The following is a 72,089-nucleotide window of genomic DNA, read 5'->3' as shown; positions in this document are numbered from 1 at the left end:
AGACAATCTCTGAAGACACTATTCATCATGTTCATGAAAGTAGTTGGTGCATTTGTCAGTCCAAAGGGTAAGACTATAAACTCATAACAGTCATATCTTGTTCTGAATGTTGTCTCAGATATGTCTTCCTCCTAAATTTGAAGTTGGTGGTATCTAGATCGTAAATCAATCTTAGAGAATATAGTTTATCTCTTCATTTGATTGAAAAGTTCATCAATCCTTGGGAGAGGGTACCAATTCTTTATGGTCACCTTATTTAGAATGTGGTAATGAATACACAATCTTAAGGTACCATCCTTCTTCTTGACAAAGATTATAGGAGCTCTCCATGATGCTACACTAGGGTGAATGAAACCTTTATCCAAGAGTTCCTATAGCTGAGTATTCAACTCATACATTTATGAGGTAGTCATATGATAGGAAACCTTTGCTTGAGGTTCTTCTCCTAGTACAAGATCTATGAAGAAATCAAACTCCCTTTTAGGGGGTAGTTTGGGCAAGTCATCTAGAAACACATCTTTGAACTCCTATAGAATAGGGTGATCCTCTAATCAAGGTGGAGTCTCTTTCAAGCTCTTAACATGGGCAATGTATAACTGACATCTTTTTTTCTTGGCACTCTTCAATTGCATTATTGAAATTTTCCTCAACTCCAATGGTCGTTTGACCCTCTCTAGTGTTACTAAACATCTGATGTCATCGAGACATCTAATCACCTTATCCTAACTATCTACCAAGGCCTTATGCTCACTTAACCAGTTGATGCCTAGGATGACATCATATGAGCCCAAAAGTGCCATATACAAGTTGACCTCTGTTTGGAAGCTAGGGAGTTCCAACTCACTGCAAAAAAAAACATTGCTCTACCTTGTGTTTAGCCCTATTACCATACTTTATAGTCCAATTTTTAGCCATAAAACCAGCCATAACAAGTATCTTAGTTACTATCTTAGGATCTACAAAACATTCAGTAGCACTAGTATCTATAAGGATAGAAACAGGGTGACCAAAAAGTGTACCAGTTATCTAAATAGGAGTGGCCTGGTAATCTTCCTGTCAATGATCAACTGTAGCATGAATGTGGTGTTGTGGAGGAAAGTCCATCTTATCTACTCATTGTGGGAATTTAGAAGCATAATGGTTACTTCCACATATGAAACAACCTTCCCTAGGTGCTCTTCTATCTTAATTTCTATTCTGATCTCTTCGGTTGTTTCCATTTCTTCCACCTCCATTTCTAAGATTTTGGTTGTTATTGTACTAGTTCTACTTGTTCCTATTGAAGTTCTCTTGTCCTTTACCTTTCATGATTCTAATTTGTTGCTTCTTTCCATTCCCCTTTTGCCTATCATCCTAAAAACCCTTGTTATCCTGATATGACCTATTATCCTATAACTTCCTTTTATACTTTTGGTTGGAGGTTTTATATGATGCAACATCTTTTAACCTCTATTCCTACTTAAGGGTCTTGCACAATGCAAAGTCCATAGTCTCTGGCTCTTGCATCTTGACCTCACTATAGATCTCTAGTTGCAAGCTCATTACAAACTTTTGAGTTATAAAAAGTTCATCATGCTCATACTAAGGAACATACTTTATCAAATGACAAAATCATTCATGATACTATGTAACATTTATATTCCCCTGCACTAGTTTGTAGAAATTTATTTTTTTCTTGTCATAGTACAATTGAGATAACCATCCTTTGCAAAAAAGCTACAAGAATTCTTCCAATGTTAGCTCCCCATGCTGGAGTTTCTTTTTAGCCATGACATTTTTCTACCAAGCAGCTACTTCACCCATTAGTTGATAGGTAGCCCAAACTGCTCTAGATTTCCTTGTGTAGTTTCACACTAGGAAGTACTTCTCCATGCTAGTAATCCATGGCTATGCATCTTCCCCAGAAGCTCTACCATGAAGCATTGGTGGAGTCACCCTCTTGGGATCTTTTCTCAAGTCAGCAGCTATCTGAATGCTATCAAAATTAAGGAGAGCACTTCGATGGTTAATTTTTTCCTTGTACTCCATTTCAGATCTCCTAAGAGCCTCAGCTAACTATTCATCCTCACATTTCTTCCTCAATTCCTCTTCTTGCTTACGTAGGGCTTTGGAGCACTGAGCTTCATCATGCTTCCTTGCCTCTTTTCAGTGTTTCTACCTCGAGTCCCTTGCTCTAGGTTATCCTTCCTCTTACCTTGTTGCTACAAAAAAGCACCCTGTTGGGTCAACAATGCCACTATATGATCTAACCTCTCATTAGGTTCCTTAGCCCATGCACTATTGTTGGACCCAACTTTTTGTTTAGATCTTGTGGCCATGATACTAATTCAAACACCTATCAAACATAGGCACAATTAGCATAGTAGCCCAAGGGCCTATGTTTAAACCATGCTCTGATACCATGTGTATGAACCATATCCTAACTAACTTTTCCACATCATTAATATACAAAAATTGTGAAAGAGAACCAATCACAACAGTGTGGAATAGTCAAACTATAATACTAACAACAATTAGATTACACACATAATAAAATAGGAGATTTTGGTGAACAATTCCATTATTATGCATCTCATGATGAAGCAAGTATCATTAACTAGACTACTGATCCAACATACAATAATTTAACATTTTTTAAGATTGTTGATCCAACTTACAACAATTACATATTCACTCATAATTTTCTAGTTATTTACATTAGTTTATCTTTACATAACCAATTTCATATTTTAGTACATCTCAATGATGAATAATACAATTAGACTGAGATGTCATTTCTCATTGTATGGTGTGTTCTTTAGCATATCTTGTCTCCAAAGTTGTAGGATGTCTCCCACGTACTACCTGAGATGGAAGTGTGGCCCAAGTGCTTTAACATCACCAACCATGGAGTGAAGTACTCCCTCGAGATTCTTCTTGACACAAAGAATTCATCAACCGTTGCACAAGAAGACTAGCTTCCCCGAACAAGATGGATCAGATGGATCCGGTGCGACCGTGGAACACAGTACATTGCAACTATGTGCCTAGCAGCCTAATCATAGAATGTAGCAGGGAATAAAAAAAAACTACACATCTACACATATGTAGTAAAACCAAATAAGCATAACCATATACATATATGCAATATCTAGAAAGCAAATGGCTTGGCCAAGCACTTTAAAACCCAGATTTACCTCTAGAAAAAATGAGAACACCATGATTCCATTCTTATAGAACTGGAAAAATAGAGAAACTAAGCATGAAGTATCCATCTATGTGTCCCATAATTGCTACATTACACCCAACCATGAGGAAAAAAAATGCACTCTTAAATGCTAACTACAACAGGTGTTTCAACTAAATCTAATTTAATGTACATGTTCATTCTCTCTTTAAGGAACATTCAAATAATGAAAGTGCTGGAATGAATTATTGTAGAATTTGTAGGAATTCTATTTCCATATAGCTTGATCAAATATATCAATATTGAATTCAAACTTCACACAACCAATAGTAATATAACTAATACTCATGTATCAAGAAATGGAAATAGTAGTAATGTGCTAAAATATTAAGGTACACTTGAGTTTTACAAATGAAATTATACTACTATTAGTAGTGACATTGTAAGCTAAAATAAATTAGACAGCAATAGTTGCCAAGTAATTATATTACTACTGATTATTATAGTTCAACATATAAGAATAACACTTTTTTGGCCTATTATTGCCTTATTAAAAGAAGACGATCATAAACATAAGAGTCAAGTTCCTATTTAAGACATTGCCAACAAGTATTGTACACACAAACCATATAGCTGTAAATATCAAATTAAGGAAAAATACCACCCTTAATCTTAATATTTCTTGAAAAATTGGCAACAAAACTTTTAAATAAATTGTAAATATTTGGATGACAGTTAACATGCTGGCTTGTGTGTTATATGTAAAATGACTTTAGTGTGCTAAGGATAACCTAGTCACTACTAGGTATAGGTTATTTCTACCTTAGTAGTTCTCTTTAATCCTATGTTGTCCTTTCAAATAAAAATCATTGTTTACAATATGAAAAGGAACTACATTTATCTGTATTTAAAGAAGAGTTTGTCTTATGAAGGAAACAATTTCAATCAGCAAAGAGCAGAAAACATACAGGTTAAACAAATCAACATAAATGGTTCTCCTAACCCAAGATGTTCTGGCAATAGACTCAATAATTACAAGAAGTTTCATATGTTGTTTCTGGGGTTCAAACAAAAGTTCCAAGATGTAATGTACCAGAACAACTAAATAGATCAAGAATCATGATTAAAACCAGTTAAATCCTTAATTGAATTTCAGTTTTTAGTTTGTTTGTCTAGATGCAGTCTCAAAAGTTCAAAGCCTACACTCATTTCTTTTCTACTCTACTTTAACCCTTTTCAATAGCGTGTATATCCTTGAGGGGTTTTTTCTTTACAAATAAGAATTGTTAGGGAAAAAATTTGCAACAACGAAGATTTTCATTGAAGATAGTGGAATTTTTATTGAAACGATAGTGGGATTTAAAGCTAAGCTAGAATGCTTCTTTAAAGTTTTGTCCAGATTTGAATGGTGAAATTTAAAATAGACTTATATTTTCTATGAGTCATCATGTAGAAGATTTTTTGGCTTATGAATAATTGTGTTTGTTTTCTAGATATATTTATGTAACCTACATTCCCTTATTTCATAAATTTGTAAATGTACAGATAATATGAGGATAGTGGTCAGAAAACTCATTGAATCAAAGGAACATGTATACAATACTAATAAGAATACCATCCCCTCACTTTACTAAGCCCTATTCAATTCAACCCAACACTCAATTAGGAGGAACAAGAAATGAAAAGGTCTCTAGAACCTAGTCAATGTTGAGAACATGTGTCTCAACCTTGCAATCTTCTTTTGGAAAATTTCAGAATTTGTTTGTGGAAGTTTTCCACTTGTTTATACATTGGAAATTGGTTAATGAGTTGTCAAAAATGAGTCTTGTCCATAGTAGAATATAGGTAGGTCATTTTTAGAGCCTTGATGACTCATTTTATGACTTTTATGGGGGTCTAGACTAAGAGACAAAATTGTGGACGGGATTACTATTTAAATCTAGTTGTTTTTCCATATTGGAAATGTAAATGTCAAAAATGGGTAACATGTGGCATCATAGTTTTGCCCAGGGTTTTGTAAAACCACAAGTGGTTTCTAGGTTGTAAAATCACTATAAAAGAAGGGCTTGGGGAGGTGTTTGTGTAATTGAGTTTAGTTTGCAAGACTCATGCTAGAAGGAGTCTCTCCAAGTTTGAGTTGTGGTGATGTGCTCCTGTAAGAACTTGCAGTGCAAGTGTATTGTAATCATCTCTATTTGATAATACATCGTGCAAGTTTTGGAGGGTGGGGTTTTTCTCCTAGAATGGTTTCCCCATGGTAATCATTGTGTTATATGTTTTTTGTTATTTTGATTATGTTATTATGCATTTCTTGAGATCTCTGCAATAGTTAGATGAATTTTTATAATTTTCCTCTCAAAGATTAGTGTAGGAAGTGATTTTTCACACCTTTGTCTCCTTCAAAGTAGTGTCAGAGCCTGGCCAGTTTTGGTTCTATTTGTTGGTTATAGGATTTTTTGAGCTAATCAAGGTTTGAGTGGGAGCTTGTGTAGAGTATTTCATTTCTGTGTTGTGGGATTGAAAAGACTGCAAGCATGTTAGGGAGAATTGATGTTGAAAAGTTTTTTGGCACAAACTTTGAGATGTGGAAGCTGAAGATGGAAGATCTATTAATTGATCAGGATCTATGGGATGCGATTGATGTGAACAAGCTAAGGCCCACAGATTTGACATTAGCTGTACAATATGATGTGACCAACATAAAAGCTAAAGGTCTCATTAGATTATGTCTCCCAAACTTGATTATAATTAATGTCCATGAAGAACCTACTGTGAAGAAGCTTTGAAAAAGGCTAAGTGAGATCTATCAAGCGAAATCACTTGTGAATAAGATTTTCTTGAGGAAGAAATTATATTCCTTGAGAATGGAAGAAGGTGGATGAATTTCAAAGCATTTGGAAAGCTTTAGTATGTTGGTGGCTCAGTTGACCTCAATAAAGGTGCCAATGGATGAAGAAGAAAGGTGTCAAATCTTGCTATGTTTGTTTCTAAATTCATGGGATAGTCTTGTGATGGCTATAGGGAGCACTTCAGTTGTCTTTAAGATGGAAGATGTTGTTGGTTCTCTACATTCTGAAGAGATGAGAAGGAAGGTCTCTCTGAATGACAAAGAGGCTTTAAGTGTCTGCAGAAGACCAAAAGAAAGAGGCAAGAACAAAAAGTAACATGGCCATTCTAAGTGCAAAAATAAAGGGAGATCAAAATCTCCTAGTAAGTCCAAGGAAATCTATTGGAATTGTGGCAAACTTGGACACTTTCAAAAGGATTGTAGAGAGGAGAAGAAAAAGAAGAAGAAGAAGAAGAAGCAAGATTCTGATTCTGAGTCTAAGAAGGAAGATGGAGATGCTTTCATCATAGCCTTGGCCACTCATGCAGGTGAAAATGCATGGTTAATAGACTCAGGTGCATCTTTCCACATGACTCCTAATAGAAATTGGTTTAGTAAGTATGAAAATTTCGATGGTGGTAAGGTGTATTCGAGTGATAATTCAGTACTTGATATTATTGGTCATGGAAGTATTCATGTGAAATTTTTTGATGGTAGAATTAGAAGATTTGATGGTGTCTTTCATATCCCTAGACTAGCAGGGATTTTTTTTATCTATTAGTAAGCTAAAAGATGCAGGTGTGCATGTACAATTTTCTAAAGTAGGTGTAAAAATGGTGAGAAGTGCTATGGTAATAGTGAGAGGAAGTAGATTGGGTACATTGTACTAGCTTGATGCACACATAGTTGAGTGCAATAGTACTTCTAATAAGATTGTATAAAGGACTACTAAGTTGAAGAAGGAGAAGATTTCTCTTTCAATAGATGGTCAAGGTTTTTGGGTACCCAAGGGTGCTCTTTCGACTGAATCAAAGTTATGGGACCAGAGAAGACCATGTTATGGCACCAGAGACTTGGCCACATACGTGAGAAGGGCCTATGGACCTTGAAAAATAAGAACCTTGTTGATGGGTTAAATGACTGCAATCTTGAGTTTGATTTTCGTGAGCATTGTATCTATGGTAAACAAAAACACATTCAATTTTACTCAAGTTCTCATAAGTCTTCATGTATTTTGGATCTAATCCATTCGGATGTATTTGGTCAAGTTGATGTTCCATCTATTGGTAGATCAGTTTATTATGTTTCTTTCATTGATGATTTCAGTAGAAGAACATGGGTTTATTTCCTTAGGAGTAAAGCTGAAGTTTTCAGTCATTTCAAATAATTTAAAGCAATGTTTGAATTTCATACTAGAAAGAAAATAAAATTTTTGAGAATTGATAATGGTGGTGAATTTTTCTCCAATTATTTTGATGCATTTTGCAGAGATTGTGGTATTAAAAGAGAGAAGACAACTCTATATTCTCCACAATAGAATGGAGTTGCATAAAGAATGAACAAGACCCTGATGGAGAATGTTAGGAGTATGTTGAGTGGTGCTAGACTAAAATAAAAGTTCTAGGTTGAAGCTATAGCCACTGCCCACTACCTGATAAACAAGTCTCCTACATCAGCTCTTGTTGATAAGACACTAATGGAAGCATGGTTAGGCCACAAACCTTCACATAGGCATCTAAGAGTATATGGTTGTGAGGCATATGCTCATGTGCCAAAGGAGAAGCGAACAAAATTGGACAACAAAGTTGTCAAATGTATCTTCATCATATATAGTTATGGTGTAAAAGGATACAAGATTTGGGATCCTATTGCACAAGAGGTATTTTATTCCAGAAGTGTTATTTTTAGAGAAACTAAGCCTTCTTCTATTATATTGCAGCAAGAATAGATTGAAGAAAAGAAAGATGTGATTCAAGTTCCTGCTACACCTAAGAAAGTTGAATCGAGGCACTTAGAAAGATAAGACGTTGAAGAGAGCTGTACGAGTTCTAAATCATTAGAGGAAGAGGGAGAAGCTAATCATGAACTTGCACTAGATCATATTTGAAGATCTACTTGACAAAGGAAACCACCTGAAAGGTATGGGTATTCTCCTGATGATTGGAGGTGCATATTTGCATTGAATGCTAACATTAATGAACCAAGATGTACAAGAGGCTCTTGGTATGAATGATTTAGAGTCCTAGAAAATAGCCATGGATGAAGAAATAGCAGCTCTTAAGAGGAATCAAACATGGGACCTTGTACCTTTTCTTGAAGGACAGAAGCCTGTTGGTTGTAAATGGGTGTTCAAAAGAAAGATGGGTTTAGATGGAAGCATTGAGAAGTATAAAGCACGTTTGGTTGCAAAAGGTTACTCTCAAGTTGAGCGAGTAGATTATGGTGAGATTTTTTCTCTTGTAGCCAAAATGACATCCATTAGATTTTTACTTTCTATTGTAGCAACTTATGATCTAAAAACTACTTTCCTTCATGGAGATTTCGAGGAAGAAATTTACATGTCACAGCCAAAGCACTATGTGGTGAAAGGTAAAGGTTATTTGGTCTATAAATTGAAGAAATCCTTGTATGGTTTAAAACAAAGTCCTAGGATGTGGTATCAAAAGTTTGATACATATGTGTTGAGTTTGGGATTTGTGTGATCTAAATTTGATCATTGTATATATTTCAAATTTGATGGTGATGGTTTCCTAGTTATTGCCTTGTATGTTGATGATATGTTGTTTATTGGCAAAGGAAAAGGTTTGATTGCAGAGTTAAAATCTCAACTCTTGATAAAGTTTGAAATGAAAGATATTGGTGCAGCTAGGTACTTTCTAGGAATGGAGATTATAAGAGATAGATAGAACAGAAAGATTTGGCTAGGCTAGAGTAAGTATGTTGATACTATTTTGAAAAGGTTTAATATGTAGGATTCAAGACCGTTGAGTGTTCCTATTACTATGGGAACAAATCTCTCTAGCTCACAATGTCCTACATCCCCATTGGAGATGGAAGAGATGAGTCAAGTACCATATCAGAGTGCTTTTGGAAGTTTGATCTATGCTATGGTCTATACAAGACCAAACATTGCCCAAGTAGTGGGAGTACTTTCCCATTATATGTCTAATCCAAGAAAAGCACATTGGGATGTAGTAAAAAGAGTTTTTAGATACTTATGGGGTACCTTAGAGTACTTAATATGTTTTCATGGAATAGGAAATGAGCATTCATTGGATATTTGAGGCTATGTGGATTCAGACTGGACCGGTGATGTTGATAGAAGAAGATCCACCAGTGCATATGTGTTTACATTATTTGGTGGTGCGATCAGTTGGATGAGTAAGTGACAAGCTATGGTTAATTTGTCCACTACTGAGGCAAAGTATATGGTAGCTACTCATGCCTACAAAGAAGTCATCTGGCTAAAGAGATTGTGTTTAGATATAGAGTTCAAACAAGGCACAGTGACAATTTATAGTGATAGCCAGAGTGCAATCTGCAAAGAACCTAACATTTCATGCGATGACCAAGAAAATTGATGTAAAATATCATTTTGTGAGAGATATGGTTGAGGATAGCAAGGTGAAGCTGGAAAAGGTAGATACTTTAGTGAATGTTGTTGATGCATTAACTAAGCCCGTGAGCACAGAGAAATTCAGATGGTGTTTAGAGTCCATGGGCCTCTCAGCCCATAGCAATTAATTCCATGATATTTTTGGATCCCTTGACTCTTGTAAGGTGTTAGACAAGTGGGAGAATGCTAAGAAAATGTGTCTCAACCTTGCAATCTTCTTTTGAAAAATTCTAGAATTTGTTTGTGGAAGTTTTTCATTGTTTATACATTTGAAATTGGTTAATGAGTTGTGAAAAATGAGTCTTGTCCATAGTAGAATATAGGTAAGTCATTTTTAGAGCCTTAATGACTCAATTTGTGACTTTTATGGGGGTCTAGACTAAGAGACAAAATTGTGGACGGGATTACTATTTTAAACTGGTTATTTTTCCATATTGGAAATGTAAATGTCAAAAATGGGTAACATGTGGTATGGTATTTTTGCCCATGGTTTTGTAAAACCAAAAATTGTTTCTAGGTTGTAGAATAACTATAAAAGGAGGGCTTGGGGAGGTGTTTGTGTAATTGAGTTCAGTTTGCAAGACTCATGCTAGAAGGAGTCTCTCCAAGTTTGAGTTGTGGTGATGCGCTCCTATAAGAACTTGCATTGCAAGTGTATTGTAATCATGTTGGTTTGATAATGCATTGTGCGAGTTTTGGAGGGTGGGGTTTTTCTCCCATAAGGGTTTCCCCATAGTAATCACTATGTTATGTGTTCTTTTTTATTTTGATTATGTTATTATGCATTTCTTGATATCACTACAATAGTTAGTTGAATTTGCATAATTGTCCTCTCAAAGATTAGCATAGGAAGTGATTCCACTCACCTTTTCTTCCTCATAGTTAAATGTAGGTTGTTGCTATCAAGAACCCTCCTCTGCTCGTACTTCCTCCTAGTTGTCACCATCATTTCCCTTCTTCACCAAGTCCAACCATGTATAAAGGAGTGGGATTTAATATGGTCTTTGTCTTATGGAATGGAAACAGAGAGAGATTTGATGGCAAGTACCCATAGGCTATACAAACTTTTTGCCTAAAAACAAAACCCTTGCGGCTTTCTCCATTCTACCCCCTCCTCTTCTTGCCAAAAACCCCTTCTTAAAAACAACACATAAAAGCATTTTTGCAACTGACCATTATGAACATGATGCTTTCCCCTTTTCATTATGTTTTTATTTTGCTATTGCTAATTTCTTTTTTTTGAAAGGAAATTAAACATACATTATTAAGAACACATATATATGAATTTATTTTTTAATAACAAACACTTCTACTTCTACCCTTCATGAATCATCATTAGTGAATAAATTTAAATTTACTTCTTACTTCTATTCGGAAATCAAAATTAGACTTTTATTCAAATTTCTTAATAAAACATCAAAACACCATGTTAACAATTTGTAATATTTATATTAACATCTTATCTAAATATCTTACATTAAACCAATTGAGAGAACAATTTCATTTTGAACTTCAAGTTTAATTTGTAATAAAATCACAAATAAATAATATGGATTTCTAAATGGTGTGTGTGTGGTAGCACAGACATCCAATACATCCCCTTCCGAGAGGCTAACCCTCTCAACCTCAACAACACTTCCATCATGATGATCCCTGCATCCACTCAAATAGTCGCAACCAAAAATGAGTCAATATCCATTATAATCAAAACATCACATCTTAATTACATCATCATTAAGAAATAACATTAACATAATCACATTATAAAATGATGACATTTAAAAAACTTCAATGACATTATCATCATAACGTATTATCTCATGTATATCCATAGTAAAATAAATCATTTCATTTTGGTAAATCTAAAATATTAACTTTCATTTATCTTAATTAAGTTTAATCCATTTTGACCAAGTCAACATTTTCACATAAGCAAGAAAAGAAATGATTCTAGGGCGAGATGTGACAGTCTTTGACATTAAAAATTTGCATAATCAATGTATGACCTATTTTACTACATAAAAGGAGAAATATTATTTAACCATTAACAAACAAGAGCTCTATGGAGCTACTGGAGCTCCTTCATTTTTCTTTATGGTTAAAGAAACATTATCAAACTATTACAATTATGGAGTTGACTTTGATAACATAATTTTTTTTTTTTTTTTTTTTTTTTTTATTATAAGCAAGAGGTCGAGGCAATATATTAATTATAAAAAGTGTACAACCCAACTCGCGAGTCCCTGAAAGGAAGGAGTTGGGTGAAGGTCCCTCAATTTTGCCTAAATTTAGTACATATAACCTTTATTCCACATTCAAAGGTTGGGTATGTGCAGAATCATGGTGTGCCAAAAAGTGGCGATCTGAAAAATATGTAGTTCTGAAATGCCTCAAAGAATTTCAAAATCTATTCCAACTTTTTTCCCACCCATCCTGATACTAAATGAAAACAATTAATACCTTTATAATTCCTACTATATCTTTCGATACCAACCTTATATGGTCATCTTTAAAACATCCCGAAAATGTATTTTTTGCATGTTCTTATGTGTTTTTTACTTCAAGCATGTAGCTGATGACTTTTTTAAAACCAAAATTTGATGTAATGAAAAAGGTTTCTTAAGAATGTTCTTATCTTTTCATAAATGTAAGGTTTGTCAAATTACGAATTCAGTAGGTAATTATTACTTATTTTCTAATGGAGTTAGCTGCAAAGTGTTGATTGACATACTGGTTGAAAAATAGTTATAACTTTCAAACCATATAAGATTTGTGAAATCCAAAAGATGCATCACATTCTATGCTTCAACTAGTATAAGAAAGAAAAAAAAAACTTAATTTTGATTTTTTTTGAACTAGTTAAGGTGGTCAGACAGGAGAGTTTTTTAATTCTGAAAATAGTATAGTAGAAAATTCATAATTAATTATTTATTTGGAATAAAAATTCCCAAAAATATGCATCACATCTAGGCATGAGTCTAATTTTTATATCTAAAATTATATTTAAAAATATTATCATTTCATTATGATTAAGGTGGTCAGACATACACCTACTTTTTATTTTCGCCCTAAAATTTTTGTAGTACTGCATTAAAATTCAAACTTTTGACCAATCAAATATTTTTTTCCCCAAATAAGGCCTTGTATTTTAGAAACTAGATTCAATTTTCTACAGATTATTTTCTTATAACTTTTTGATATAAAGTCTAGAACCACTTTAAAATTATGTGTCAAGTTGACATAACCCTGATTTGCTAGTTTTTCACTGCCACTTAAGACCATAGTTTGGTACACCATGATCCTGCACATACCCGGTTATAATTTTCCATATTCTCGAAAGAGATTTGCTCCTATGTCGTAAATTACCAAAAAAAACACAAAACCACCTACCAAAATAGATAACTACATATTTATTTTTTAGGAGTTAGAAAGACTTAAATAAATATATAATTGAAAATATAAAAGCATGAAACTGTGGGAGGTCATCAACTAGAGATTAAGGAGTAGAAACCCATAAGACTTAAAGGAGTATTTAGATAGAAGAGAAAGACGTAGAATCTAATAAACATCAACACACAAAGAGCTAATTAATATCATGACATAATACCATCTTAAATACTTCTAGAAACCAAATAGGGTGATATATCTAAGAATATGATCAAATAGGGAGTAAGAAATGCAAGAAAGAGGATGAGCACAAAAACTAAAGGTATCTCCCTATTCCTAATTAAAAGACAACTTTTACTTACCACCTAGTTTGAGCCTTCTAGTTAATAATTAATACAAAGGATGAAGCACTTATTAAATATTCATTGCTAGACACACATTAATCCCAATATTAGCTAACTCATCTCCTCCTTATTACCTTCTTGATAGATATGACTGAAAATAATTATGTCAAAATATTTGTAAGGTTATAAAGATATATCCAATTTAGCATAGATATTCTCCATTTAGGAAGGGAACCTCTTTTAAGGGCATTAATTATAATTGTGAAATACACCTTAACTTTGAAAAGTTTAATATTTAAGAATTTACACAAATGAAGGCCCTCCATAGAGCATAAATCTATGCAAAATTATTAGTAGCTCCACCTATGTATTTATCCAAGGTATCTAGTTCAATCCCTTGACTCTCATGAGTGCAAGACCCTATATCTTCTTGTCTTAGATTTTCTCTCAATGGCTCATAAATATTGAGCTTGAAAAGCCATCCTTTGAAGCCTATCAAATCTATTCTAATCTCTTTAATTTTACCTATAGTCCCTCCATCACAAAGAAAGGGAGGAATTTTCAATCCAATCCATCTATCTCTCATCAATTCATCCCAATAATTAATCTTAGTCTATTTGGGGATATACTTAAGCAGTCCTCTATTATTTAATTCAATGATAGACTTCAATCTTATTCTTTATTTGGTCAGTAGGCATCTACTTATCCTAGAAGATTCTATGTTTCCTTTCCTTCCTTTATTCCCGTAGAATTATGGAAGGAGATGTAATCCAAAGGCTATGATATAACTGTCAGTACTCAATAGAGGCCAAGAAGTCAACATAGTCTTTATTGAATTAGGAAAGCTAACATAATTCCCAATGCAAACATAGCCAATACGAAGATGAGCTTGAGAAGGGGAAATTAAGAAAGAGTTCTTTAGCAGTTTCCTCCTCAGATTCACAAAATGGGCATTTGCTAGGCTCATAAATCCAAAACTTCTTAAGCTTTTCAATAGTAAGAGCCCTATGATGAAGGATAGTCCATGATATAAATATTTCCTTGGGAAAACTTATCCCAGCACAAATAAAGAGGGAAAGGAGATGTAGAGAAACCTTGAAGAGATTCAAGATATGAATAGCCCATTTTTTAGTTGTACTCCATTTTTTATCTCTTCCCAAATGCCATTGTCCTCCTCTCCCTTAAAAGAGATCACTCTAGATCTTACAATTAACTAAAGAAGACTTTTATCTATTAAGGGATTATCATCATCATCATCAAGACTCTCCACATCTAATGCATTCCATCTTCTTCAAAAATCACATAGTCCTTCAACTTTCTTTCTTGTCTTTCTACAAAATAAGATTAGGAGTTTACAAGGGAATGATAAAGAGTATGGGGCTTATAGACACACAAAAAATATTCCCAAACTAAAGCCTCCTTACCATCCCATAGATTCCACAAGAGCTTATTAAAAGGAATCTTTTGGTATTTCAAGAGAAAATTCCAAAATTTTCAGCCTCTAAGAAGGTTGACCTCTCTAAAGATATTGAGTAGATTGGATGATGAAAGGTATTTTTGGGAAAGAATCATAACTCTTTTGAGGTTAGGGAACCTAAAAATCCTCCATAACAACATTGCTCCAAAGGCCATTCCTTGATATCTAGTAATTTTTATACCATCTCAATCTAAACTCTTAAAGCTTCAGATTTGGTCGTTGGAATGAAGAGTAAAATTATCCTGATCAACATTACCCTTTCAAAAAATGGTTCTAAAAAGAACTTCAATTTCATCAAAATTTCTATTTGGGAGATCCATATGTTAAATTAGTAAATATGATGTGTTGACAAAATAGTAGAAACTATAGTCTCCCTACTTGCTAAGGAAAGACACGTACCTTTCCATCCATCCATTTTTATTTTTAGTTTTTCTACTAGGGGATCCCAAATTTTAGAGACATTGTAACTAGAATTGAGAGGGAAACCCAAGTATCTGCAAGGAGAAATACCATTTTTATTTAGTTTAAAATGGCACAAATTTGTGTTTCCAAATTCCAAGAACTGTTGAAGAAGAAGATCCAAGATTTATCTCTATTAATCTCTTGACCTAATGCCTTCATATAGTTACCCAAAATATCCTTCCACACATAGGCCTCTTTGGCCCATCCTTCTTCAGATAGCATCGTATCATCTACAAAATGTTGATGCATAGATGTTTCACCCCCATTGTATATTAGGATACCTTTGATGGGTCCTAGAATTCTTTCTAACACATTGACCATTAAAATAAATAGAAAAGGAGAAATAGGGTCTCCCTATCTAAGTCCACAAGAAATACTAAAAAACTCCTACCACGGTGCTATTTATTATAGAATAGATTTTTTCAGTAGATATAAGTTAAAAGATTAACTCTATCCATTTTTAAGGGAAACCATAAGATTGAAGATATTTCCATTAAAAATTCTAGTCTACCCTATCATATACTTTCACAATAGATGAGCATACTAGGAAACTTATTATTCTAAACTAGATGAATAGAATCATCAGCTATAATGAAGCCACCATATAACTATATTTCTAGGACAAAACATGTTTGTTCCTCACTTATAAGATCAGACAATATCTTTTGGATTTTACTAGAATTTTTTTTAGTAAAGATCTTGTAGAGAGTATCACATAAAGATATGGGTGTGAAATAATTGAAAGATGATGCCTTTTCCCTTTTTCAATTATGGGCTATAAAATTATTATAGACTTCTCTATGTAGTTTTTTGAAGTTCCTCACTCCTTCCAAGGCTTTCATTACAACCTCTCCTATGAAGTCCTACCATTTATGAAAGAAAAATGTTGCAAAATAATTAGGACCTTGAGACTTGTCTAGATTCATATTTTTGAGAACTTCTTCAACCTCTGGTTTGGCAATCTTCTGTAACAAGATTTTGTTTTGTTCTATGAAGACTAATCTTGGGATTTTATATAGAACACTCCTCTAAGTTTTTAGACTATAATTTAGACCATTATTATAAATACCTTCAAAGTAAGAAATGGCTGAACTAAGTTCATTTCCTTAGTCAGGTTCTTTAGATTCCAATCCATTCCTTTAATGGAAGTAATTTGGTTAATAGCTCTTCTTTCTTTAGAGCTATTATAAAAATATTTTATTTCATTATCCCTTTATTCTAACCATATTTCTATCAACTTTTGTTTTCTGAAAAGTTCTTCTTTAGCCAAAACCTCCTCATATCATTGTTAGAGTAATTAGATATTTCCTAATTAACTCTAGTCACCTAAGTTAAACTTTAGGCATCTTATAATTAATTCTTTTATTAATTATTATGATGCAACCTAGGTTACACCTTTTTAGGGTTTCGGTCTCCTTTATAAGGATTATCTCTATTTGTAATAATTCATTTAGTTTTCATTATAAAAATATTTTTTTTTCCCATCAAGAATGTCTCATCTATGGATTTTGCAATTCCTATCTCCATAGCTTTTTTGCCTCTCTTTTCTGTGATAGGTTTTTTCATGTAGGTGATTCTTGGGAGCTATGTGGTTGATTGTTCATCAACTTCAACATGGTATTAGAGCTCTAGATCTTCATGCCTGTGTTCTATTATTGATAGATTTGACATTGATTTTCATTTCTGAGCTTTCAACAGTTATTTCATTTGATTTGGGGGGTCATTTTTATTTTTTGGTGCAATTTGAGCCCAAATGGACATAAATGTTGAGCTTAGAGCATTCAAAAACCCCAATTTCCATATAAGATATGTCCAATTTAGACACTGTTTAAATTTGAGGCAATTTTTTTTTTGCATCGAGAGCCTAGTGTGAATCTCATGCCTATACATGTAGTTCCTTTTGAGTGGATTATGTTTTGAAAATAGCCTATAAATCCAAAGTCAACATCATTATGAGTGGTATTTTTTAATGCTTTTCTTTTTCTGATTAGTGGTTTTCTCCATTACATGATTTTTTTTGGCTCATTTTTTTGTAATGGAGGTGGTATTTGATTTTTTTTTACCCAGGTTGTACTGGAAACACTAAAGCTCTAATACCATGATAAAAATACCATGAAGAGAAGAAACCAGAAGAGGGGAGAAGCCATGGAGAAACCCAAAAATGGGCTCTATTGACACAGGCCCACTCTATTAACTTGTAGAGAAATACATAGTTAATGCTATCTTGACTATGACATCTAATTAGCTACAATATTAATGAGATTAGTTGAGATGGATGGCTGAGTTAGTTTGTTGGTGTTTGGATGGCTGCATGTGGAAAATGAGTGGTCTATGCTGACCACCGACCACTGAACATTCTGGAAACAACTACCTGTATGGACAATAATCAATTTATCCTAACATCCCCCCCAAAAATTAATTATCAAAATATTTTAGAATCCATCCATATTATAGAAACCATGGGTCCTAGCATAAAGCCTTATTAGGTACCCATTTACAATTATGTCAAATGCTTTTACTCATATAATTTCCCCTATTATAATCACTCTAAGTTTTGTACAGATTACCCATAATTGGATCCAATATCAAAGTGGTTTTAAGTTCACCACAAACTTCAAGCACTCAAGTGGCTTTGGATTACCACAAACCAAGCACTCACTAGTTCTAATGACCATGAATCATCAGTACAGGGAAAATATCATCACTCTGGGCCTTTCTCTTTTGTACCTACATCAAACTAATTATTGAGTCCATATAAAAAGAAATCCATCTACCAAGATACATGGGTACCTAGCTACTGTACTCACCAGTTCTATAGGAATCCTTTTCACATACATGGTTTGTCAATATGTCAAACCAAAAAACTTTGGGGTGTTAGGCACAACTGATAACGCACCCCATACATTCACATAGCCCATCAAAAATCATTACTAATTCAATTTTAATCACTTAGTTGGGGGATATCAATGGAACAAACTTCTATTACATTGACTAATATCAACAACATCATAGCCTTCACAAACATTTTTTGACACATGATCCTAGCAGTTTTATCCAATCAATGCACACACAGACCTTTGCATCATCATAGACCTTAGAATTCTTTTGAATCATGACAACCAACTCACCACCAATACAACCTACTTTCACTTACTACAACCACAACTAATTTCAATAACTATTCTATAACATCAAATGCACGTACTTAAAACACAAAGAAATAATAAAAATTTCCATGATCAACATCTTCCATGCCATGTGTATGCATTCTCTATCACTCCCACTTGCACAGAGATGCTCCACATGCTTCTAATCTATGAATGACAGTGTCACACAACACTAACTCAAACACACTTCAACTTTGGCTTCCTTCTTTTCATGGCTTCTCTCATTTTTGTAACAAGCCTTCAATCTCTCATTTTATTCTTTTCACCCAACTCAAAGTGCACATTTCTAAGCCCAAATTGCTTAGATTCCTTGACAGCTCATGGTGAATGAAGAACACAATAGTAATCTAATGCACAATATGATGTACTGCTGCATAAACAATTGCTAATTACTTAAAACTTTGTAGCTTTTTCAGCTTACTTAACAAATTAACATTCACTAATCTTTATTCCATCTTTGTAATGGGCAGCCTTTTCACAACTGCAGTCTTCTCACCAAAGAATAGCAATCCTCCACACTTCTCAATCACAATCTTTCAGCCATAGCACTTCAGACTCTTGGATCATTGACCATAAACTCTAATACCATATTGGAAACACTAAAGCTCTGATACCATAATAAAAATACCATGAAGAGAAGAAACCATAAGAGAGGAGAAGCCATGGAGAAACCCCAAAAGGGGCTCTATTGACAAAGGCCCACTCTATTAATTTATAGAGAAATACATAGTTAATGCTATCTTGACTATGGCATATAATTAGCTACAACATTAATGAGACTAGTTGAGATGGACAGCTGAGTTAGTTGGTTGGTGTTTGGATGGCTACATGTGAAAAATGAGTGGTCTGTGCTGACCACCGACCACTGAACATTCTGGAAACAACTAGCTGTATGGACAACAATTAATTTATCCTAACAGGTTGACGAAATTATGTTCTGTGTAAGGAAAGTTCATTTTTCAAGCCAAGGTTGTTGTTCTCCACCGCCACTATAGTCACACACTGGTCAATACATTTTTTGATTAGAGAAGGGCCTCCTCCTGCCACTATCCTTGGCCGCATGTGGATTTGCATGTGATGCGCAATTGTTACAGCTTGGAGCTAGCTGACTTCTTTATGTGGTGGAGACACATTTTATTGGGTTATTCATATGTTTCCACGCCCTCCCCTGAAACCTTGAGTAGATTCCAGGTGCTCTCTTATTGGGATCATTAGTGTTCTATGCATGCATCTTGGTTGGTTTGATCAGTGGGACTGCCAAACTTCAGATGTGTACCATTGGTGGTGGACTTGGCACTCTATCTTTCCCAGATCTTTGGCATTGAAATTTGGTGGTCTTCCTTTCCAAACAATAGTTTTTTCAATTAGAAGTCTTCACGCTCTAGATAACCCCACTTTGATTGGGTCTTCATGCGGTTTATAAGCAACTTTACGGGCCTAAACTTGCCCTTCCCAAGCCATGAAAAAGAGGGTTTGGCTCGGTACTGCAGAGGAAGTAGTCGAGGTGGGATTGGAGTATGAGGGTGATACAGCAGCAGCTATGGATGGGGTCCCATGGATCCTGGCTTTTGACTGCACCATTACTAAAGTCTTTCAAGGACCACGTGTTTTTGGCCCAGAGCTGATGCATCAAATCCAAGCTGTCTCTGCTCCCACTGGCAGTCTCCATGTAGTTTTCAACAAATTTTTTAATAGTTTTGCGCTCCATGTTCTAAAACCCATCGGGCGTGGAACCGAATTCTAGCTGAAAGTGGCAAGGGTTTTGTAAAAGTGTTTCCTGTCCAATATCCAGGCGAGCTAAAATTCATACTTTTAGGTGGTGAAGATTGTGGTAGCTAGGAGAGATCATTGTTTGGATGTTTTTCATTAAAGGTGACAGTTTGGCAATTTCATAGATCTCCAACAATTTCCATCAACTTGTCATGGCAGCTGCTACTTGCTATTTCCAGAATCTGTGCACTCATTCCTCCCTTTTTTTGGCCTTTCTTTTGGTTCTGGTGGTTTTCTAGATTTGTGGGGCATTTTGCATGTTTTTTTTTGCAATAAATTGTGTGATTGTTTGGGTTAGAGGTGCTCAACCAATCATTGTTTACTGTTGGGCTCTTTTAAAATTATTGTCTTCCAACTGTCACGTACCCACCCACCATGAAAATTTCCAATGGGGTCCCTTGCTTGGATTGGAAAGTTTTATACATACATGGTAGATTTGATTGAGGGGCATTTTTAGACATGTGCTATATTGACCACCAATTTTAATTCGGCACCAGCCCTTTGTCCAGCATTGTGTTTCTAGTGGTTGGATATTTTCTCTAATAGGGGTCATTTTTATGGCTTTTTTTTGCCTTGACGGCCATTTGACCGTCAACTTTGGGCTCATCCTTTGCTGAAGTTAGAACTATGTCAGCACCGCATCACTACTTCTTTTCACCTCCTTGGCCTTTGTTTGGACCTATCTTTAGTTTTTTGCTCATATCTCAGGCATATGGACTCTATTTTTTGCAAACGATATATCACAGGAAAGTTGGTTTTGAGCCCATCATAGTGGTATAGATAATTTTCAGTTTTGATGTTGTTTTGATAGCTTTTTCTGCTGTCAAAGTTAGGGGTACAATTTTGCACTCTGGGAGGCATATCTTGAGCATCTGATCTCCAATTTGAAAATTCTTTATATCATTGGAAAGCTCTTTCCAAGATCCTTCCTGTGATACTAGTTATTTTTCTAGATTCTACTCCAAGTACATTCTATTTAGTCTTTTGTATTTTTGTATTCTGGTGGATAACTTGGTTGTTTCAGGTCTGCGGATCCATTTTTTTGCTTCAAATGATTCGTCATGACTTGTACTATCTTTTGTATTATTCATATGGCTTTTCTAATCTTTGTAGACATCATTTGTATGCATTGTTGCAAACGCACCAAGATAAAGCGCCATACTACATCTATATTTTTCATTTCAATTGTTTCCCTCCTTTTGCCTTCTGATTTGAGTAGTGTCATCTAAGGACACTCATATAGATTACTATATTCTTGGGATTCATTATATCTTATGTCTTATTGTACATGCATTATTCTGATAAAGTTCCATGGGGTGTTGATGTTTAGCCTTTGTTTGCCATCTTCCTTTATCCAGTGAGTGTCCCTTCCATGACATTAGCTTCATGACTTGTCTAAGATTGATCACCTCAGTATACAAATATGTACTCTTTTGTGCATCTTGATCATGGTTCCTTGACTTGCAAATCTTTTGGCCCACTTTTTAGTAGTCTATCACCTCACCCTTGTCTGCATTAGGGGGGTTCTTCTATTGTTTCTCATGCTTCCTTGTTTTGATTGATTAGTTCTTCAGGCTTTGGTTTTTGATGCCATTTGTATCTTTCAGTTTAGTTGTTTTCCTTTGTGTGCCTCCTGAGTCAATATAGATTATAGTCTTCTCTATCTAGTCAGGTTCTATTTTAGTGGAGGTTCTTTAGATCAGCAGTAACTTTTGATAGAGTTTCGTAGCTTCTACCTGCTTCGGTGGTGTTCTACATGATCATCTTTATTCCTATCTTCTGGGACATTCCCTAGTTTGGAGGCTTTTTTAGTCCTTCACTACCTTCTTTCCACATGTTTTTTATCTCTTTTTGGAGTAGAGTTTTTCCCATGTGATTTTTTCCATTTCTCCTCTTTATAGAAATTTGGTTATGCTTGGGTACCTCATTAGGCTTTGTTTTCCAAGACCCATTTCTACTTTCAATAGTAGTTTCTAAGTTTTTAGCTACTCCCTAAGTTTATCTTAAGGGAGGGTGTTAGAGCAATTAGATATTTCCTAATTAACTCTAGTCCCTTGAGCTAAACATTAGGCATCTTATAATTAATTCTTTTATTAATTATTATCATGCAACATAGGTTACACCTTTTTAGGGTTTCAATCTCCTTTATAAGGATGATCTCTCTTTGTAATATTTCATTCAATTTTGACTATAGCAATCTCTTTTTTTCTGATCAAGAATGTCTCATCTATAGATTTAGCAATCCCTGCCTCCATACCTTTTTTGCCTCTCTTTTTTGTGATAGGTTTTTGCATTCAGGTGATTCTTGGAAGTTGTGGAGTTGATTTTTCATCAACTTTAACAATTGTTGCATAAGCTTTCTTTCTTCAAGGAATTGAACCTCTCCCATTCCATTTTCTATAACTTTCTTCTTTAACAATTCCACTTTTTCTTCTAGACTTATCTTATCCTCAAAGATATTACCAAAGAATTTAGAGTTCCACTCGTGTAACTTGGATTTGATTAGTTTCAATTTACTAACTACCTGGAACATCTTGAATCCCAAGACTACAATTTCCTCCAACTGTTTCCTCATAGATTGATCATACAATTATCATTTTTTAGCCACATTTTATCAAATATGAAAGGACGATTACTAGCCCATTTATTTTCTAGAATTTTAAGCTCCACGGTATAGTGATTCAAATTTGATATTTGTTTAACTTTAGATTGTAATGGAATGGATACTGATGATAGGTCTCCATACAAAATGAAAACTTGTCCAATATTTGTGTGACATTACTAAACCCTTCCTTCTATTATTCAAAGTGACGGTGTCATTTGATCAGGTCAACTCAAGATGACCTAACAATGGCATTAAAATCTCCTCCTAGAATAGATAGACCTTCATGTTCTCATGTTATCTTGTCTTCTAACTATTTCCATAGCCTAGTTTTATCTCCATTATGAAATTCAAATCTGATTCCTTTCATCATACCACTCATACAATTTTTTATGAATTTCTATATATGAAATTGATACATTTCTAGAATCCCATATTATGGAAAGACCACCAAAAGGCCCTTTATCAGGGAAATATTTAACCTTCCTCAATCCTAGAATTATCTTTAAAACTTATTCATTTCCTAACTATTAAGTTTTGTTTCCTAAAGAATAATTATGCCATCTTTATTGTTAGTACCACAGTCTTTTAGATATCACTACTTGTTAGGTGTACTGAGGCCCCTAAAATACAAAATTTAAGACATTCATGGTGCTTTGGGAAGGAAATTTCCCTTCCCAACATTAAGAATATCACTTAATATAATTTGACCCTTAGCTCTCACATCGTTTAGATGTTGTTCTTGCAAGGATTTCCCCTGTCACTTCCTTAATACTTCCACACAATTGGGACTTTTGGTATATGGGAGGATGACATACCTAATCATAAAGGACCTATAAAATCCTCAGTCTACTTTTCTAACCCTTCTTTGACAATAATGGGGATTGTCTCCCTTTCTATGTCCCTAATTCTGGAATCTTAGAGATCAAAATAGACTTTTGCAACTTGAGTTCCTCCTCATCACAAATGTCATCAACAAATTGATTCATAAGATCTTTAAATACCAAATTATTCAAAGATTCTATCAAGTTGTTAACTTCAGCTTCCTTTCTTTTAAGGGTTTCACTTCAATCTCCTTAATAGAGAGTCACCTAACTTAACAAATTCTTTCCATAGAAGTCTAGTAATGGGGTGGAACCTCTAAATGGTTGACTTCCTCATCTAGATTTGAAATAATGATGACCATGTTGAGGTGGGGATGACAGCCTCCGATTTTTCCTTCTTCTTCCCCATCCTCTTGGTGGCTTGTGAATCTTTCTTCTTCATCACTCCTTATAGTTTGATTATTTTATTCCTTCCTTTGATTATCCCCAAGATGGGGTTGAGTGGAAGATAAATCCTGATAAATACTGAAGAGACCTTCAACTAATTGTGATTTAATGTGGAAATAATTTTACAATCAACAACAATATATAGGGTTTTAAATTCAATAGTGTTAACTTCTTCTTTCACTATGAAAATTGGACTTGACACAACCAAATCTGATTATGCCAAACCTACATAAGCTCTAGCACTAAATACAATTGCTCTGAGTATGTCCTCATATAAAACATCAATTGAAAAATTTGGTAATAGGATTTATCTTTCTACCTTGAAATTAGACATTTTTTGGATAAAAAAAGGAACTCCAATCTAATAATTTAAAAGGAAAACCATTTAAAACTAAAGTATTATCCTACATAAGTTCATCCTTAAGATTTCTTTTATCACAAACTAAATTAATTAATTAATCTCCATTACTATTATATTAACATGCTTATCTAGAATGCTTTTTTAGCCAACTCGCCACAGACACACCTCTATATGTGAACTTTTCTAACAAGGTAAAAGACCTTGGTCTTGACACCTCCTCTAGACATATGCCACCAGATGGATTGATAAATGAATTTCCTTCTAGGCATGCTGTGATACTTTTGGCTTTTGAGAATATTTGTACATCCCCGAGTTAGGAAATCCTCCCTATTTTTTTATTATCACAGTGTTGTGGAACCGTTCTTCTTTACATCCTCTATTTTCTCTTGAAGAGGGGCGAAGGGGTTTGAAAACCCCTAGTTTCCATTGTTGACACTTATAATTCGTGGGGACATTATGTTTATGATCTAGTACAGATCAACTTTGTCTCTTTCATGACATGCAGGATCAAACCATAGTCCATACATCATTCGCATCCTCTCCCACCTAGATCTGAACAAAGGATTATAAAAAGGGAGATCATATTTTTTCTCTATAAGTGTTCACTCTGTCTTCAAAATTGCAACGCATTTGGCTGAGAATTCCTGTGATTCACTAAAGCAAAAACAGAGCGCATTTTTCCAGAGTTTATCATTGTTCGATCCTTGCTCTCCAATATTATTATCTACACAATTAATTCAATATCTACCAAGTCTTCTCACAAATGATTATCTGGTGTTCATGTTAAAGGTCTTTGATCACTACTTTGTTTAATGTAGATTAGGCTCGGTAATCAATGTCTTTAGAAGAAGGAAAATCGGGTGGCAAGATTGGGACTTTGTTATAGACTGGAAATAATGAATGCTTGGTTGGAATTACAATTTGCCTCTCAAGGAAAATTTTTGTACAAATGAAAACTATCTTACTAAAAGAAATAACTCACCCCAGAAATCACTGAATCAGTAAGTTGATTATTTGTTGGAAATGTCTAAGGAGGACCCTACGCTGCCACATGAGATCCAGGGTACAAATTGATGTGTGTTTGATGGAGAAGATTGGCGAAGATAATTGAAAATGGTTCACCACGTTATCCAATCTTTGGTTGTTGATGGCACTATGGAAGAAGTTCGCACGATGACCAATCGGTTCAAATGACAATATCACTTAGATTCTCTCTAGATTTGTTGTGGGTCTCAGATCAGGTTGTTGTAGAAGTCATTGATTGAATGTTGAGCTCTAGTTATCCTTCATTGTTAATTAAACATTTATATTTTGATTATTCCACTAGAGGGGTAATCTAGAGCAATAGGAAATGAAAACTTATTGCAGATGTGCTAGTAAATAGTTTGTCCCTCTTTAGATTAGATCCACTCTGACCCTTGTGTACTCAATTGAACTCTGAGAAATAAACTGTAATCAACAGATGGTTGGTGTATTCACCCTATCACCGCCCTTTGAATTCAAGGGTATAGGTCTGCTATGTAATGTTTTGCAGTGAATTTTATTTTGAAGAGACCCTACTTCTAATTATAGGAATTCTCTTAACCAAAGAAAACGAGAGCCCTGTGGCCAAAGGATACTCATGTAGAGTATGGATTTGATAGCTTACAATGCTCACAACTATGAATACATGTAAACCTCTTTCTAATTTCCTAAATTAACTCCTAACATGTATATCCTTAATTAACAATTTACGAACAAAATTAACATATGCAAACCACAACAAGGGAATCAGATCTATAATTGAAGATGAGAACAATGTTCAAATTACCCGAACTGCTAAGAAAATAATAACACACAAATTACTATAAATTAACAGTTTCACCATCAATCATATCCCATTTCCTAGCACATAAATGAAACATGCAGTTAAAATAAACAACAAATTTTTAGAGGAAATTCAAAGACTCACTCAATTATCTTAGTAATAGAGGCAAATTCACACTAGAATATTGTCAATCTTCTATTAATTTTCAAAAACATACATTTATAGGCCCTATATCTTTTGCAAGATTTATAATCATAATTAAATATTCAAAATGATATGAAGAGACAGAGTGAAAATAGCAATTAGAATGACATATGTCATGCATTAAGAGTCACAATGGTTAATTCAGAGTAGGGGTAGTTGAACATCAATTATCTTTTGATTTGGTGGCATCCTAGCTTTCCTCGAGGCATTTCAGGGAGGACTATGGTGACTCTCCCATTGAGTTTTGTAAGTCATCCTAATAGATGCAACATTGATGATCTTTCTTTTTGAGTGATTATGTGGGGACCATGAGTGGTTTATACCCTTGGGGTGATTGGATTCATGTTATGGTATCAATAGCTTGTTTATGTTTTATTCCTACTTTATGAAATTGTGATATTATTGATTATTTATGAAGTATTTGAGAAATACAAATTCACAAAACCTTAAGAACACCTGGATGCAAGAACCTATCATAGAGAAGAAAAGACAAAGAAGAGATAAGGGTCTCTCTCTCTCTCTCTCTCTCTCTCTCTCTCTCTCTCTCTCTATATATATATATATATATATATATATAATATCGGACTGAAGGAATGAATGAAATTTAGAATTGATCAATCCTTATAGAAGGAGATAAACAAACTAAAAGGGAAACCATGAGAGGTAATGATATTTAGTACTTACAATTTAATTATTAAATGGGAATGCATGTGCATAAAGAAAAATCTTAATAAGGGAGTAAAGGTAATTTAATAAATGAAATAAAATTAACCCTTTTCTCTAAAACCCCCCCTTAAGATGAAAACAATGCAACTATAAACAATGTATGAAAAAGAAAGGAAATTACAATGCTGAAAATAAACTTGGGTTTTGGCAACAAGGCCTGATAAGGTACCCAATCAAAACCAAATCTCATGAAATGCAAAAATAGAGAAAACCACGTAGGAAAAAACTTACTGCAAAGGGAAATAGAAATAAAAAATATAATTGATATGTCTAAAGAGACTCTCTCAAAACCATAAGTACAATAAAACCCCTCATAAATAGGGCAATGTGGCTCCATTCTAAAAGAAGAAAATGAACTAGACAAGAAGGATGAAACCCCTAAATTTAAGGTGAAGCTAGAAGTCCTAACTGATGCTCGAAGGAGAATGTATGAGAATCCTAAAATAAAATCTATAATGAAGGTGGGATAATAGGTGTGTTGACTCTGTCATCTGAGAGGAGATGTATGTCCTCTAATATATCCTCAATAATTGCACTAGGTGACTTGATGAATTGAGTTCCAATGGTAGGAAATCTTGAAGAGTAATCTTGTTCAATAGATAAAATATGAATAGGAGGTGGAGGTGTAGAAGTCAAAACATTGGTCTCAAGAACAACACATAATTTCAAGTGATCCAACTTCACCTCAGTAGTCTATTATGAAGAAGGAGAGTGAGTCTTTGATAGTGGAGATGGTGCACCAAAACGAGAGACAAATTATAGGTGAGAAGAATGGTCAAAAGTCCCTGTAGCAATAATATTGCATGTATCACAATCTCTGATGTGCACTGAATCTTGTGCAAACTCAACTGTATTCCTTATCCCATTGTGTGTAATCTAATAAATAGAGAGAATATTAGAGTAAAAAGATGGAATACATTGTTCATCACGAAATGTATTGACATCGATGTAAATAGAAAACTTTCCACATATAGTCATAATAGTGTTGTTCCCTATCAAAATGGGTAGAGTAGGAAAAGCCTCAAAATAATACAACAAGTCCTGAGAAGATGCCATATGGTGTGAAGCACCTAAATTTAGTAACCATCTAGAATAATATGGAGTACTAGAACTACACATAGTGCATGACCCTTTACTATTTCTTTACCATTTGATTGAAATGATAATGATGAAGAAGATCTGTGAGAAGTAGAAGCAATATCAATATTTCTCTTCTGAAGGAGAGCTATCAAATTTGAATCCTATTTGGCATAGCCATCTAAACTCTTCTCATAGAAATGTAACTCATCATGATTGGGTTTACTAGAATAATCAATCTTTTTGGCTTTGGTTTATGTCCCTTAGTAGGAGGTGGGCTTGATGTGATTTGAGGGATTGAACCAATGTGAGACTCTATAGGATCCTACTTTTGTCTCTTCTCCTTCTTTCCTGAAGATGTCTAAGCTACCAATGCATAATTTTATGAGACCATGAGAGAATCCAACTAAGAGAGCTTATCTTTCTCTCAAGTTAAATAATCAAAAAAATCCTCAAAAGATGGCATGGTAAATCTACTACCCAAATCATCCATGGTTGAATGGAAGGTAGAAGTGAAAATCTAAAAGTGTCCACAAACCATAGAAAGAATCAGGTAAATGCACTAACTATCAGTCTTAGTTTTCCCACAACCCTATAATAAAGATAATTTTTGTTTGAACTTCATCAAGAATTCCTCAATGGAAGGAAAATAATCTAGTACAAGAGAGGTAAGCTTTGCCTCAATCTGTAGTGCCCTAAACTCATTCATTGTACCAAACAAGTTATCAAGCTTGGTCCACATAGCTAGAGGGGTATTGTACCAATCAAGATGAAACTATATACTATTAGATACCTATAAAGAAATCAACCCCATTTCCTCATACATTGTGGTCCTATGATGCATGACTAAAGGCCTCTATAAAACTAGTTGCACTATGTCTAAACAAAACCACAATCCTTTTGACTAGAAAAGTTATTTCATTAGGGACATCCATGTGTGATAGATATGAGGGGTGAGAAGTTCTAAAAAAGAAGAAGTCTTTGTCATTGTTTTAAAAGGTGTTAGATTCTTTTTGAAAAATTTCTACCTTACTGATATAAATAATAGAAACAATAATACAAAAAATCCCCCGCAATGCAAAAAATTGAACCTTGGCTACTACAAGAAATGTGTATAAAAGAAAAGAGAAAAACGGCTTTAGTTTGAGAATCACATATGCCTTTGAAAAATAATAATGAAAATAATAGAGAATCTAGACAATGCTCAAGAAGATCTTTCTATCACTTTGTTTGGATCGAAAAATAGAGCTAAAATAAGTAAGTTATGCTCTCCAAAAGATAGAAAACATCATCTGACTTCGACAAAAAAAATGTACCAAATTGGAAAAAGATAAAAAAAATTACCTCCATTATCATGACCATTTTGGAATCACCTTTCTGGTGATATTTCATTTTCCAAATAATGACATTGTATGCTCAAGTTAGAGCCAAAATATTGACAGGGCCTCTAGAAGTGAAAAAAAGATTGCAAGCCCCAATAAAAATTTGAAAATAGGTTTAAAGAATAAGCCCCCAACCCCCATGTGACTGCAGGTTGAGCACTAGTGACCAGGAGGTTGTGGGCTAGAGGCACACTCAGAAAAGGAAAAGATTGGGCAACACACACTGGGTAAGCAACAAGTCTGTCGAGCTGTGGTTGCGAGGATAGAGGTGGTTGAGCGATCACCAAAATTTGAAACATGACATTGAAATGTGAAACATGAACACCATTTAAATCACTGCTAATGAATATTTTGAGAGATCGCAATGGTGTTTAAACACACCACATGGTTTAGAGGAAATTGCAGTGATTTTCTAAATTGCCTACACTTTTGAGCATGTTTTTTTGAAAAAAAAATCCACCTCAGCATGTGTGCAGAGGGGTGTACACCATTGGTAGGCAAAAAAAAATTGTCTTAAATTTTCTCAATGTTCAAAATTGATAGATTTTATATGAAAATTTGGGTTTTAACATCTCCTGAATCCAACCATGAGGTCATTTTTGCCTCAAACTGCTCCATTTTTTAGAGAACCCTCTATTTGTATAAAAAATACCAAAAAATAACCAAATTTGATAGAACAAACCCTTGTTCCCACTTTCTTAGAAAACTAAACAAGCTATAGCATGTTAGATGCTGATACCATGAAAGATTTAAGAAATAAAAATCCAAAAAACCTGAAGAACACCTGCATAAAAGAGCCACTCATAAAGAAGAGAAGACAAAGAAGAGGCAAGGGTTTTTCTCTAAAAGTGTTTAAAATTATATTATTAGATTGAAAGAAAGAATGAAATTTACAATTGATCAATCCTTATAGAAGGAGATTGAAAACTTAAAAGGGAAACTGTGAGAAGTAAATGACATTTAATAATTACTATTTAATTATTAAATGGGAATTCATGTGCATAAAGGGATATCTTAAGAATGGAGTAAATGTAATTTAATAAATTAAATTAAATTAACCCTTTACTCTGATAGTTTCACTAAGGTTATGCTAGTGGTTACTTGGATTTATATTATGTGTTTCATGTGTATCATTGAGATGTGAATAGTAGTAAAACTATATATAATTTGGTCTATTGCACTTGACTTGGTTCCTATAGCAATGTTATATCACAATATTTTTACCATATTTGTATGACACTTATCTATGATGTTATTTGTGTATTTTACATTTGAGGTTTATTACATTGCTTCAGGACAACTATTTGAGATTTGTATGATATTGTACCATTATGTTGTTTGGCAATTTGGTTATAATTTCAATTATTAAATACTTCGAATAAATAAGATATGAGTTATGTATATCTAAATTCATTGACTATTTTGATATAGATGTCATCTTGTTCTTATAGTAGACTTGTGCAAAGATTAATGATGCTTCTTTAAATCAAAGTAATTTGATGCATTATTACGTGATTACACATAATTATTGATTCTGCTATTATGTATTGTGTATCTAAACTTGATCTTTTTTTTTAATATACATGACTAATATCCCTTAAAGTGGCACATGGAGTTAGTAATTTCGACCTTTCATTTCAAGCTAATATCATCCCTATATGGGTGACATATCCTTCTAATTATAATTATTAACCCTCTTATAATTGGTAAATCCATATTCACATTGCATTATGTTATTAGACTAGGGAGAATGACTATGCATTTAAGCTTCCACATTTGTGGAAGAAATAATTAAATTAAATGTTGATTTAATTGGTTTGGAAATTTTTAATTATTTGATCTAATTTAGTTTATTTTTTTCTAATTCATTGTAGTTGAATTTCAAGCGATTAGAATTTAACAATTTAATTGATACAAGGGGTCAATTGGTTACGAAGTTATTTCAATAGCCTAATTTATAAGTCACTTTGGAAAATTTCTTATAATGGTAAATGAAAAATTTGTTACACTCTTTCTATTTACCATTTTATGTTCTATGAGAGAAATTACTCAAACCCTCTTTGGACTTAATTATTGTTTTGTTCATTGCATGAGTTTGGCTCAACTAATATGAGATTGGACTCATTGGATTCATATTAGGATTTCTCCACTTTGTTGAAGGTTTCAAGCAATTTGACTAAGTATCCATTTATTTTGTCATGTTCTTTCTTTTTACCAAACATGTGAGGTAGATATTTATGGTTTAATTCATTTTACCTCTTTTTAGTTCTTTTTTTTAATTGCTAAAAGTTAGAAAGTGGAGAAAAAGTGTTCACCTAAGTTTTTACGTAGTTTGCACAACTAGGTTGGATTGGGGTGAGCATTTCTTATTTGTAAGAATGTAGAAAAGAAAATTTGTGCACTATTATGGAAGTTAAATTTTATTAAAATTTTAGTTGTTTGGACATGTTTATTAAATAGGTTTTTGATTTCATTGAATTCCAAAATATTTGATTTCTATAACATTTTAAATTGCCTCATTTTGTGTGTCATTAATTTTTGACTCATTCTTGATTTTTCCTGATTAGGGTTTAGATTTCATAGCCCTTGCTACAACAAGTAGGATTGCATAAATTTAATAGTTATAAAAAATTCTAGATTATTTTATTTCTTGATCCAAAGTTATTTTTCTCATATTGGTTGTGTGATCTTTTGAATTTCGCTAAATTTTCTAGATTGTGAATCCAAGTCTAATTTATGGATTTTATTGGAAACCTTCATTCTTTGACCATATTCTAGAGATGGTTTTTCAATCTTATTTGTCTATAAGAAGTTTGAATTCTATCATTTTGTTATTGCCTCACCTTGTGTACGACCCATATTTTATTTATATTTTGGCCATGCTTATTTAAAATGTGGAAATGAAGTGTATTATATGTTTCCTTTCATGTCATGCTTTTTCTTTATAGACATTGGGATTTGTGTAGAAATCATGCTCCTTGATTTAGGTTGGTTGAGTGAGTTCATGGTTCTTGGTGATTTCTTTCCTTCTTTGGATTCCTAAAGAGTCCATACTCCCAATAAGATTCTGGGTTGAGTGATCTCACTATACATGTACAATTCATCACATTCTTATATTCAACCCTTACATTATTATTACTTGATTATATTTAGAAATTTGGCTGTGGCCACACATAGTATGCATGCTTATGATTGGATCTTGTGAGACTGAAACTCATAGATATATGTTAGTTGATAGATTGTTTATTTTAGGGTTTGCATTGGGAACTTGCATTTCCTATAGGAACTCACCATGTGATGAGCACGAGTACTTAGGGTAGACATGTGGAGTATATTTTGTCTTGTACCCTACCCTGAAAGTGACCTACAACATAACATAAGGAGATTTAAACAAGTTATAACCAAAAATATTAAATGGGATGGCAAAAAATAACAATTAGATAGGTGACAACCTGTATGATCTTCGAGCATCTTGAGAGAACCAGTGTGATGGTGTAGTGTTGGGCCTCCCATGGGAGTGTGTTACCATAGTAGGTGTTGCGCCTTGAAAGGGAGAATGTTATGGCACTAGATATTGGGTCTCCTATGGGCATCATGTTACCAAACCACTTATAGCTTGGGAATTTTTATGCCAAATGCTTACACTCCACAATAGTCCCTACATGATAATCATATAGAGTGTCTCACCAATAACTTGTTGTACTATACACTAGTAAATTTGGACCCAATTTTTGACCAATTTTGGTCAAAATTTCAACCCAGGTTCATTGCTATTTTTCTAATCAAAATTTTGACCAAATTGCAGGTTGGTCAAAATTTTGACGAGAAAAATAGCGACAAACTTGAAGGGTAGCTTCAGAAAGAAGAATCCAATCCAATGAACAAAAGATAGCCAAAAGCTAGTTAAGTCTAACAAAATTCAAGCATCTACCTAAAACAAAGGAACAATTTGATAGTAAGAGCACAAATAGTCAAATGAATTCTATGAAAAATCATATTATTTGATGAATCCTATTGTGTTTTCAATCTATTTATTGTGACATCCATCATATTTAACATCCATATATGAGCTGCATTGATATACTTTTTCAAGTTAAGTAATTTGTGAGGACATATTGTAATGATCTAGAGGGGATCATTTCAATATTTTCTTTCCTTTAGCATTATCTAAAGTTTATGATATGTTAAGAAGAGTTTAATGATTTCCATTTTTTGTATTAAGGTAAGTGAACTTAATTCTTAGGTTTTACAAGAAAATTGTAATAGATCTTCTGTCTCATACTTGAGAAGATCTCTCAAATCTTGGATATATGCATGTATTGGTAGACAATATTTTGATTTCTCATGACATATCTTAAAAAAAAATTCTATCATGTTTAAATGTTGTCCAAAACATGTCCATGTACCATTTGGAATGGTAAGTATATAGAACTAAGATAGTTTTCAAACAAACTATCACAAATAATTAGACAAAATAAACCACAAATTAAAATTTTGGCATATCTATAAATAAAGCATGCGGTTTAAATTCAGTGTAGGAATAAATAGCTTGTATGGCACTTTTCTTGTACTCACTACATCATTCTCATTAAAAATTGGAACTACACACAACTCTAGCAAAGAACCTACAATTTCATTCAATTGTTTTCTAAACTCTAAATCCTTCAATTCATTATCAGTTACAAGAAGTATAGATGATGCAACATCCACCTACATGATAGCAAGACATACTTTAATTTGTGTAATGTATTGAAATAAATTATCTTTCCTATTTATCTCCTAAGAAATTATATTGAGAATTAGAAATATGAAAATCATAAATAAGATTAAGGCTATTGCAAACCTAACTAAACAAACTATCATACAGAGCCATGAGACCAGTTTTTCAAAAAATAACACATGGTTTTCCATCAAGTGTTGGAAATAAAATAGGGAAGTAAACTCTAAGAGGGGGGTGGATCAACACATAAAACTTTCAACATCAAAAACATTCTCCACACATTCATCTCATAATCTATGCATATAAACAAAAATACCAAATTAAGCATTATATACATCCATAGAATGAAAGTTAAACATTTAACACATGTATGACACAAGATATTTGGTCACCTAGAAACCCTCCAAGGAGAAGGTAAAATTTTGTGGAGATCCCACCCACAAATCTTCACCACTGAAATAATAAAGTGTATCAAATGAAGGTTACAATATTTTGATCATGAAAGATGATCTACCCTGTGAAAGGTCTTCCCTATTAAAGGATTTCATTACCCTGTTAGAACTGTGCCTGGTAAAAGGACTTTAACCTATAATGAAGTAAGCACCCTATTAAAGGATTTAAAATAGCCTATGAAGACTACTCTATTAAAATATTTAATTGATTCACCTATTAGAATGTTTTAGCAATGATCCTTTAGTTAGTACTCTATTGCTTGATGTTAGATCACCTCTTTTCTGATGTGTACTTGATCCTTTTTGATTAGATGTATCTTTGTTGTCTTCTAATTCATTTCCTTTGTTCTCTTCTAACTAATTCATCAATGTAACTCAAATTAAAATTCCTTAGTCACCATGAATGCTCTTTTTGTGCATGCAAACTTCTATCCTTTATCCTTACAACATTCATAAAAAGTTTAGGGTTTTTCCTCCTTAAGAAGACTTAGGTGACTTAGGGTTAGGTATAAATCAACAATAGTGATTCACCCATATTTTCACTTAATCCTTCCCTATTTTTGATTGGATGCATGTAATGTATAGTGATTCATATTTAAGATTCATCCTTATCATCAATATCATATAACTTGTGACTTGAAGCTCTTGATGGTTTACATCAACTAAAACTTCAATATTGTAACTTGGGACTTGAAGTTCTTGATGCTTGGCATCAACTAAAACTTCAATATTGTACCTCAACCTCTGAATGACTTAGAACCTATTGATCACTCAGCATCTAAATAACTTAGCATATACTATCTACTTGGCACTTCAGTGACTCAGCACTTACTAGTTACTTGGCACATACTAAATATCCTTCACTCAACATATACTATCTGACAAGTTATGCTCGGCATGTATTACTTGTTCGGCGTGAACTATGTAAATGAATTAAGTATATTGCCACTCATATGTCCAAACCAATATGAGATTAACAATATACCTATCTGACATGAGTGGTAAAAATACTTGGTCATGCATTAATAACTCTAAGTCTTGCAAGCATAACTCAGATAATATCCATTTACATACAAAATTTCAAAACTTTAAAATTTTGCAAAAACTTATGACTCATCAGTCATACCTCAAAATTCAATAACTCCCTTTTAGTTGATTGTGTTATTTTGTATCTAAACCAAAACCATTCCTCCTACTAAGTAGATTTGCATAAGTTGATCTATATACTTTGTTTCTGCCATTGACTCCACTTTTATCAAAAGTAGTAGCTCCCCCCAAAAATATTATGTCCTCCATTATCTCCCCCATGCTTATATATCCCCCTTTTTGACACCGATGTCAAAAGGTTATACACTTAGAGTCTATTTCTCCAAATGATGGGCCTCAAGCATAATTTTCAAAGAAGCATCCCAATTGTCACAAGAAACCTCCAATGATTTGATTTGGATGGCCATCTCAGCAGCAAGGTGTACTAAGCCTTCATGAGTAGAAAGATGCATATCTTTCTTCATGAGTGTTTCAGCAAAGGCTAGATCCTTGTGCAATATCTCCATATGTAGATTCATGATAGACTGGATGATGATTAGTGTAGCCTTAATGTTTGATTCATCTCTACATGTAGCACTGCTAATTGACTATGGGAGTTTAGGAGATTCCTGAAATGTTTTTCACTTTGGGCTAGAGACCTTGGTACAGATATACCAAATGACTGCATATGATTCTCCAAACTCATTATGTGCCTTTTGATTTCCTATGTGAAGAGTGTTTGATTGCACAATTTTGTGTATAAAGAGAAAATATTCTCTAGTACCTTCTTCACATTATCAATTTTGGTTGCTAACTCAACTTGTGATAGTGCAATAAAACTTTATATGTTTTCATTGACCTTACTCTCAAACTTTCTTTCAAACCATTTAAGGAATTTCATGTTTGAATCCAGATATATTTCGTTAATATTTTCAGCTATGCTAGTTAGCTTCTCTATGATAAGTGTTGTTTCTTCTGGTTGTAGCAACTAAAATGCATCAAGAAAAATTTGTTTGATATCTAGCAAATATTTCTTCTACCTAGGCTCCCTTTTGATTAGTTCTTGTTCCTTTTTCCTTGCAAGAGAATCTTATAGTATGCCCATTTGTTCAATAGCAATGATTTCAAGATTAAACATTGGTAACTCAATCACTTTATCCAAATTCACATCACCAAATGATGTAACTTCAGCTACCTTGGATATTCTTGGACTCGCCTAAATGATTGTAAACGTATAGCTTCTATACTTGGCCTATGAAGAGCTTGACTTAGAGGAGTAACATATTTGGTAAAATCACTAGTGTCTATATTATAAGTTGCTTCTCAGGTTTTACAGCCAAATTTAGCTCTTCACTACTATCTTGTGCTTTCTCTACATTCTCAATTGCACCTTGATCTTGTGTTTTAGGTGTAGGAGAAGCATCCTGTCCTATTTTTTCTTGACTTCCTTCATTCTTTTTTGTTTCATCTTTTTTCTCTCTAATTATCTCTCCCTTGTCATTTTATTTGATGTTTTCATTTCCTAAGACTAGAGTACTTTGCACCAATGTAATGACAATAGAAGTTTTTGTCTCCTTCCTTTGATATACCACAATAGGTAATGTATCTTGTATCATGTTTAATTGAGAAGGGATTTTAGATGTCTCTTTGGTCTAAATATCCTCCCCTATAGATGTCTTGTCTACCTTCTCAATCTCATCAACACTTACTAGTACAGGATTTTGACAAAGTTTAGCCTAGGTAGTGGATTCTACTAGTATCTTCTTCAAGTCTTCCTCTATAGGGGGATTGATGTTATAAGTGATAGTATCAAAAACATCCTTAATCTTTATAGTATTAGTGTTTGTATTCAATTAATGTTAAGGACTGGCACTCGACACTAGTGTATCTAGTACACTATGTTCCATTCGTTGCTCATCTTTAGCCAATGCATGTGTATCTTCATGTGTCTCAGTGCCTTCCTCACGTGAAACTTTCTTAGTGCCAACTATGGTAACCTTAGTTACTTTTTGTTGTTCATCTCTGTCCTCACCTACCTCAATAGGTGTCTGTATTATTTCCTTGGTGTTGTCAAACCATATAATGACTTCCACAACTAGGTAGCATTCTATATAACATCCTCAATATTATATTTTAATGTGTTGAATGCCCTATATTTTGGTGCAAATTTCCTAGTTTTATTTTTTATTTCCTTAGCCATTGTTTCCCTATCTAATTCTAGCATCACTTCTACAAGTCTAGTCTCATTGATTTGTCTTTCTATATTGAGACTATATTGCCACTTTTGTTGAACTCTTTCTTATAGAGATTTTGGTAATGAGTTGGCAATCTCAATTGGGGTTTGTTTGAATTTTTCCATCATGGCATATATTGACTCCTCTACTTGATTCATCTCAACTTTTCCAAGTTTATCAAACTCAATATGTGTGAGACCAGATAAATCAACATTATTCTTTATGTTCTTACATATACTGTCTAAATCTAAGGAAGGATGATGATTTACCATTTTGAATTGGTTGTTGTCATCATATCACGTCCTCTCTTAATCAAATTTAGTTGGAGCTATATACTTTCTCTTTGATCTCTTGATAGGCTCCTCTTGTTCACTAGTTGATCTAGCCCTCTTCTCTTTTCGCATATCTACCTCTTGAGCCTTTTTGGTAGTAGCTCTTGTGTTGGTTCAAGTTTCTTGAACTGTAGGCTTAGATTTTACAACCTTCCTTGGTTTGCTAATTGTTGAGGCTTTACCTTTCCTCTTCTTTTTCTCAGGTACTTCACAAGCTTCTTCTCCCTCGATGCCTTCTTCATTTTCTACTTCTTCTACTTGATCTTTCCCTTGACCTTGAGTTAAGGCCAGTGGTGCTTGAGAATGAATTTCTTTTTCTTCTTCTTCATTTTCCTCTACTCCTTCACCAAATTTTTCCTTAAGCTTCTTGACAATCTTGTTTTCTTTTCTTATGATTGAGGCAATCTTCAAAGCCATTGTTATCTTAGATTTAGCCACATCATAATTAGATATTACTTTAGTGGAAAATATTTACCTTTTGGCAATCCCGTCTCATGGTTTGATCATCATTTGGTGAATAGCACAAGCAATGTAGGCCAACCACGTCGCTGGATATTTATCAAATTTGGGTCCAATGCATGGGGTAGTGGCCCATTAGTTATTACATGATTGCTCAAAAATATTGGTCCAATCACTAATGCAATATACATTTTGGATACATTTATTTTAAACATTTCGCCAACTATTCCATGTTTATTTCGTATTGGCCCACATTATTTTTCCATTACTACAACCAAATAATTTTCTCTTAGGTCGGGTGTTTCCTACCATTTTCTTGACATGTGTCGACCACCAACCCCGTTTAGCCAACTATTTCATACTGTGGGCTTGCATAGGAAGGTGTGCTTTGCCTACATTTGACATTCCTACTTGTTAATCCTGCATAATTCACCAACCTAGATTGGACTATAATATATTATTATTCTACACAATTCACTATTTTTTGGTCTGGAGACTGGCATTTCATATTATCGCTGAAGTTTCATAGTGCTGAGTGCATTTCCCATTGACTCATGGATCTTGATTATCGTAAAAGGAAAGTGATTTATTTATTTATTTTTTTATGTCGATAGTGATACTACCATACTAGTATAGTGGTACTAGTTATTTTTTAGTTTTACCAATGGTGACTCGACATCTCGCATGCTAAGATAGCCTATAGATTTGTGAATTATATTGGCTAGTACCGTAGACTATAGTACCATAGTAGTAGTACCATTTTTTGGAGAATGAATCATATTGCTATTATTATATGTAGTCTAAGTAGTCTACTATAACTATTCATAGTCTTTGAGTCATAACTATTTGAGTCTTTTGTTCAACAACTAAGTTGATTTATTTTTTGTAGCCTTTATCAATTTGCAATGTCAAATAAGATGGGTAACAGGGGTTCTGGTAGGATCCCTGATAGCCAAGAGAGGCCACCATTACCAAAATGTAGAGGCATAGCAGCATATTTTGGTAATGGAAATGTTGGAAACCTATAAGATTCACAACTTAGATCTCGAGTGCTTATTGAAAAAGGAGATTCATGACAAGTTGGAGACTCGGATTGTATTGAAGTTCAAGTTGGTGAACCTGATATCTCAGTTGAGAATGAACTTGAACATGATTTGGAGGCACTTCCCTTTAGTAGGGAGTTAGAAATTGATATTATAGAGTTAGAGTCAGTCCCAGACTAGTTGGGTGAGAAAACAAAAAGTGATTCCATAAATCATGTTCATACACAAAAGGGAAAAATAAAATTGGAATCAAAGAAAGATTGATCTCGCTAGAATCTATCCAAAAGGAATTTTAAGTTAGAATGGGTGGAAAAGTATTGGTTCATTGAACCAGTGCCCAATCCAATTGATGGTGAGCCTCCTATAGAATGCAGATGTAAGATTTGCATAGAGATAACAAAGAAGGAGAAGAGATTATAGCTTAAACTTGATACCATAGAAAAACATATCGATAAAGTTTATAAAAAAGAAACTATAGATGGAGTTGAAAAATCAATTCCAACTTGAAAAAAAAAGGGCAACTGTCTACAGATCAGAAATGCCAAAATATATGGGTTACAACAACAAATATGGGAGAAGCATTTTGCATTAAAAGGTTCCATCAAATATTTCATTGGGAAAGCAATGGAAGTGCAAAATATGAGAACAGTAGTTCAATAAAGTGTGGTCTTTTATATTTTGAGTAGATGATGTCCTATGATAGACTACCCTTCAATTACTACCTTATTGTACTTTTTCAAACTTTGAAACTATTCAAACAGTCACCGGTCAGTAAACAATAGGTGGGAATGGGCTAGATGTCTTGCAAAGGTTGAAAAAAAAGATACGAAGGAAAAAGTAAAACACTCAAATTTCATTGCATTGTCTCTAGATAAAGTTACAACAATTGATAATACTTCCCGGGTGTGCATACATGTTTATACTGTAAACAATCTTTGTTGTCAACACTTTCTACTATGTATTGCTAAATTGAATTGTAGTGCAATAGCTGAAAATTTATATGATTTATCAAAGAGTACTCTAATTGAATGTGGAGGTTTGGATAAAATGGAGATTGCCAAAAAGTTGGTATGTGTTGGAGTGCATGGAGCTTCAGTTATGCAAGGTCATAAAGGCAATCTTTGCAAAAAGATCAAAAATGATTTGGCGCCCTATGCCATTCTCATTCATTGCATGGCCCATCGAATGAATCTAGCTTTTGGAATTGTTAGCAATTTTGGTTGTGTAAGTAAAGTGGAATCTCTAATCAAAGAGATTTACAAATACTTTTGTCGAAGTCTAAAATGAGTCTGAGAATTTCAACACTTTGCTCAAGTAATTACTAATGGGAGGAAGCTTCTTAAAGACAATAATACTAGATGGATCTAGTTGGATGGACCAACTCATCGAGTAATCTTTGAATATACTTCATTTCTTGGACTGATCCACTCTATGTGAGATAGATTCCCTTAGCTTTATTCAAGTTTAAATGATGTTAAGATACTCTTAACTTTAGCAGCAATTCTCCCCATTCTATAGGACATGAGAAATATTATAAAAAAGCTTCAACATAGAGCTTTGTACATTGCAAAATATAATAAGCTGTGTAAAATGACATGTAATAGCCTAGATACTTTGTATCAATTACTACCATTAGATGAATCAAAGTGTAAAAATTGGATAGAAATCACATATTTGAACAATCTTCAAAACTTTTTACATACTAGTGCAAATGACGAGGTTTATGCTATGCCCATGTCAACCTTAACTCCAACCCCAATGAAGCAGGAAGCAAAGTTGAATCAGAACCAGAGAAATTACTTTCACGTGTTACAAGTGAAGACTTCAAGAAGATCAAAGACTCTATGCTTGACTTTTTCAAGCAAGTTTGCTACAATCTTTCATCAAAAATTAGATTTAGATCCCCCCCAAAGGAACTGCCTTAAGAAATGTCAATTGTTTTTCAACAATATGAGCCTTTAAACTATCCGATTGATTTTCGAAGAAGGATGGCGAATTTGATTCAGCATTTTTTCAAACCTAAAGTAATCAATGGAGTAACTATGAATGGAATTTTAGATGAATCTCGACTGAGAGATCAATCATATTCTTTTGCAAATATAATGAGGGAAAAATATGATCTTATCGAGAACCCAAATAAACAGGGAGCAGTAACAAAGCTTTGAAAAAACCTTGGTGAGAGTAATTAGTTGAGAGAGTCAATACCAAAATATTTCAAGCTTACCAATTTATGTTTGGCAATGATATGTTTTAGTGGAGGATGAGAGAGTTTATAGTACTTTGAGCTTTCTAAAGTCAAAGGGTAGAAACAAATTAGAAAAAAAAATGAATAATTGTTTAAGGCTCTATAATTCTAGGTATGAGGTAGAGAGTTTCCCTTATGATAGGGCTCTTAGCATTTGGAGAAACCAATGTCAAAGAAGATGGATTACCAATATTTTAGATCCAAGTGGCAGTGGTGGTGGCAGTGGCGATGGCTATGGTAGTGGGTCATGTCCTGATATTGGAAACAATGAAGATGATGTTGACTTTGGCATGCATATTGATGCTGATAGTGAATTTGAAGAAAAAAAAACAAACAATGAAATGTTATATGCAATAAATGAGAAGGATTTTGATGATAGTGATGCTGAGCTGGTCTAGGCAGATTGGCAACTATAGCAGCTTCTCAACCTCAAGTTTTAACTTCTGTGTGAGTCAAGTAGAAGGCTAATAGTAGTAGCTCTTATCTAAGACTCTATCTACTAATTAATTATGCTTGTAGAAGTGAATTTATAGCCTTCATTCATTTTCCTTTTATAGATGCTTAATTTTTTTTGAAGATGTTGATTTTACAAACTTACATGTTGAGATTTTCATTGATTGTATTTTTTTAACATGTTGAAATTTTTATTGATTCTAGTTTCTTTAAGAAATTGTAACATAATGCATTCAACATAATAAGCTCTATCAAAAAAAAATTGTATTATAATTTATAATTATGGATCAATCTGTAACATAATACATTTAACAATTACAAATAATTACAACCCTTTGCAAATGACTCGATGTCAAATTAAAATCACCATTGACCCTAAATTCCCTTTTTTCGATACAAGGGAGCAACAATAATTGTAGTTTAGTTAGTAATTGTATATATATTTAGATTATTACTACATAATGCATTTTGTGTATACAACATAGTTTCAAGAATCACAACGATTCATGATTCAATGTTTCAATTCATGATTCGATTCAAGCTTGTCGATTTTGATCCAATTCTGATTCTTGTTACTTTGGTATATAATCACATTACCAATTGTACAATTTTTTCAAGTAGTAGGGAAAATTTTTCTATCTGCTCTATGTAGTAATAGTATGCTAGTGCCTGGCTACCCAACTATCCTGATATGCCGGCTTTTGATTCCTATAGCAATCAACATTAAACAAAGTTAAAATTAAATCCAAAATTTGAAATTAAAGAGGAACAAGTAACAATACTATTATAGTACTATCACTTACTAAGTTGTTAATTCTTAGTGCTATCAGCTATGACTACCATTAATAGCAATAGTAATAGTTTGAGAAGATGACCTAGCTTCAATGAATTTCTTTAGGGTGCTCCATTTGTTTGAGGTTGTAGCTAACTAGTTGTAACCTCATCAACAATAAATACTTCTGAGGGATAGTTTTACATGAATTAAAGAATTTATCTATAACTTCAATCATTGTTGACAGTGGTTTGATGCACCTTGTAATTCTTTTTGGAGTGGTTTCCTTAGTCAAGTTGCCTAAATCAAAATTCATGCTTTCTTGCAACTTTTTCATGTAATTTTCTTTTCCAGTGAATCTTCCATCTAACTTAGCTAGATTTGGTAATCCAATAGTTAACAAGTTCAGTATGATTCTATTCATCTTCAGCAAGTCTTTGGAAGAAGATTTGACAGCTCAAGCTATTTTTGTTACTTGTTTACAATTGTGATAGACATCAATGGTCATTACAGCGGCATCCAAGCGGTTGTTTATTCCATGGTTTGCCAAATCCCTGTCACTAGATCTCTTTACTTTATTCAAAATTTGGTTAGAAATATTTTTTAATGAATTGGTGAACATTTGACTTTTATCCTGAACATCATTTTTTACATTTTCAAAGACAAGTCTAAGAGTGCTATTTAAATCAAGCCATTCAAACAAAGTATCACTATTCTTCATTATTATATTTCTATTTTCTTGATTGATAAGCTTAACCATGTTTATTATAGTATCCTTCACATGATGGTCTTTGAAAGAGGTCATTCTATTTTCTTCCATTACATTCTCCATCCTTTTCTTCATTTCAGACATCTCTTTTTCACTCTTTTTCTGTATTTCCTCTAGTTGCCCATACCAATTAGTTGCTCTCTTAGTCTCATCCTCCAATTTCTTCTTCAAATATTGGATTGTATTTGCAGTAGTTATCTCTTTTTTCTTCTCATCGTCGAGTTCCCTTTTCAAATCAAGGATTTTCTTTGTATCTGACTCCTCTTTTTTCTTTGCATTCTCCAATTCCCTTCTCATATGGTAGATTATGTTAGTGCTTGTAGTAGCACTATACTTCATTTTTTTTGCATTCTCCAATTCCTTCTTCAAATCAAGGATACTTTTTGCAGTTGACTCCTCTTTTTTCTTTTTTTCATATTCTCCAATTGCTTATTCAAATTTTGGATTGTATTTGCACTAGACTCCTCTTTTTTCTTCCCATTCCCCAATTCCTTTTGCAAATTAAAAATCACCCTTGCCCTAGACTCCAAATTTTTCTTTTCATTCTCCAATTCAATCTTCAAATTATTATTTTCATTCACAACAGAGTCCAAGTTAGTTTTCAATTTATTGTTGACCTGTGCACTACTATCTATAGACTTGAACAATTGTGAAGTAGAGGCTTGTTCATGTTGAAGTCTTTTTTGGCACTCATCCAATTCTTTAGTCAAATTTTGGACTTGTTCATTCATCTTTTCTTGCTAGACAATTGCCTCTGTAGGAGAAGATTTCTTTATCCTATTTTGCAATTCTTTGAACTTATTGTTTGTTGCTTTCTCCATCGCGTTCACATTATCAAGGTCTACCTATAACTTTGCTATTTTCTTTGTAAGCCTTTTATTTTCCCTCTCCACTTTTAGAAGTGTAGAGTAAATGATTTTGTTGCTCTCTTTTGATATATTGATTTCGTCAATATTTTTCACTTTTCAAAAATCCATTTGAAGACTATTAACTTGTATATCATTATGATTTATTATATTTTTTGGTGGATTATTATCTCTACCCAGGGGCATAATAGCCGTGAAGTTCATCATTTCATTGTTTGGATCATATGTTAGAAATATTATATTAGTAGATCTCCAACATTTAGCAACTGCATCACTTTTCAAAGTCTTTATAATTTGCCTATTTCTTTCACTTTTTTATTCAAACTTTGATGCAAACTTGTTCAAACTAAAATCTGGGTTTGTTGACACAATTGAGTGTTTGAAAGGTGAATTATTAGTTGTATCATTGTACGCTCCTCCAACTCCAGTTAAACTTACTTCACCTAAAATTATATTTTGAGGATATCCAACAGACTGAAGATGCCCCATTCCAAATCCTTGTGTTTTAGGACTATTTTTTGGGTTTTTTTATAGAAGCTAATGGTTACATACATTGGTGAAGTAACTACTAACATTGCTAGCAGTGTAATTGTCATAACTTTTTGCTATTTTGCACAAGGTTCATCCATGCTAGTGCCAATGCCAATACCAATGGGATCAACTACAATTGGATTTGAAGATTTAACAAATAATGTGTTGGGATGACCTTCAAAAGTAGAAGTATAATATTTTTTGCCCTTTCTAGATGAATCATTCTCAATCTCAGAGAGTCCAATGATTGGATTACATCCTCTTTTGGATGAGTCTAGTACTAGAACAAGATTTCAAATCCCTTCACCACTTGCACCAATGGGCCCTATACCTACATAACCCATTTTTTGTATCATAGTTGCCCCTTCACTATATATATGCTTAATAGAATCACTCATTTGAAGTTTAACAATATCTCTACCCCTAGTTGACCCAGAATCCTGAATACCTTGAATGTCGCCATCAAGCTAAAAGTCCATTTATCTTTCATTATTACTGTCACTGCCAAAATCATATAGTATAGTTGGATGCTCTTTATTCCAATAATCACTAAAAATTTCATCCTCCTCAATTTCATCAAAACTAGCTAATGTCCTTGGTTCACCCAAATTTTGCCTCATTTTCCAAAAGTTAGTCATCTTGGTTTGACACCACAATTTAGTTGTGCATAGCTCTTTAATTTCTTTTGGCATAGACCTCTTAGAAGGTTTAGATGCTTTCTTATAGAAATTGAAGTATATCAAAGGCCTTGATTTGTGCAATGTCATAATTTGGGATGACTATTCTTGCATTGAAATATTATTCTCTATTGCATGTTTCTCCATCTCTTTCTTACCCTCATCCCATGAATCCTTGTTTTTTAACTTTTCTATCAATGGCATCTCCTAATGTTGATATTTGCTCATAGAGTTCCAATTGGCAATAAGTCTCATTTTTATTATGTTTAATGGATCATAATTCCAGTCACTAAAAAAATCAAAGCCAAAAATATTTACCAATTCATTTGCCACTTTGAAGGCCTTTCTCTCGAATGTGAGGCCTCCAATTGCCAAAGGCAAGGAAGGAAATATCGCTTTCTTTTGTTGTCCACTCAAAAGTTCATCTATGTTCTCCATCTACCATACATATTCTAATGCAAAAACCCTTTTTGTAACATGCATTGGAAGTTTTTAGGGTTCAACTACTTAACCGTAATACCTTAAGATAGTGTAAGCTTCCATGAAGAACCAATCAACAAATTCAATTTGACTTCCTAGTTAAATGCAATCTTTGCAAGACACAAGCAATCTAGGCATTGAAGTTCCTATGTTTTTTTGGTAAATAGGTGTCAAAAAGAAGTCTACAAAATGGTTGTAGTTTTTATTCATAGTAGTCATCCGCATCTTATGTGTCCACTCATATACTAGACTTGGAGTCTCTCATGTCTTCTCAGTTTTCTCATCAAACTTATAGACCTCAATATTAAGCTTGTTGTTCTCTGTCTCAAATATTGGGTGATGCTTTGCTAAAAGAAGGTAGCACAAGTAACTTGTGAACCTAAACATCTTCATCTTGCCTATAGTTGTACTTTGTTTAATCATTAGTAATTGTTGTTGCATAGATTCAACAATGTGCTAAACAAAATTATATCTTACATCTATATTCTCAACTAACTTACCTTAACAATAGATATTATAAATCATTTCAAGAAAATTGGCCCCCAATTCCTTATTACTATCCAATCCTAGACAAAATGATAACAAAGAAATAGTATTTTGAACCCATGGCACAAAAATATCATACTGATAAGGATGTTTATGGTGTATTTCCAGTGTAACACTAGTAGAGGACCCATATTTTATCAAACCATTAATAAATGAATCTTGAAAACCTCTTTCCATTTTGTCATAAGCTCGTGCTAGTTTATCCAAGTCAATGCGCTCGTTAAAGCTTTCTGGTTTAAACCCTAGCCCTAGGTCTAATAGAGTGAAACAATCACTCTCAATTATGGATAAAATTTCATCCTGAATATTTTGGTTTACAATTACCTTTCTATTTTCATCATAATTATGAGTGCATAGCATTACAATTTTAGGGAAAGGGAATACTTCAAGTACAACGAGGTTTGCTAATCCAGTAACCAAAGCAACTAGTTTATTTGTTTGTGCACTAATACTATTTTTATATTTATAATAATTTCTCCCCTTCAGTGGATCTTTCCACTTATTAAACAATGAATGTCTAATTCTCATGATTCCTAAATCTCCCTGGATAACAAGATAAAAAATATCATGACATTCATCAGTGAAACTTGGGGTTTGTAGTACTTGCTTGAGTTTTATAATGTATTTCTTTTCATTTATGCTTGCACTCGTACGAGAGGTTTTTGACTTTTTTTTGCCCCATGCCTACTACTAGTTATTACACAAAATTCTTCTTCAAGCCCTATTTAAAATAATTATAAAGTGTAAACATAAGACAATTAAAATCAAGATTTCTATTGCTGCAAATTGCAATGAAAAATGTTTTAAAAGAATTAAATAATGGAATCGAGATTGGATAATTGGTGTTGTCATCTGATACTCAAGTTTCACACTTCCAGTCTTTAGAACACAAAATAGAATTCTGCCACTCTTTGAAAATTTGAAATTTGAAAACCCTATCATATCAGACTCGTCAACTTGACTTGGAGAACTTTCAACTTCATACTCTAAAAACATATAGGGTTAATAGTTAAAAAGAAAGTATTAAGTATATAATGGTTTTAGGTAATTTAGGTACTTTACTAATAGTATGTACAATGTACAACTAAACGACATAAAGAGTCAAGACTCATCACTCAATAATTTAGTAATGTACATAATAGTAGTAAAAAAACATAAAAGTAAAATTTTATTACATTGATTTACATTTGAATAAATTTGTTCATTGTAAATAAATTAATTAATGAAAAGAGAACTTAATTATTGATGATTCGATATGATTTTTGGGTGAAATTGTGGAGTGATATTACTGTTGTCAAGAGTCATCCAAAATTATGACACACGTTAATTGTGATACTTGTCAAGGACATGTGTCACAATTTTGGATGAATTTAGGCACTTCGGAAAGCATTCTCCAAATTGGCTAAAAATTCATCTCGGGTCGTCGATCTTTATTTTAGTCAACAGTTGGAATTTCATTTTTCAAGTAGAATCTTGTAGTACATGTGTCTCGATTTCAAGTTAATTTAATTATTGATATTCAATGAAGATATAGTAAATTTTGTAAAATAAAATTGTTACAAGATATGAAACAAGTGCCACTAGTACTTACCTTTAGTTTTTATATAACTCTAATTTAAATTTAATAAATTTATTATAATATATAAAATATTTTAATTAATAAAAATGTGATATAATTTTTTTTTTTGTAATGATGTTAATTTAAATTTAAATTTTATTCATAAATATATTATATAATCATTGATATATATGTTCTATTACATATATATCATATGGTTATAATTATATTATATTATATGGTCTATTATATAATAAATAATTATAAATAAAAATAAAAATATTTTTATAATAATAATAAATCTTAAATGATTATATAATATAAGTAATATTATTTTTATTTGAATTAGAAAAAATATATTATAATTTATCAAAAAATATGTTATTACAATATAAAATATAAACAAATGCATTTACATTAAAAAAAAAATATTAACATTAATGAGTCACATTGAAAATGAAATATTTAGCTCTTATCCCTAAGCCTAGTACCTACTAGCAAGTATTAATAATTATTAATAAATTATAATGACAATAGTTTAATTTAAATAAAATTAAAAAATGTAATTACAAATGTTATATTTTTTATCATATTTATTATTTAGATTCAAAATAAAAATGTAATATAGTTTAATTATCTATAAATTATTAACATATATTGATAATTGTGATAATTGTTTAGAAACATAATTATTAATAATATTAATCGAGTCTTCCAATTGGCAATGACTGGACATGTGTCACGATTTCAGATGAATCTAGGCACATGGGAAAGCATTCCCCAAATCAGCTCGAAATTCATCTCAGGCTATCGATCCTTCTTTTAGGCGACGGTTGGGATTTCGGGTAGAGTCTTTGAGTGCACGTGTCCCAGTTTCAAGTAGAAATAGACTTTATTTTCAATCTTTTAAAATGTGACCTGAAATTAAGTCGCACTCATTGAAAAGAATTTACATAAGATATTCATTAATATAGAGAAAAATAAAATAAATTGTTATTAATTATTATTATTTTATTTTTAAGCTTGAGCAATGAGCATGTCAAAATCATGATGTTAATTTAATTATTTATATAAAATATTATATATATAATATAATTTATAATAATAATTATAATAGTTTTAAAATATAAATAAATGATTTTCTTTTCTATTATAGAAATGAATTTCTTTTCTATCATAAGCTTTTTACTGTAAAGATGATATGAAAAATTCAATGAAGATATATTAAATTTTATAAAATAAATTTGCTGCGAGATATGAAAAATAGTTTATTTTAAATAAAATAATTACAATTTAAAAATATAATTGCAAATGCTATATTTTTATTCATATTTATTATTTAGTTTCAAAATTAAAAAATAATATAATTAAAATATCTATAAATTATTAACATATATTGAAATTTGTACGCAGCGCACCATCCAGGAAGCATGTTCAGTAGTTAAATCATGAAGATCTTATCTTGGAATATTCGTGGACTCAATGGAATCCACAAGCAAGAAGTTATTAGAAATATGATAAGGGACCAAAGGCCTGATGTGTTTCTAATCCAGGAAACTAAAATGAAGAAGGAAAGGATGGAAAATATTAAGTTCAACAATAGCATGAAGGGCATAGCCTCTAACTCTGAAGGAGCGTCTGGAGGACTGCTGTTACTTTTCAATGATAAGTATTTCAATATAGTAGTTGAGTATGATGAAGATAACATTCTTTTCTGTAGAGTTCAACATTTGCACACCAATGATTCCTGGTATTTAGTGAATATTTACGCCCCCAATAATAAGAGAGATAGAAAAAACTTCTGGACCAAAGTTGGTAATATGGTGCAAGATTGTGACATTAAGAAAGGTATAATCATGGGAGACTTTAACACACCGCTAGAAGATAAAGAGAAAAAGGGAGGTATGCCCCCAGATTGGGAAAGTAAACAGGATCTTTCTAACTTCATAAATAATTTGGCCCTTATGGACGTAGAGCTTAAGGGTGGATCCTTTACCTGGTCAAACAAGAGAAATGGCCATGATTGCATTCAGGTTAGGCTGGATAGAGCTCTTATATCTTCGGACTGGCTTCAATCCTTCAGCTGCAGACTATCTCTGCTTCCCAGAATTGGTTCGGATCACTCTACCATTTCTCTAGTTGTTTCCCCTCTGGTTCATAGGAGATACCATCCTTTCAGGTTTGAGAAAATGTGGACCTCTCACCCTGACCTCATGGATAATATCAAGCTATGGTGGGGGATAGAGGTGGAGGGCTCAACCATGTTCAGAGTCACCAGAACACTTAGCAATGTGAAGAGGATGATTAAAATTTGGAACAAGTCTGATTTTGGTCACATTTTCCATGAAAAGAAAGAGTTATTTGATAATCTAACTATTATCCAAGATTGCATTCAGAAGGAAGGTTACACTAAGACCAACAGGGTTTCGAAGCTCAAGACCTTGTCTGAAATTCATAACATAATTAATAAGGAAGAAAAATTTTGGAGGCAAAGATCGAGGATCACCTGGCTAAAGGAAGGAGATCGGAACACTAAGTTTTTTCACCTAACCACCCTCAAGCACCATGCTAGTAACAGGATCTATGGTATCAGAAAGGGGCAGGAGCTGTTAACTGAAGAATCAGCCATCTCAAAAGAAGCTGTTTCCTTTTTCTCTAGCCTTCTCTCTGAGGACCCATTGCTTTCCAATTTGGACCAGGAGGATTTGTTACACTGTATCCCTTAGCTCATTCAACCTATCCATAATAAATAGCTCTGTGCTATTCCTAAGGCTTCGGAAGTTAGAGAGGCTCTCTTTTCTCTGCCTGCTGACAAGGCTCCAGGCTCGGACGGTTTTCCCACTTTTTTCTTCCAAAGGTTCTGGCCGGTGATCATGGGAGAGGTTGTTCAGGCTGTCCAGGAATTCTTTGGAGCCAAATCTATTCTCAAGGAGCTAAACTCGACTTTTGTGGTTCTCATTCCTAAATCCCCTAGGGCAGACTCGTTGGACAACTTCAGACCTATTAGTCTGTGCAACTCTCTCTACAAGATCATCTCTAAAGTTCTCACTTTAAGAATGCTCAAGATATTGCCCATGATAATCTCGTAGCATCAATCGAGATTTGTTCCAGGGAGACAAATTTTGGATTCTATCCAGACACGAAGTCATCCACTCTCTTGAGGCATCCAAACGGGAAGGTATGCTTCTCAAACTAGATTTTTCTAAAGCTTATGACAGGGTGGACTGGTCTCTCCTTGGGAAGGTCCTCTCGACCTTTCGCTTTGACTGTAAAGTTTGCAAAATTATCTCTCAATTGGTCTCCACCTCCTCCTTGGCTGTTCTGGTTAATGGAGTCCCTTCTAATTTTTTCAAACCTTCCAGAGGCCTCAGACAGGGAGACCCCCTTTCGCCCATTTTGTTCATCATTTTAGCTGAATGCTTAGGAAGGTTTATAGACTGTAGAAAGCATGAGGCTTGTATCAAAGGGATCCTTCCCTCCTCTAATTGCGTTCCCTTCACTCATCAGCAATTTGTTGACGATACTATCTTGGGGGGGGAAGCTTCTGTCAAAGAGGCCAGAGCCCTGAAGAAGATTCTTGATACTTACTCCAGTGGGACGGGTCAGCTGATTAATTGGAACAAAAGCTCGCTCTTTTTCATCAACACCTCTGAGTTTAGACAAAGTAAAATCGCCAGGATTCTAGGTTGTGGGGTAGGCTCTTTCCCCTCTACCTATCTTGGTCTTCCCTTGGGATCCTCACCCCCGGAGTCCTTTTGGAATGATATTTTGGACAGATTCAACAGGAAGATGGTTGGTTGGAAAGGGGTCTCTCTTAGTCAAGCGGGGAAATGCCTCTTAGTCAAATCTTCTCTTCAAAATCTGCCAATCTACGCCCTGAGCCTCTTTGGAATTCCGGCGAAAATAGCTGAAAGAATGGAGAAAATCCAGAGAGACTTCCTCTGGAATGGTAATGAAGGGAAGAAAAGATATCCTCTTGTTGCTTGGGAGAAGGTTTGCCTCCCTATGAGGTACGGAGGTCTGGGCATTAGAAAGATCACTCACCTCAATAAGGCTCTCCTAGCTAAACAAATATGGCGGATTTTCAGTAGCACCGGTGAATGGAGGGACACCCTGGTAAACAAGTACCTTAGAAGACCCACTCTTCTTTTCACCCTCTTTAATGAAGATATCCCAAAAATATCGAATATTTGGAATGGGATCATGAAAGCCAGGGACCTGGCTAAGGCCAGGATATCATGGAAATTGGGAAATGGGAAGGACATCCAGTTCTGGTAGGATAGATGGCTTTCCCAAGATCCACTTATCAATAACCCTATTTTTGAGAGATGGATGCAAGCTTGTACTGATCAAATTGGGTCCAAAGTTTGTGATTATTGGAATGGCCTGGAATGGAGTGACCTATCCCTCATCTCTGAGGATTTGACTCCTATAATGCTTATGCTCAATTCCATGATTCCTATCAATTTGGGGGATGAGCTGGTCTGGAGGGATAATCCCAATGGAATATACTCTATGGCCTCAGGCTATAATTCCCTTTGGAGCTTAAAATAGAAGGCCCCTTGGGCAGAGGCTTGGATTTCGGGTCTCACTCCAAAGATCAACATTTTTTATTGGCTCGCTCTTCAGAACAAAATCCTTACTCATGACAATCTCATGAAGCGAGGACATGTTATGCCCAATAGATGTCCCTTGTGTGACTATGCCAGGGAGGTTTGGAATGTCATCACTCATGATAATGAAACCCTCTGGTGCAAACCGGATAATCTCATGGATTTTTTCCATCAGTGGAAAGGTCTTTGTAAGATTGTTGGTCGGCAGGATCACTCGGACTGGATTTTACCCCATTTTTGCTGGGGAATCTGGAAGGAAAGGAACAATAGAATATTTAGAGACAGAGAGGAGCCGGCTATAATCCTTGGCAAGAAGGTCTCGAAGAATATAAAGGAAAATCTCCAAGTGCTGAAGGAGGAAGAAGAAGAAGAAGGGGACAGAAAGATAGCTAAAGAAAAAGACAGGAACCTCAAAAGGCAGGATGCTAGTTGGCTTCTCCCCCCAGATGGCTGGTCAAAAGCCAACTTTGATGGGGCCTCCAAGAGTAACCCAGGCCCTTCAGGCTACGGTGGAATCATAAGAAATAGCCATGGGGAGGGAATAGATGCCTTTGCTTCCCCGCTGGGAATCCAGACTATTCATCTGGCGAAAGCAACAGTTGCGAGTAAGGTGGTCAAGTTGGCTTTTGAAGCCGGGATTACTAAACTCTGGCTTGAGGGGGACTCCAAAAACATTATTAATACCATTAATGGTATTTCCCCTCCCTCGTGGACGATTGCGAACATAATTGTTGAGACTTGCGCCACTCTCACAAAGTTCGATAAGGTCCACGTCACTCATGTTTATAGAGAGGCAAAACCAATCGCTGATTGGTTTGCCAATAAAGGGGTTAACGCCACCATTAATCTGTCCTGGGATGCCGAAAAAGATTTTTCGGCGGAGGCAAAGTTGCTCATCGACCAAGATAATATCTTGGGAAGGACGGCTCAAATCCATTGCAATTATGGATAATAAAGATTGCTTAATAAATGGTAAGTGCCATTATTGGCATCATGATCTGCACCAGCAAAAGGGGTTTCCTCTGACTTTTCGACACGTTCGAAAGGATGATACCATTATTTTCAGAAAGGGGTTTATTCATGGGTATCATAAAAGAAACATCACCATTCTTTCGAATGCAAATAACTTGCACAGATCAGAGTTCATGAGAATTGTGGAAGTTGATCAGGTAAACATGACAGGTGAGAGGAGCAGAAAGGAGCCGGTGGGGGAAGTTTAGAAGTGGAAGAACAAGGCCAAAGTTTGGAGAGAGCTAGAAAAGGGTGGGGTTACTAATTTCTTCGAGAAACTTCATGGCTCGGATCCTGAGATCACTAACAACATGGTGAACTCATGGAATAATGGTAAGGTTAAGGTGAATGGGGTCTACTTTCAAATTACTGAGGATGTGGTTGCTGAAGTCACGGGGATTCCGATGGAGGGGCATAAATTTTTCAGAGACAAGAAGATGTCTTCTAATGCTATCAAGGATTTTGTGAAAAACACTGAAGAGCTGAACAAGCTGGGCAAGAAAGAGACCTTTTTTGTAACAGATACAATAAAGAAGCTCTGGAGGTATGTTCTCTACGGTGTCATTGAATATATTACCCTAGACCCCAGGTTTGATAGGGTTAGGACCCACCATTTTGTGATTCTGAATCATTTTCAGCATGGTAGTAAGATCTCCTTCCTGTATTATCTTTTTAACTCGATAAACAAGGCCATTTCTAGTTTTAAAAAGAAAGCTACCGTCAACCCGGCACTGCATGAGGGTCTTCTACTTCTGATTCATGAGCATTTCCACGCTCAAACCATTAGCAAAAACCCTATCCAGGGGGCGGATGTTGACAAGAGCAGCTCCAATTTTTCCTCAGATTCTAACGATGTTGAGAGCATCAGCTCTGATGAGGTTTTTGAGCATTCTGGTAAGAAGACTAAAAGTCATAAGAAGGATTACCCCTCTATCAAATTACCCAGCAGAAAGAGCCCTAGAGGTCATACCCCAGCTAAAATTGGCTCTGCTGAGGAGGAGGAAATGGATACTGATGATTCTGACAAGGTTTCGAAGGAGGAGCTGGATGAGGAGAAACTGAGAAAAAGACAGAAGAGGGATGGAGAGAGCATGGAGCACTCCAGCAGTCAGGGAAAGGATTCTCTGCCCATTCCCCTCTCCCCTATACATCCTCAGCCTCCTTTGGAGGAAAATGACAACTCTGGACAGATTGAGGGGGAAGTGCAAGTTAATAACAGAAGGAAGGCTTGGAAGAACTTCAATGTGAGAACAACCACTATGGGAATTTACAGAGAGGCGATGAACCCCCAACTCCTGGTGGACGACCTCGAGAAGCCTAGACTCAATGAGCTAATTGACCTGGCTATGGTGGCTATTTCTGATAATGCAAGAGAAACGGGTATGAATCTGTTGAACAATTCCCGCAATAGCATGATCGACAACTTCAGATCAATTAAATGGATTTTCCATGAGCTTGAGGATGTCAGAGATAGGGTTTCCCAAATAGAAAAAATCAAGAGCAAGACAGGTGCTGAAAGCCAAGGTGACCGGAATAGCTGGGAGACTCTGATGGAGAGGAGAGTAAAAAATATTGAGAACTACAATCACAACCTGGCTAGTCAAATGATCTCCCTCCTCGCTTCGATCAATGACAACATCCTCTCTCTCTTGGATAATCTCAAAGAGAGGAACCAGATGGAGGAAGATGATAAACAGAACAGAGACAAAGATAGGCTGGATGTGGATAAAGCCAAGGACAACACTATGGAGCAGGATTTGACGAACGACCAGGATCATAAGGTAGAAGAGCAACAAGAGTGCGCCGAAGCTGCCCAGACCATGCTCGAGATGGAGAAGTAGTCTGCTAGGTTTGGTTTCTGTCCTTTGGTTTTTGTTTCTCCTGGCTTTGGCTTTTTGTCTGGTCTCCGTTCTTTCTGGTTGGTTCTCTGGCCTTTGTAGTGGGTAGCTATTTCGGGCTGGGCATTTGGGCTTATTTTCAGCCGTAAGGATTATGTTTTGGCTGCACGATTTTTTGCTTATTTTCAGCCTTTCTTGTTGTTAAACTTATGGGTTTCAGGACCCCTTAAAACCTGTTTACCTTATAAAAAACATATATTGAAATTTGTGATAATTGTTTATAAACTATTCTTCATCACTTAAAAGATTTCATAGTGAAAAAAGTTAGGAATAGGTGTCAAGATAGGTATGAACTAAACATTTGACACATAAATTATCAAAATTATATTTAACTTTGTTAAGGTTATAATCTATTAATCTTTAGTTTTTCTTGAAGCTCCATTTGTTTTAACCAATCATATTAATGAAAAATAGTTAATTATTAACAGTTAACTATTTTTAACAAAGTTGTAGACTAACGGTAACATTTCAACAGTGCATTGAGAATCAAGATGCCAAAAACAAACTTACAAATTCGTAGACTAACAAGAACAATGATTTGAGAAGCCAAAAGCTATTATTTTCATTGATAATATTTTAGATCGTATAATGCACATAATACTAATTCATACCATAGATATTCAAAATAGATGATTAAATTGGTCTTGTTTTACTATTTCATAAGTTACAAAAAAGGGCAAAGCACAATCCAAAGAAAAATATAGATATCTTAAAAATATTTTTTTTGCACTAAGGGCAATTTGTAAGAAAACAATATTTAGGAAACAAGGAACCAGAAACTAGGGATCTAGGTAGGCTAGAAGCATCAGCGGGCTGAGGGACTGAGGGCTTGAAGCCTTTAATAAAAAAGGTCTTCAAGTCTATCCATGAGGAATCTATTGGAGAAGATGATGTCGCTAAACTCATCCAGCCATCTGAATGTTGGAATTATGATATATTTGTCATTAGTTACAATACTTATTCGATTTTGAATGCTTACTGAGCTCATCACTCAGTCTACAGTTGATACCAAGCATTCCTTTGGAAACCGAGCATATGGGCAGTTTAGCAGTATTTACCAAGTTCATAGTGGTTACCGAGCAAAACAGTGTTCTCTAAGCAGTTAGTGGTTACCGAGCAGAATAGTGTTCTCCAAGTAGTTAGTGGTTACCGAGCTGAACAATGTTCTCCAAGCAGTTAGTGGTTACCGAGCAGAACAGTGTTCTTCAAGTAGTTAGTGGTTACCGAGCAGAATAGTGTTCTCCAAGCAGTTAGTGATTACCAAGCAGAACAATGTTCCCCAAGTAGTTAGTGGTCACCGACCTTTACAGTATTTACCAAGCAGTTAGTGCTCACTGAGTCATCAGTAGAACTTAGTGTTTACCGAGTGATCAAGGTAAACAAAGAACTTAGTGTTTATTGAGTAAACAAGGTAAATGAAGGAATCGGTGTTTACCAAGTAAAGAAGGTTATCAATGGATTCAATTTTTACCGAGTGACACAATATTCACCGAGTCACCAATGGTTACCGAGTTCCAAGCTAATTAGAATGATTAGTATGGACCATGCCTCTACTCTTACCAAGTGCATGACGATGCAATGTGTTGTAGTGGATGCTAAGTATCAGAAGGACACCAAGTCTATTTGAGGAACCCGAGTTTTCTACCATCTGGCAGACTCAGTAATGTTTTGTTCACTTATGTTTGGCCGACCTTGCCAGTATAAATATTGGAATGGTATATATCATTTGAAATCATGAGATGTTGTATATCATGGTTGGTGTTGTATTGCAATATTTTGAGAAGAGGAAAAGAGAATCACTAGCAGAACAGAGGAATATAGCAAGGTCAACATTGATACAAAAAAGTTATATCTATTGCATCAAGTGATCAGTGCTTAAAGGATCTTATCAGCAATTAGTTGTAACCAAATCTACTGCTTCATTCTAACAGGTGAACTAGTTTGTAAATCCTTTAATAGGGTAGACTTAATAGTCTTTTGTAAATCTCCTAATAGAGTGCATACTTCATTGTATGTTTGAAAATCCTTTAACAAGGTGGATCTAGCAATCTTACTTGCTCCTAACAGGGCAGATCATCAAAAGTGATCATTGTAAGCCTTAACAGGCCAACTTTATACTGCAATATTGAAGTTTTGTGGGGATCATCCCCACCCTAGTTTTACTTTCTAATTGGAAGGTTTCTGGGTCACCAAATCTATGTGTTCATGTGTTATAAATGTTTATCTTTTCATGCATATAGTAGATTAGATGGATGAATGGTGAATATGTTATTATGCAGAATTGAATTGAAGTTTTAGAGTTATTGATTCACCCCTCCCCTCTCAGTAACTTTGTTAGTCTTGATTATTTCCAATAATTGGTATCAAAGATTTGTGGTTCTCAAGATAAAGTTTGACAACTTGAGCAAAGATCAAGGACAATGGAGATATTCAGACTTGACAAATCTATTGAGAATGAAAAGCTAGATTTAGAAATAGCCATGGCTCAACTCATAGAAGCAAAGGAGCATCTTTCTCAATCTCCAAAAAGAAGGAAGAAACTTGCAAGACAAATGAATGATCATCAGTATATTGAAGAAAAGATTGAAGACCGTTTACCATTAAGCAGTTCAAATAAAGCTAATGAAGCAATCAAGGAACTCCTAGCAAAGAATGGTTCTCTTCAGGAAGAAGTAAGAAAGCTCAAAAGAGAACAAGAAATCCAATCCATCAAGCTATGTAAAATTTTGAAACAGAGAAACAAGGCAAATGAAGGCTTAGAGGTAAGAAATAATTAATCCCTTTAGCATGAAGATCTTGTAGGTCAACTATCTGATGCAAATGAAGAAATTATGACTCTAAGATCTGAGAATGAAAGTTTGAGAAATGATTTAATCACTGAAAGACAAATCAATGCAAGCTTACAAAGTGATCTAAGATCTGAAAGACAAATCAATAAAAGTTTAGAAAATGACTTAAATATTGAAAAGCAAGTCAATGGAAGGATTATAAAATCTCAAGTAGATATGGATCAATTGAATCAACAAAATAGGCAAAATCTTCATAGACCAAAAGTTAAAACAGGCCTTGGATACAATGAAGAAGGTGAATCTTCCTAACAGGGTACCCAAAAGAATCAAAGACCTACTTGCAATCACTGTGGTAAGTTAGGTCATACATCTAACAAATGTTGGAGCAATGGTAAAAGAAAATTCAATGGTAAATGCTACAATTGCAATCAGCATGGTCATAAAGAAAATGAATGCAAAGAGAAACCAAAGTTTGAAGGCAAATGTCACAAATGCAAGAAACAAGGTCACAAGGCATCTAAATGTAGATCCAAAGCATTCAATCCAGCAGAACAGGTTATCAAAGCAATATTTGGTTGGGACTACAATACTTGGTGCAGATGTCACTATTGTGGAGAATATGGACACATTGGAATAAAATGTGCAAGGCATCACCTATGGAAGAAAGATACTACTATAAAATGTTATACATGTACTGAAATTGGTCATATATCCAAGAATTGCATGAACATAGGAAGAGTTGAAGATGAAAAGAAAGCCAGAGTTGACAACATTCAAAAACAGATGAGACAACAGTGGATTCCAAAATCTACCGAGCCAGAAAGTTCAAATGATGGCAATATCACTCAAGAAGTGGGTGACTCCACCATTTCTAATTAGACTCATCAAGGAAGAGCAGGGACTACATCTTCAAGAAATATCCTATGCAGTTCCAGAATGAAGGAGTGCAAATGGCAAATCAATATAAGACATAGTTCACTATGGTGCATCTACCGAGCAAGGTTGGTTTCAGACTTAACCGAGCTAGGTCAAGAATATGAAAGGTTTTGTTTGTTTACTGAGTTGCAAGGTTTACCAAGTAAGTCAATGACTATCTGAAAAACCCTAGGTCATCTCAGCTACCTTTGTACCCGAGCATTAATGGCAGATTTTTCATCAAAAAGGCAGAATTTGATCTAATTTTTCACCGCAAATTTAAAATATACAGTGCGAAGAGATTTCCAAGAGCATGAAAGTGAGTTCAAGCAATTTGAAGTGATTTTCTAGCGAAGAATTTTTTTTATGAAATCGTTCACTCACAGAGCAGCAGCAAGGCAAAGAGAGGCTCCAAAATTCTTGTGAAAGGAGTGGAATGGAAAGCACCTAGCTTCAAGCTCATTCTAGCCATAGCTGAATCGCTCAACCCGCATGGAGCCCAATCATAGATTCCACCCAAGGTACTACTTATAAAAGACATTCGTACTCATTTCAAATGCACTATTCAAGAGATAAGGACACTAGATATGGATAATGCCCTAGCCAAGTTATGTGTTGATGGAACCCTCAAACCCAAGTTCAAACATTTGGAAACCAAAGGTTTGACCCATATCTCGCATTTGCCAAGAAACTTTCAAATGAAATGGACAAGATACATTTTAAGCCGTGTGCATAATGGTCAGTTGTGGTTAGAGAAACCCATCCTAATAACAAAGAAGATGATTCATAAGATTACGGGTTTACCAATATTGAGCAAATCCAAAACTACTAAAACCCTAAGTCGGGATGAACTTCAGAAGTTAACCCTACCTGAATGGGATGGCAAAGGATTGAAACTTAACAATATATCTAATGCAGAGCTAAGATTTGGAATTCATTTAATTGCATATAAGATGTATAGTTTCAGCAGATTGAATAGTGTGCCCTGTGAGGCTATAGACTTAGCCTATAAGATTGTGAAGAAGAACATGGAGTTTGACCTAGCAGATGTGCTGTTGAAACAACTTAATAAGAACATGGATAGTATAAGGACCTCAAAAACCAACTCTTGTAAATTTGGTTCTTTGTTAGTTTGTTTATTTTTCTATATACAAAAGTTTTTCCCTTCTAAAGGTACAGTTGTATGGAGCAAAGATATTCTAGTTTTGTATCAGATAAATGAGTTTATTGTAGAAATGGGTATAAATTTTGATAAGGTAATGGATAACTATTTTGAAGATTTCAAGGAGAGGATGAACAACAGGTTTAGAATTCCCCCTAAGCTTGTTGAAGATTATAAGGATGATGTATGCTTCATGGTTGACTGTGACAAGGTATACATGCAGACAGTCAGACCTCGAGTTGCATGCGTGAAACCTCTTCCCTATGAGGTAAATATTGATCAAGCCAAAGATATCATAGAAGCATTGGTAAATGAGCCAGTAGACCAAAGGCAACAATTTTTTGGAACCTATGATGAAGCTAAGGCCAGAATTGAGCTTGAAATCAAGCTACCATAGGCCATAAGCAAGGGCAAGAGGAAGATAGCCAAATTGAAAACTTCTACTAGTCCTCTTATGCTCACCGAGGGAAAAGGTGAAGATGGAGAAGGTGAAGAAGAAGAAGGAGAAGAAGAATCTGTAGAAGAACAGCCTAAGAAGAAAGGTAAGGTAATCATTACCAAACCTAAGAAGAAGCCTATTGTAGTATTTACCAGAAGAACCAAAAAAGGTATGCAGGAACCCATACTAGTCAGGCCTGCACCTACATTCGAGCAAAGGCTCAAACTATTGGAAGAAGGAGTTGGCATCACAAATTTCAAGGCATTGAAATTTGAAACTAGAACTGATGCTGAGAAAATGCAGATTGAGGAACTGGTACTCAGTAAGATGGGTAAATGGAAACACTCCCTAGACCAGATTGCCCCTCAAATCTCAAAAGAACTACTGGAGAGATTGCAACTGAGATGGGAGTCAGCCGCGCACATGGTAAAGGATATTTATGAGCAATCCCTAAAGAATATTTGACCAAGTCTCACTGGAGAAGAAGTAAAAACTAAAATGAAAAGCCATGAAGGTAAAATGATGATCAAATTCCACACCTGTTTGATTTTGATCAATGACATTGAGCATGTTGTAAATGATGCTACAAACATGTGAAAAAATATCTATCATCTACATAAGCCTAGTGAAGACCCAGTAGAAATCAAAGATGATGACAGTAGCAATGATGATGAGTTTGATAGCACTCCATCCATCACAGTCTCACCAGGAGAGCTGCATGGACTGATGGAAGATAAAAAAGAAGAAGACAAGGAGGAAGAAGCTAAAGAGAAAGATAAGGAGGAAGATGATCCGGTGAAAATTGCAGTAGCAATTATTGCATCCCTTCCTCACTCTTCACCTAAAACTATGACATCATCAAGGTTGGAGTCAGCTTCAGCAGGTTTGATAACATCTACATCAAATTGATCATTTGCACCTGCCACATCTCAGCTCCAAGTATCATCAATGGAAGTGTCTACCACTTCATCTCTTCAGCTACCGAGCAAGCCTTCTCAGCTCCATCATCATCAGTCGATATAGCAGTAAGTTCCACAATTTTGTCAATTCCAATTTGTTCTACAATTTTATCAGCATTATCTGCATCTACTTCAGACCTAGTTAGTTCAGATACTACATTATCGAGTGTATCACCATTTTTGGCAAGTACTTCAATTTTTGATCCGGTATATACTCCTATTGGCACTCAACCCTCAAGCATCCCAATTTTCACTGCTAGACCTTCCATCTATACTATTGTATCTATTCCTAAGGTCAAACCAGTCATCACGGAAGTCAAACAAAAGAAACCATTAAGACTTATGATCATTGGAAAGGAAATTACTGAAGATATTGACTTGGACACAGAGATAGTAATTCCAAAGATTGATTATGAAAATGCTACCATTGAAGAAATGAGGTATGCTAGTCAACTAATTGAGATGAAGGCTACACAAAAGAAGATAAGGTCTAAAAGGGATAAGGAATATAGAATAATTGAGAATGCCTAGAATATAATTACATAAGCTATAGCTGTTGAAGTAGATTCTACTCAACACATTTTGATTCAATTAGAAGAGGCAGTCAATAAATTCAATGAGGATACCTCCTATCAAGAAAAGTTGATGGAGAAGGCAGAAAAGAAGTTTGATAATAAGGTGCTTGAGCACATTGCTCAGCATATAGCAATAAAACAAGTTGAGTTAACCATAGTTTTGGCCAACATTAAAAATTCTTTTAATAATGTAACATCTCTTTTTGCTAAGCTTTGTGATGTTACCAAGTATACTAAGGAGATAAGAGAGAAATTGAAAAAGATAGATGAAGAACTGAAGGCAAGTGCACAAAACCTGAAGCTTGACACCAGTTCAAGCTCATCTCATCACCTCAGGATTAAATTTTTTTCAGAGAAGCAGACAAAATTGTTGAGGGAAGAGGCAAGGATCTGATCTACATTGTTAGATATTCAAAATATGATCCTTCCCATCATGGACACAATGCAGAAGCACATTGCACATTCAAAAACATTGATCCATGACAACAATTTCTCTGTTGCAGAGCATGTGATTGAACTCTCTGCAGAAGTTCAAGTGGCTCTATCCACATGCAAAATCTTGTAAGAGAATTGGGATAAGACTCTTCAACTCATTCTCTAGGTACATTCAGAGTTTATCTTACATTTTGGTGTCTCTATGTAAATACATTATTTTATTCTTTGGCATTATTGTCAAAAAGGGGGGTAAAGAGATTCTCAAAAAGAGATATTGGTATTAGCGAGACAAATGTACAAAAGGGACAAAGAGATACTATAAATAAAAGTCATATAACTCATGTAAATACCTTGTGTATATTGTATGGGGAAGTTATATGTAAAGAAGCCATGTATATTCAGCAGAATCAGTCATCAGTATGTCAGATATTATAAGTTTTAGCTCATAAGTGTTTTTGTCACTAATGCCAAAGGGGGAGATTGTTGGAATTATCATATATTTTTCATTAGTTACAACACTTATTTTATTCTAAATTCTTACCGAGCCCATCACTCAATCTACAGTTGATACCGAGCATTCCTTTGGAAATTGAGCATATGGGCAGTTCAGCAGTATTTACCAAGTTCATAGTGGTTACCAAGCGGAATAGTGTTCTCCAAGAAGTTAGTGATTACCAAGCAGAACAATGTTCTCCAAGTAGTTAGTGGTTACTGAGCAGAACAATCTTCTCCAAGCAATCAGTGGTTACCGAGTAGAACAGTGTTCCCCAAGTAGTTAATGGTCACCGAGCTTCACAGTGTTTACCAAGCAGTCAGTGCTCACCGAGTCATCAGTAGAACTTAGTGTTTACCGAGTGATCAAGGTAAACAAAGAACTTAGTGTTTACTGAGTAAACAAGGTAAATGAAGGAATCAGTGTTTACCAAGTAAATAAGGTTATGAATGGATTCAGTTTTTACCGAGTGACACAATATTCACCGAGTCACCAATGGTTACAGAGTTCCAAGCTACTTAGAATGATTAGTATGGATTGTGCCTCTACTCTTACCAAGTGCATGACAATGCAGTGTATTGTAGTGGATGCCGAGTATCAGAAGGTCACCAAGTCAGTTTGAGGAACCTGAGTTTTCTACCATCTAGCCAACTCAGTAATGTTTTGTTCACTTGTGTTTGGCTGACCTTGCCAGTGTAAATATTGGAATGGTATATATCATTTGAAATGATGAGATGTTGTATATCATGGTTGGTGTTGTATTGCAATATTTTGAAAAGAGGGAAAGTGAATCACTAGTAGAATAGAGGAATACAGCAAGGTCAACATTGATACAAAAATGTTATATCTATCACATCAGGTGATCGATGCTTAAAGGATCTTATCAGCAATCAGTTGTAACCAGATCCACTACTTTATTTCCCTATATAGAACAAAAAAAATTGCCCTTGAAATTAAAATTTTCTTGCCCACAAAATGTTGGATTCACCAACATGTTAGGCTTTTTTTTGGGAGGGGTGTCTTAAAGTTATCACTGATCATAATTTCCAAAGGCAATAGCCTTAGCATATACATCTTCTACAAGTAATGTTGTAATTGTTGTAGAGGCTTCATCCACATTGATCTCATGGCCTAGTGGCCTTAACCACTTTACCCTTGGAACAACAACATGAATATATGTAAAAGTAGTGTCAATTAGGAAGAAAACATTATTGAAATGTCTCTCAACTAGTGAAACTAGTATCCTTAGTCTTTTCTTCATTGACTGCTTCAAATCTCTGAAGTAGATGCTCATTACAGACTCAAAGTTGTTTCCAAGTTGCTCAATAAATTCACCTATTTGAACTACAATAGATCTATTTGTTTTCTATGCAACTTTACCAAATGTAGGGAATGTATTATGTACATAAAATAATATGCATAGAAGAATTGAACCAAATTTACATTGTGCACTCTTAGTCTTCCTTATTGCTCCCAAATTTTTGACAATTGTTTCATCAACAACTCAGCAAGGTCATAGGTATGATCCTTCTTGACTATCTTATAGCCCATTTCAACAACAATTCAACGTACATTATTGATCCTACTAGATTATTAGAATTTATGTGCTATAATCCTCACCACAAAATCAAATAGGGGATCTAAGATAGTATCAATTTTCATTCCTCGTTTGTTCCACACTACCACTATATTCTTCTCAATAACTTCTTTAGCTTCATTCCTCATGGGTTTAGGTTGATCAAGGGTTGGATACCCTATTACTCTATTTACAATCTTCTTTGTTATCATCACCATTCCATTATCCAACCATATAGAATTATCATGAATTCTTCTCAGAACTATCTTTATCCATTCTGTTTTGAAGCCATTGAGGGAATCTAGGGCACGAGTTAACCATTTTCTCTCTACAATTTTGAATTCATCTTTCCATGCTCCATTTTCACATAGTTTTCCATAGGTTTCTCTAATTTCCATGTCACCTATGCTACCCACCTTTCATGTGTAGCAACATCTCATTTCTTGAGTCATTAAAACTGGTGGTGGTATGATCAATAACAAACCAAATGGATCTTGATTCTAAGCAATATCAGGTATAGCTCTAAAGTTTGGTTGTCTAATATCATTTCTTATAAATTGTACATTCAAAACTTCTTTACCCTTTTTAACCCTAGGATCTAAAGAATAGAATGTCATTATGAAAACCTAGGGCTTAAAAAAATTAAACTATGTAGCTTGGTACACAATAAATACCTTTGTAAATGTGCTGAGATAATGTCGATAAATTGTTGAATCTTGTTTCAAAACACTTGGAATAATCTCTTTAATTCACCTTTCTCTCTTCATGCTTCAATTCAAATTTGAATAATGTCAAATGAGTACAAATTGATCATATAGACCTTAAAACCTTGCATTTAATGCTCAATGCTTACATAGTTGTAAGCTTGGCTTTAATAGAAATTTCAACTCACTCAGCTTCAATGAAGTTTCCTTTTCACTCAATGACCACTATGGGCTCAATCAACACTATCACCTTTGATAGCTCAGCATCATCTAAGATTTCACTTGGAAACCGTAGTGAAACTTTTCATGCTCAGCAGTAACATGAAAACTAACAAATCTTAAAGATTTCTTCTAGGTTATAATCAACATCTTGCATCTTTCTTTATGCAAATATAATCTTTTCACAACTAAATCCTTAGAACTAATGTATAGTATGTCTTTTAAATATTAGTCTCATACATACCTCTTGATTGCTTAATTGGAGTTGGTGTGATCACCTAACCCATTGGGTGAAGTGATCCCATCTAAACTTGATGTTTTGCAATCTTTCTTTCTATTCCATATCTTGTTCATCTAATCTCTGACATTTTCAACATTTTCCTTTCCTTTACCTTTGTTGAATTCACTGCTTGGTGCCTTTGACCTTATTGGATAATTACTTCTTATGTGACCAATCTTCAAATAGCTAAAACATGTAGTTTGACACAACCATCTTTTTTAGTCACTTCTAAAATGTGTTCTTACATAATTTTCAGAAACATGGTCATACTGTTGACAATAGTGACAACTATACCTATTATTATAATCCCAATTATAAGAGTTGTTCATTGTGTTTTACCTTTGTCTTCTTGGTTGATGACCATTTAGGCTTAGATCTACACTCATATGATCTATGTCCATACTTTTGATAGTTATAGCAATACCCTTCAAATCTTTGTGTTCTTATGGTCTTGGTTCTGCATTCATGTGCTTAATGTCCTTTCTTATTGCATTTGTGGCAATGACCCATGAAATTTTGCTTAGGATTCAGATTTGTAGCCTTGCTCCTGCAAACATTAGTAGTATGACCTATCTTACCACAATTATGACAAGTAGGTTCGGAGTTCTTACCCTTGTTACTTCTTTCTTCACCACTTTTGGATGATTCTCCTTCTTCAGCACTAGTGTAACCCAATCCATAAGTGACACTGTTGGATCTAGGGGGTCTTATCAATTCCTCAAAGTACTTGATGGCTTCATTGGATTTGTCAAAACTTTCAGCAAACTCTTTTTGTCTTTTCAGATCATTTCTCAATTTTTCATTCTACAACTTTAGTGTTGTGATCTCAAAATCCTTTGCATTCAGATCATGATTTAAAATCATCATTTGACTCAATAATTCCAATTGTGTGTTAGTAATCTTATTTACCTCTGATGTTTTCTCTTCTAGTCTATTGGTCAAAATCCTTTTGTCATCTTCAATCATGACTTTTTCCTCTTCAACTTTCTGTTTCTTCTTGATCAACTCACATAGGAATACTAATTGGACTTCTTGTTCTCACTTAAGATTTCTGACCTCTTTAGTTAGGGTTCCATTCTTTCCCATCAGATCTACAACTACTACATCAAATTCATTGGTGTTTCCATTTGCAAACAATTTACTACTGTCAATCTCTTGGTATTGTGTGTCATTCTCTTCAATAGCTATTTCCTTCCTTCTTTTCAATGATCACTTTAACTCATTTCTTGCTTCATTTAGCTAATGTAGGGAAAGTTATATTTCAATATTATGGTTCTCAATAATCTTTCCCAACTTGTAGACATCCATTTCCAAGATCTTCCCTCAAACCTGCAAAGTTTTATTTCCAGAGAACTCTTGCTCTAATAGCAATTGTTGGAAATATAATAGGGAAGTAAACTCTGAGAGGGGGGTTGAATCAACACTTAAAACTTTCAGCATCAAAAAGATTCACCACACATCCATCTCATAATCTATGCATATAAATTGAAATGCCAAATTAAGCATATACATTGATATCATGATAGTAAGACATTTAACATGTGTATGACACAAGATATTTAGTTACCTCAAAACCAGCCAAGGGGAAGGTAAAACTAGGGTGGGGATGACACCCATAAATCTTCACTACTATAGTAATAAAGTGTACCTAATGAAGGTTATAATTTTTTAATCATGAAACATGATCTACCCTGTGAAAGGTTTATCCTATTAGAGGCTTTCAAAATTGTTAGATCTTACCCTATTAAAGGATTTCAACACCCTATTAGAAGGGTTCTTGGCAAAAGGACTTTAATTTACAATGGAATAAGCACCTTGTTAAAGGATTTAGAATAGCCTGTCAAGACAACTCTATTAAGATATTTAATTGATTCATCTATTATAATGTTTCAACAATGATCCTTTAGTTAGCACTATCTTGCTTGATGTTAGATCACCTCTTTTCTGATGTGAACTTGATCCTTTATGCTCATATGTATCTCTATTGTCTTCTAATTCCTTTCCTTTGTTCTCCTCTAACCGATTTTGCAATGTAACTCAAATTACAACTCCTTGGTCACCATGAATGCTCTATTTACACATGTAAACTTCTCTCCTTTCTCTACAACATTCATAAAAAATTTAGGGTTTTTCCTCCTTAAGAAGACCTAGGTGACTTAGGGTTAGGTATAAATCAATGATAGTAATTCATCCATATTGCCACTTAATCCTTTCCATTTTTTGATTGGATGTATGTAATGCATAGGGATTCACAATTCAAAATTTTTCTTATCATCTAAGATCATAAAACATTCCTTAAGTTGGCCCAAAAATAGTTTACATACAAGTTTGTGCCATTACAAACAACTATGTCAAAACTGTATAACTCAGCACTTGAAGTTCTTGATGCTCAACATCAACTGCAACTTCAATGATGTAACTCAGGCTCTAAATAACTTGACATCCATTGATCACTTGACATCTAATTAAATTGTCATATACTATCTTCTCGGCACTTGAGTGACTTGGCACATACACTTGGCATCTAAATAACTTGTCATATACTATCTTCTCGACACTTGAGTGACTTGGCACATACTAAATATTCTTCACTCGACATATACTATCTGACAACTTATGCTCAACATGTATTACTTGTTTCACATGAACTAAGTAAATGACTTAAGTAGATTACCACTCATATTTCAAAACCAAACTAAGATTAACATCAAGTTCCACCTGTGGTTTCTAGAGATCCACAAAACTATTCAATATTGTAGACATCAATGTCAATATAATAGAGTATTATCAATTCATGGATAATAGGGATGCCAACACCACCACATTAAATATGAATATGAATATTATACATGAAAGAAAAGCATGTTAAAAAAGGTCAACCATGTATTTCAATACACATTCAAACATTTTTCTAAACATGCAAGAAGAGTTATTGCACTATTGATCAAAACACTATGTCAACCAAGTAAATACACATTGATTCATGTCAAAAAAAAATATTACTCTCTCTTGATAAGTTATCTAATCTTATTTGAATAAAAGAACCAAGATTTTGTTTTAAATTCTATGCACTATCTTTTTGAGGTGATTTTATAGCATTATAAACAAATACCATTGTAGGACATTTCTCCCCTCTTTCCTTAGCGATGTGTTGAACATCTAGTAGAAACTTTCCACACTACTCATAGAGACCAAAAAAATAGTCAATCCCATTCTTTTTTACTCTTACAAGTTCTCCTGGTTTAGTTACAATAAAAGGGTGTTCTATTTTACTATCTTCACCATCTCATTTGGACTCTTGTAAGCACCTTCACCTCTATTTTTTGTTATTATCAAGTAGTGTCATTAGCTCATTCACTACAGTACTAAAATGACAACTATTTTGCAGCAACAAAACATGGTCATTTCCCATATTCAATTTCAATGGATAGTTATTCTATGAAAGAACCATAGTGTTATCTCCATTAGGTTCTTCCACTAATAGAACTATATCAACAACCCAATTAATTTATCATCATGTGATCTAATAGACCCTTATATTCCATATATAGACCTTCTCTTCACCATATATTAGAAAGACCCAATAAATCAAAGAATAGATTTCATATAGAACTCATGAATTTTAAAAGCTATTTAATCTCACCACCGTCCCCACTAATCATTGTTCATGTCACATATATATCAGATTTCCATAATCTATACCAGATAATTACTTTCTCTTCTTGAGTAGACTTTGAGATGGTTTTTAGTATCAATGTTGATCATCGTACATGATTCATGGCTGGAATGCCTTTTCTCATGATAAATAAGACATCCTGAAGTATGATCTAAAATATCAATGCTAAAAACTATCACAAAATTGATCCCATAAGAGAAAATTACCATAATTGACACTATCAAAGAAGACATGTTTTAAAACCCATTAAAGAGCTAAAGCATAAAAAATAATTGCATCTTTACAAATGATGCAACAATGGTACTCGAAATAATATAAATAGTGAAATAGTTCTTAGTTCTCATTTTAATGGAAGAGTAATTATAAGAAACCGTTTCTACACAAACGTATATACAATGCTACAAGTATTTACTATTTTTATATCTTTAGAGGTTACCTACTAATATTTTATAAATTATGTGACTTTGTGAGTACAAAATAGTGTTCTCAGAAGAATGGACTACAACTATCATGTGCAATTGTATAATTGATTAATTTATCAAGAACATATATGTCCCCCAAAGGAAAACAAGCACAAAAAAGTAAGAAAGCCTCTATATGTGCACACAAAAACCTAGCATACTCTTCCATTCCAACGTATGTACCAATGGATAGGCACAAATTACCTTCCTAAGATAGTGTGTCCAAGTCTTGAGTCTACAAATTTTTGGGGTTGCCATCTCCAAGAGCGTAATATGAGACATTGTCACTTAGTTCCTTTAAAAAATTGATTGAAAGCAAGAATTGCATTTGCAATGCTTATTGGCTAGTTTCCTAGATCTCACAAGCATCAAAATATTAAAATTTTGTGCTTAGAAGAAAAAGGGATTTCTCAACAGAAATAAAAATCTTACCAGAGTTTTTTTGTATGTGTGAAGTTGGTATAGAAGCCAATACATTGTATAGACAACCTCAATCCACCAACAAAAAATGTTTGCCCAATTCCCTGTAGGAAGGCTGGTGTAAGCATGTCTTGGACATGATTTTATTTTTTAACAAAATATTATGAGTTTTAAATTTAATGCTATAATTAATTCAATGCTATAATGAATTTAGATTTGTAATATAGGTGGTGAATTTAATGCTATAATGAATCCTAGAGAAAAATAGTGGAGAATCGCCAAAGAATCTCAATAACAATTAATTTCAATATATTCTGTCATCCCATATCCTCCCTCATTCTAGTTCAAACCACTTTGTAGTTTAGTTGAATATCATTGAGGAATCACTCCCAAAACAATGTCCTTTCAAGTTTCAAAAAGTGTCTTATCATGGGATTATTAGTCCAAAATGAGTTATGTATAAGTATACTAAAGTTACACCGTAAATAATAAATTTTTTAAAGAACCTAAAATATTTTGTAATTTTAACGAAAACATAGTTTTCTTGTTCAGCAACAATGTCCCTACAAATGAACCAATACTAGTTACATGGGTTGTTCCAAGAAATGGATTAGCTTCAGTCGTACTAGTCTCTATTACTCTATCAAATGAAGAT

Source organism: Cupressus sempervirens, chromosome 7, assembly GCF_028749045.1.
Source record: "Cupressus sempervirens isolate cs-2001-9-10 chromosome 7, ASM2874904v1, whole genome shotgun sequence".
Classification (NCBI taxonomy): Eukaryota; Viridiplantae; Streptophyta; class Pinopsida; order Cupressales; family Cupressaceae; genus Cupressus; species Cupressus sempervirens.
Note: the sequence above shows the minus strand (reverse complement) of the source record.